The sequence below is a fragment of the Anas platyrhynchos genome, chromosome 13 (genome assembly GCF_047663525.1).
Source record: "Anas platyrhynchos isolate ZD024472 breed Pekin duck chromosome 13, IASCAAS_PekinDuck_T2T, whole genome shotgun sequence".
NCBI classification, from domain to species: Eukaryota; Metazoa; Chordata; class Aves; order Anseriformes; family Anatidae; genus Anas; species Anas platyrhynchos.
The window spans coordinates 23,976,924-24,046,346 of record NC_092599.1 but is presented as its reverse complement, the minus strand read 5'-3'; positions in this window follow the sequence as shown (position 1 = coordinate 24,046,346).

Below are 69,423 nucleotides of genomic sequence, written 5' to 3'. Positions count from 1 at the left end.
GGAGGGTCCAGTTGCATGTGGGGCTGCGTAAAGGCTCCCCTGGGGAGTTCACTTGTACCCAAAGCCTTCCTTTGGGGGCACTTTTGGATGGGCGAAAAGGGCTCGGAACGCATTATTTGGGGCCTGATTATTCAGTCGTCTTCGAAGCCGGCTAGGGCTATGTTTAGGGATGCTCGGAAACAGCGAACCCGGAGGGTCCAGTTGCATGTGGGGCTGCGTAAAGGCTCCCCTGGGGAGTTCACTTGTATCCAAAGCCTTCCTTTGGGGGCACTTTTGGATGGACGAAAAGGGCTTGCAACACGTTTCCTGGGGCCTGATTTTTCACTTGTCTCCAAAGACGACTAGGGCTACGTTTAAGTTTGCTCATGAACAGCGAACCCGGAGGGTCCAGTTGCATGTGGGGCTGCGTAAAGGCTCCCCTGGGGAGTTCACTTGTACCCAAAGCCTTCTTTTGTGGACACTTTTGGATGGTCCAAAGGGGCTTGCAACGCGTTTTTGGGGGCCCGGGTTTTCAGTCTTCTCCCGTGCCGGCTACTGATATATTTAGCGTTGCTCGGAAAAATCGAACCCGGAGGGTCCAGTTGCATGTGGGGCTGCGTAAAGGCTCCCCTGGGGAGTTCACTTGTACCCAAAGACTTCCTTTGGGGGCACTTTTGGATGGGCGAAAAGGGCTCGGAACTCATTTCCTGGGGCCTGATTTTTCAGTCGTCATCGATGCCGGCTAGCGTTATGTGTAGGGATGCTCGGAAACAGCGAACCCGGAGGGTCCAGTTGCATGTGGGGCTGCGTAAAGGCTCCCCTGGGGAGTTCTCTTGTACCCAAAGCCTTCCTTTAGTGACACTTTTGGATGGTCCAAACGGGCTCGCAACGCATTTCCTGGGGCCTGATTTTTCACTCGTCTCCGATGACGGCTAGGGATTCGTTTAGGTTTTCTCAGGAACAGCGAAACCAGAGGGTCCAGTTGCATGTGGGGCTGCGTAAAGGCTCCCCTGGGGACTTCACTTGTACCCAAAGCCTTCCTTTGGGGACACTTTTGGATGGTCCAAAGGGGCTTGCAACGCGTTTTTGGGGGCCCGGATTTTCAGTCTTCTCCCGTGCCGTCTAGTGGTATATTTAGCGTTGCTCGGAAAAATCGAACCTGGAGGGTCCAGTTGCATGTGGGGCTGCGTAAAGGCTCCCCTGGGGAGTTCTCTTGTACCCAAAGCCTTTCTTTGGTGACACTTTTGGATGATCCAAAGGGGCTTGCAACGCGTTTTTGGGGGCCCGGGTTTCAGTCTTCTCCCGTGCCGGCTTGTGATATATTTAGCGTTGCTCGGAAAAAGCGAACCCGGAGGGTCCAGTTGCATGTGGGGCTGCGTAAAGGCTCCCCTGGGGAGTTCACTTGTACCCAAAGCCTTCCTTTGGGGGCACTTTTGCATGGGTTAAAAGGGGCTCGGAACGCATTTCCTGGGGCCTGATTTTTCAGTCGTCTTCGATGACGGCTAGGGCTATGTTTAGGGATGCTCGGAAAGAGCGAACCCGGAGGGTCCAGTTGCATGTGGGGCTGCGTAAAGGCTCCCCTGGGGAGTTCACTTGTACCCAATGTCTTCCTTTGGTGACACTTTTGGATGAGCGAAAAGGGCTCGGAACGCATTTCCTGGGGCCTGATTTTTCACTAGTCTCCGAAGACGGCTAGGGCTACGTTTAGGTTTGCTCATGAACAGCGAACCTGGAGGGTCCAGTTCCATGTGGGGCTGCGTAAAGGATCCCCTGGGGAGTTCACTTGTACCCAAAGCCTTCCTTTGGTGACACTTTTGGATGGTCCAAAGGGGCTTGCAACGCGTTTTCTGGGGCCCGGGTTTTCAGTCTTCTCTCATGCCGGTTAGTGATATATTTAGCGTTGCTCGGAAAAATCGAACCCGGAGGGTCCAGTTGCATGTGGGGCTGCGTAAAGGCTCCCCTGGGGAGTTCACTTGTACCCAAAGCCTTCCTTTGGGGGCACTTTTGGATGGTCCAAAGGGGCTCGTAACGCATTTCCTGGGGTCTGATTTTTCACTCGTCTCCAATGACGGCTAGGGCTACGTTTAGATTTGCTCAGGAACAGCGAACCCGGAGGGTCCAGTTGCATGTGGGGCTGCGTAAAGGCTCCCCTGGGGAGTTCACTTGTACCCAAAGCCTTCCTTTGGGGGCACTTTTGGATGGGCGAAAAGGGCTCGCAACGCATTTCCTGGGGCCTGTTTTTTCATCCATCTTCGATGCCGGCTAGGGCTATGTTTAGGGATGCTCGGAAACAGCGAACCCGGAGGGTCCAGTTGCATGTGGGGCTGCGTAAAGGCTCCCCTGGGGAGTTCACTTGTATCCAAAGCCTTCCTTTGGGGGCACTTTTGGATGGACGAAAAGGGCTTGCAACACGTTTCCTGGGGCCTGATTTTTCACTTGTCTCCAAAGACGACTAGGGCTACGTTTAAGTTTGCTCATGAACAGCGAACCCGGAGGGTCCAGTTGCATGTGGGGCTGCGTAAAGGCTCCCCTGGGGAGTTCACTTGTACCCAAAGCCTTCTTTTGTGGACACTTTTGGATGGTCCAAAGGGGCTTGCAACGCGTTTTTGGGGGCCCGGGTTTTCAGTCTTCTCCCGTGCCGGCTACTGATATATTTAGCGTTGCTCGGAAAAATCGAACCCGGAGGGTCCAGTTGCATGTGGGGCTGCGTAAAGGCTCCCCTGGGGAGTTCACTTGTACCCAAAGCCTTCCTTTGGGGGCACTTTTGGATGGGCGAAAAGGGCTCGGAACGCATTATTTGGGGCCTGATTATTCAGTCGTCTTCGAAGCCGGCTAGGGCTATGTTTAGGGATGCTCGGAAACAGCGAACCTGGAGGGTCCAGTTGCATGTGGGGCTGCGTAAAGGCTCCCCTGGGGAGTTCAGTTGTACCCAAAGACTTCCTTTGGGGGCACTTTTGGATGGGCGAAAAGGGCTCGCAACTCATTTCCTGGGGCCTGATTTTTCAGTCGTCATCGATGCCGGCTAGCGTTATGTGTAGGGATGCTCGGAAACAGCGAACCCGGAGGGTCCAGTTGCATGTGGGGCTGCGTAAAGGCTCCCCTGGGGAGTTCTCTTGTACCCAAAGCCTTCCTTTAGTGACACTTTTGGATGGTCCAAACGGGCTCGCAACGCATTTCCTGGGGCCTGATTTTTCACTCGTCTCCGATGACGGCTAGGGATTCGTTTAGGTTTTCTCAGGAACAGCGAAACCAGAGGGTCCAGTTGCATGTGGGGCTGCGTAAAGGCTCCCCTGGGGACTTCACTTGTACCCAAAGCCTTCCTTTGGGGACACTTTTGGATGGTCCAAAGGGGCTTGCAACGCGTTTTTGGGGGCCCGGATTTTCAGTCTTCTCCCGTGCCGTCTAGTGGTATATTTAGCGTTGCTCGGAAAAATCGAACCTGGAGGGTCCAGTTGCATGTGGGGCTGCGTAAAGGCTCCCCTGGGGAGTTCTCTTGTACCCAAAGCCTTTCTTTGGTGACACTTTTGGATGATCCAAAGGGGCTTGCAACGCGTTTTTGGGGGCCCGGGTTTCAGTCTTCTCCCGTGCCGGCTTGTGATATATTTAGCGTTGCTCGGAAAAAGCGAACCCGGAGGGTCCAGTTGCATGTGGGGCTGCGTAAAGGCTCCCCTGGGGAGTTCACTTGTACCCAAAGCCTTCCTTTGGGGGCACTTTTGCATGGGTTAAAAGGGGCTCGGAACGCATTTCCTGGGGCCTGAATTTTCAGTAGTCTTCGATGACGGCTAGGGCTATGTTTAGGGATGCTCGGAAACAGCGAACCCGGAGGGTCCAGTTGCATGTGGGGCTGCGTAAAGGCTCCCCTGGGGAGTTCACTTGTACCCAATGTCTTCCTTTGGTGACACTTTTGGATGGGCGAAAAGGGCTCGGAACGCATTTCCTGGGGCCTGATTTTTCACTAGTCTCCGAAGACGGCTAGGGCTACGTTCAGGTTTGCTCATGAACAGCGAACCTGGAGGGTCCAGTTCCATGTGGGGCTGCGTAAAGGCTCCCCTGGGGAGTTCACTTGTACCCAAAGCCTTTCTTTGGTGACACTTTTGGATGGTCCAAAGGGGCTTGCAACGCGTTTTCTGGGGCCCGGGTTTTCAGTCTTCTCTCATGCCGGTTAGTGATATATTTAGCGTTGCTCGGAAAAATCGAACCCGGAGGGTCCAGTTGCATGTGGGGCTGCGTAAAGGCTCCCCTGGGGAGTTCACTTGTACCCAAAGCCTTCCTTTGGGGGCACTTTTGGATGGTCCAAAGGGGCTCGTAACGCATTTCCTGGGGTCTGATTTTTCACTCGTCTCCAATGACGGCTAGGGCTACGTTTAGATTTGCTCAGGAACAGCGAACCCGGAGGGTCCAGTTGCATGTGGGGCTGCGTAAAGGCTCCCCTGGGGAGTTCACTTGTACCCAAAGCCTTCCTTTGGGGGCACTTTTGGATGGGCGAAAAGGGCTCGCAACGCATTTACTGGGGCCTGTTTTTTCATCCATCTTCGATGCCGGCTAGGGCTATGTTTAGGGATGCTCGGAAACAGCGAACCCGGAGGGTCCAGTTGCATGTGGGGCTGCGTAAAGGCTCCCCTGGGGAGTTCACTTGTACCCAAAGCCTTTCTTTGGTGACACTTTTGGATGGTCCAAATGGGCTTGCAACGCGTTTTTGGGGGCCCGGGTTTTCAGTCTTCTCCCGTGCCGGCTAGTGATATATTTAGCGTTGCTCGGAAAAATCGAACCCGGAGGGTCCAGTTGCATGTGGTGCTGCGTAAAGGCTCCCCTGGGGAGTTCACTTGTACCCAAAGCCTTCCTTTGGGGGCACTTTTGGATGGGCGAAAAGGGCTCGAAACGCAGTTCCTGGGGCCTGATTTTTCAGTCGTCTTCGATGCCGGCTAGGGCTATGTTTAGGGATGCTCGGAAACAGCGAACCCGGAGGGTCCAGTTGCATGTGGGGCTGCGTAAAGGCTCCCCTGGGGAGTTCAGATGTATCCAAAACATTCCTTTGGGGGCACTTTTGGATGGGCGAAAAGGGCTCGCAACGCATTTCCTGGGGCCTGATTTTTCACTAGTCTCCGATGACGGCTAGGGCTACGTTTAGGTTTGCTCATGAACAGCGAACCCGGAGGGTCCAGTTGCATGTGGGGCTGCGTAAAGGCTCCCCTGGGGAGTTCACTTGTACCCAAAGCCTTCCTTTGGGGACACTTTTGGATGGTCCAAAGGGGCTTGCAACGCGTTTTTGGGGGCCCGGCTTTTCAGTCTTCTCCCGTGCCGGCTAGTGATATATTTAGCGTTGCTCGGAAAAATCGAACCCGAAGGGTCCAGTTGCATGTGGGGCTGTGTAAAGGCTCCCCTGGGGAGTTCACTTGTACCCAAAGCCTTCCTTTGGGGGCACTTTTGGATGGGCGAAAAGGGCTCGTAACACATTTCCTGGGGCCTGATTTTTCAGTCTTCATCGATGCCGGCTAGGGCTATGTTTAGGGATGCTCGGAAACAGCGAACCCGGAGGGTCCAGTTGCATGTGGGGCTGCGTAAAGGCTCCCCTGGGGAGTTCACTTGTACCAAAAGCCTTCCTTTGGTGACACTTTTGGATGGTCCAAAGGGGCTTGCAACAAGTTTCCTGGGGCCTGATTTTTCATTCGTCTTCGATGCCAGCTAGAGATATGTTTAGGGATGCTCAGAAACAGCGAACCCGGAGGGTCCAGTTGCATGTGGGGCCGCGTAAAGACTCCCCTGGGGAGTTCACTTGTACCCAAAGCCTTCCTTTGGGGGCACTTTTGGATGGGCGAAAAGGGCTCGGAACGCATTTCCTGGGGCCTAATTTTTCAGTCGTCTTCGATGCCGGCTAGGGCTATGTTTAGGGATGCTCGGAAACAGCGAACCCGGAGGGTCCAGTTGCATGTGGGGCTGCGTAAAGGCTCCCCTGGGGAGTTCACTTGTACCCAAAGCCTTCCTTTGGGGGCACTTTTGGATGGGCGAAAAAGGCTTGCAACGCATTTCCTGGGGCCTGATTTCTCAGTCGTCTTCGATGCTGGCTAGAGATATGTTTAGGGATGCTCGGAAACAGCGAACCCGGAGGGTCCAATTGCATGTGGGTCTGCGTAAAGGCTCCCCTGGGGAGTTCACTTGTACCCAAAGCCTTCCTTTGGGGGCACTTTTGGATGGGCGAAAAGGGCTCGTAACGCATTTCCTGGGGCCTGATTTCTCAGTCGTCATTGATGCCGGCTAGCGCTATATTTAGGGATGCTCGGAAACAGCGAACCCGGAGGGTCCAGTTGCATGTGGGGCTGCGTAAAGGCTCCCCTGGGGAGTTCTCTTGTACCCAAAGCCTTCCTTTGGGGGCACTTTTGGATGGGCGAAAAGGGCTCGCAACGCATTTCCTGGGGCCTGAGTTTTCAGTCGTCTCCGATGCCGGCTAGGGCTACGTTTAGGTTTGCTCAGGAACAGCGAACCCGAAGGGTCCAGTTGCATGTGGGGCTGCGTAAAGGCTCCCCTGGGGAGTTCACTTGTACCCAAAGCCTTCCTTTGGGGGCACTTTTGGATGGGCGAAAAGGGCTCGGAACGCATTTCCTGGGGCCTGATTTTTCAGTCGTCTTCGATGCCGGCTAGGGCTATGTTTAGGGATGCTCGGAAACAGCGAACCCGGAGGGTCCAGTTGCATGTGGGGCTGCGTAAAGACTCCCTTGGGGAGTTCTCTTGTTCCCAAAGCCTTCCTTTGGGGGCACTTTTGGATGGGTGAAAAGGGCTCAGAACGCATTTCCTGGTGCCTGATTTTTCTTTCGTCTTCGATGCCAGCAAGGGATATGTATAGGGATGCTCGGAAACAGCGAACCCGGAGGGTCCAGTTGCATGTGGGGCTGCGTAAAGGCTCCCCTGGGGAGTTCACTTGTACCCAAAGCCTTCCTTTGGGGGCACTTTTGGATGGGCGAAAAGGGCTCGCAACGCATTTCCTGGGGCCTGATTTTTCAGTCGTCATCGATGCCGGCTAGGGTTATGTTTAGGGATGCTCGGAAACAGCGAACCCGGAGGGTCCAGTTGCATGTGGTGCTGTGTAAAGGCTACCCTGGGGAGTTCACTTGTACCCAAAGCCTTCCTTTGGGGGCACTTTTGGATGGGCGAAAGGGGCTTGCAACGCATTTTCTGGGGCCTGATTTTTCACTTGTCTCCAAAGACGACTAGGGCTACGTTTAGGTTTGCTCATGAACATCGAACCCTGAGGGTCAAGTTCCATGTGGGGCTGCGTAAAGGCTCCCCTGGGGAGTTCACTTGTACCCAAAGCCTTCCTTTGGTGACACTATTGGATGGTCCAAAGGGGCTTGCAACGCGTTTTTGGGGGCCCGGGTTTTCAGTCTTCTCCCGTGCCGGCTAGTGATATATTTAGCGTTGCTCGGAAAAATCGAACCCGGAGGGTCCAGTTGCATGTGGGGCTGCGTAAAGGCTCCCCTGGGAACTTCAGATGTACCCAAAGCCTTCCTTTGGGGGCACTTTTGGATGGGCGAAAAGTGCTCGCAACGCATTTCTTGGGGCCTGATTTTTCAGTCGTCATCGATGCCCACTAGGGCTATGTTTAGTGATGCTCGGAAACAGCGAACCCGGAGGGTCCAGTTGCATGCGGGGCTGCGTAAAGGCTCCCCTGGGGAGTTCACTTGTACCCAAAGCCTTCCTTTGGGGGCACTTTTGGATGGACGAAAAGGGCTCGCAAAGCATTTCCTGGGGCCTGATTTTTCAGTCTTCTCCCATGCCGGATAGGGATATGTTTAGGGATGCTCGGAAACAGCGAACCCGGAGGGTCCAGTTGCATGTGGGGCTGCGTAAAGGCTCCCCTGGGGAGTTCACTTGTACCCAAAGCCTTCCTTTGGGGGAACTTTTGGATGGGCGAAAGGGGCTCGCAACGCATTTCCAGGGGCCTGATTTTTCACTTTTCTCCAAAGACAACTAGGGCTACGTTTAAGTTTGCTCATGAACAGCGAACCCGGAGGGTCCAGTTGCATGTGGGGCTGCGTAAAGGCTCCCCTGGGGAGTTCAGTTGTACCCAAAGCCTTCCTTTGGTGACACTTTTGGATGGTCCAAATGGGCTTGCAAAGCGTTTTTGGGGGCCCGGGTTTTCAGTCTTCTCCCGTGCCGGCTAGTGATATATTTAGCGTTGCTCGGAAAAATCGAACCCGGAGGGTCCAGTTGCATGTGGGGCTGCGTAAAGGCTCCCCTGGGGAGTTCATTTGTACCCAAAGCCTTCCTTTGGTTACACTTTTGGATGGTCCAAAGGGGCTTGCAACGCGTTTTCTGGGGCCCGGGTTTTCAGTCTTCTCCCATGCCGGCTAGTGATATATTTAGCGTTGCTCGGAAAAATCGAACCCGGAGGGTCTAGTTGCATGTGGGGCTGCGTAAAGGCTCCCCTGGGGAGTTCACTTGTACCCAAAGCCTTCCTTTGGGGGCACTTTTGGATGGACGAAAAGGGCTCGCAACGCATTTCCTGGGGCCTGATTTTTCAGTCTTCTCCCATGCCGGCTAGGGCTATGTTTAGGGATGCTCGGAAACAGCGAACCCGGAGGGTCCAGTTGCATGTGGGGCTGCGTAAAGGCTCCCCTGGGGAGTTCACTTGTACCCAAAGCCTTCCTTTGGGGGCACTTTTGGATGGGCGAAAGGGGCTCGCAACGCATTTCCTGGGGCCTGATTTTTCACTTTTCTCCAAAGACAACTAGGGCTACGTTTAAGTTTGCTCATGAACAGCGAACCCGGAGGGTCCAGTTGCATGTGGGGCTGCGTAAAGGCTCCCCTGGGGAGTTCACTTGTACCCAAAGCCTTCCTTTGGTGACACTTTTGGATGTTCCAAATGGGCTTGCAAAGTGTTTTTGGGGGCTGGGGTTTTCAGTCTTCTCCCGTGCCGGCTAGTGATATATTTAGCTTTGCTCGGAAAAATGGAACCCGGAGGGTCCAGTTGCATGTGGGGCTGCGTAAAGGCTCCCCTGGGGAGTTCACTTGTACCCAAAGCCTTCCTTTGGTGACACTTTTGGATGGTCCAAAGGGGCTTGCAACGCGTTTTCTGGGGCCCGGGTTTTCAGTCTTCTCCCATGCCGGCTAGTGATATATTTAGCGTTGCTCGGAAAAATCGAACCCGGAGGGTCTAGTTGCTTGTGGGGCTGCGTAAAGGCTCCCCTGGGGAGTTCACTTGTACCCAAAGCCTTCCTTTGTAGGCACTTTTGGATGGTCCAAAGGGGCTCGTAACGCATTTCCTGGGGCCTGATTTTTCACTCGTCTCCAATGACGGCCAGGGCTTTGTTTAGATTTGCTCAGGAACAGCGAACCCGGAGGGAACAGTTGCATGTGGGGCTGCGTAAAGGCTCCCCTGGGGAGTTCACTTGTACCCAAAGCCTACCTTTGGGGGCACTTTTGGATGGGCGAAAAGGGCTCGCAACGCATTTCCTGGGGCATGATTTTTCAGTCGTCTTCTATGCCGGCTAGGGCTATGTTCAGGGATGCTCGGAAACAGCGAACCCGGAGGGTCCAGTTGCATGTGGGGCTGCGTAAAGGCTCCCCTGGGGAGTTCACTTGTACCAAAAGCCTTCCTTTGGTGACACTTTTGGATGGTCCAAATGGGCTTGCAACAAGTTTCCTGGGGCCAGATTTTTCAGTCGTCTTCGATGCCGGCTAGGGCTATGTTTAGGGATGCTCAGAAACAGCGAACCCGGAGGTTCCAGTTGCATGTGGGGCCGCGTAAAGACTACCCTGGGGAGTTCATTTGTACCCAAAGCTTTCCTTTGGGGGCACTTTTGGATGGGCGAAAATGGCTCGGAACGCATTTCCTGGGGCCTAATTTTTCAGTCGTCTTTGATGACGGCCAGCGCTATGTGTAGGGATGCTCGGAAACAGCGAACCCGGAGGGTCCAGTTGCATGTGGGGCCGCGTAAAGACTACCCTGGGGAGTTCACTTGTACCCAAAGCCTTCCTTTGGGGGCACTTTTGGATGGGCGAAAAGGGCTCGCAACGCATTTCCTGGGGCCTGATTTTTCAGTTGTCATCGATGCCGGGTAGCGCTATGTGTAGGGATGCTCGGAAACAGCGAACCCGGAGGGTCCAGTTGCATGTGGGGCTGCATAAAGGCTCCCCTGGGGAGTTCACTTGTATCCAAAGACTTCCTTTGGGGGCACTTTTGGATGGTCCAAAGGGGCTCGCATCGCATTTCCTGGAGCCTGATTTTTCACTCGTCTCCGATGACGGCTAGGGATTCGTTTAGGTTTTCTCAGGAACAGCGAACCCGGAGGGTCCAGTTGCATGTGGGGCTGCGTAAAGGCTCCCCTGGGGAGTTCAATTGTACCCAAAGCCTTCCTTTGGGGACACTTTTGGATGGTCCAAAGGGGCTTGCAATGCGTTTTTGGGGGCCCGGGTTTTCAGTCTTCTCCCGTGCCGGCTAGTGATATATTTAGCGTTGCTCGGAAAAATCGAACCCGGAGGGTCCAGTTGCATGTGAGGCTGCGTAAAGGCTCCCCTGGGGAGTTCACTTGTACCCAAAGCCTTCCTTTGGTGACACTTTTGGATGGGCGAAAAGGGCTTGCAACGCATTTCTTGGGGCCTGATTTTTCACTTGTCTCCAAAGACGACTAGGGCTAAGTTTAGGTTTGCTCATGAACAGCGAACCCGGAGGGTCCAGTTGCATGTGGGGCTGCGTAAAGGCTCCCCTGGGGAGTTCACTTGTACCCAAAGCCTTCCTTTGGGGGCACTTTTGGATGGGCGAAAGGGGCTCGCAACGCATTTCCTGGGGCCTGATTTTTCACTTGTCTCCAAAGACGACTAGGTCTACGTTTAGGTTTGCTCATGAACAGCGAACCCGGAGGGTCCAGTTGCATGTGGGGCTGCGTAAAGGCTCCCCTGGGGAGTTCACTTGTACCCAAAGACTTCCTTTGGGGGCACTTTTGGATGGGCGAAAAGGGCTCGGAACGCATTTCTTGGGGCCTGATTTTTCACTTCTCTCCAAAGACGACTAGGGCTACGTTTAGGTTTGCTCATGAACAGCGAACCCGGAGGGTCCAGTTGCATGTGGGGCTGCGTAAAGGCTCCCCTGGGGAGTTCAGTTGTACCCAAAGCCTTCCTTTGGGGGCACTTTTGGATGGGCGAAAGGGGCTCGCAACGCATTTCCTGGGGCCTGATTTTTCACTTGTCTCCAAAGACGACTCGGGCTACGTTTAGGTTTGCTCATGAACAGCGAACCCGGAGGGTGCAGTTGCATGTGGGGCTGCGTAAAGGCTCCCCTGGGGAGTTCACTTGTACCCAAAGCCTTCCTTTGGTGACACTTTTGGATGGTCCAAAGGGGCTTGCAACGCGTTTCCTGGGGCCTGATTTTTCAGTCGTCATCGATTGCGGCTAGGGCTATCTTTAGGGATGCTCGGAAACAGCGAACCCGGAGGGTCCAGTTGCATGTGGGGCTGCGTAAAGGCTCCCCTGGGGAGTTCACTTGTACCCAAAGCCTTCCTTTGGTGACACTTTTGGATGGTCCAAAGGGGCTTGCAACGCGTTTCCTGGGGCCTGATTTTTCAGTCGTCTTCGATGCCGGCTAGGGCTATGTTTAGGGATGCTCAGAAACAGCGAACCCGGAGGGTCCAGTTGCATGTGGGGCCGCGTAAAGACTACCCTGGGGAGTTCACTTGTACCCAAAGCCTTCCTTTGGGGGCACTTTTGGATGGGCGAAAATGTTTCGCAACGCATTTCCTGGGGCCTAATTTTTCAGTCGTCTTCGATGCCGGCTAGGGCTATGTTTAGGGATGCTCGGAAACAGCGAACCCGAAGGGTCCAGTTGCATGTGGGGCTGCGTAAAGGCTCCCCTGGGGAGTTCACTTGTACCCAAAGCCTTCCTTTTGTGACACTTTTGGATGGTCCAAAGGGGCTTGAAACTTGTTTTCTGGGCCCGGGTTTTCAGTCTTCTCCCATGCCGGCTAGGGATATATTTAGGGTTGCTCGGAAAAATCGAACCCGGAGGGTCCAGTTGCATGTGGGGCTGCGTAAAGGCTCCCCTGGGGAGTTCACTTGTATCCAAAGCCTTCCTTTGGGGGCACTTTTGGATGGTCCAAAGGGGCTCGAAACGCATTTCCTGGGGCCTGATTTTTCAGTCGTCATCGATGCAGGCTAGGGCTATGTTCAGGGATGCTCGGAAACAGCGAACCCGGAGGGTCCAGTTGCATGTGGGGCCGCGTAAAGGCTCCCCTGGGGAGTTCACTTGTACCCAAAGCCTTCCTTTGGGGGCACTTTTGGATGGGCGAAAAGGGCTCGGAACGCATTTCCTGGGGCCTAATTTTTCAGTCGTCTTCGATGACGGCTAGGGCTATGTTTAGGGATGCTCAGAAACAGCGAACCCGGAGGGTCCAGTTGCATGTGGGGCTGCGTAAAGGCTCCCCTGGGGAGTTCACTTGTATCCAAAGCCTTCCTTTGGGGGCACTTTTGGATGGTCCAAAGGGGCTCGCAACGCATTTCCTGGAGCCTGATTTTTCACTCGTCTCCGATGACGTCTAGGGATTCGTTTAGGTTTTCTCAGGAACAGCGAACCCGGAGGGTCCAGTTGCATGTGGGGCTGCGTAAAGGCTCCCCTGGGGAGTTCACTTGTACCCAAAGCCTTCCTTTGGTGACACTTTTGGATGGTCCAAAGGGGCTTGCAACGCGTTTTTGGGGGCCCGTATTTTCAGTCTTCTCCCGTGCCGGCTAGTGATATATTTAGCGTTGCTCGGAAAAATCGAACCCGAAGGGTCCGGTTGCATGTGGGGCTGCGTAAAGGCTCCCCTGGGGAGTTCACTTGTACCCAAAGCCTTCCTTTGGGGGCACTTTTGGATGGGCGAAAAGGGCTCGTAACACATTTCCTGGGGCCTGATTTTTCAGTCGTCTTCGATGCCGGCTAGAGCTATGTTTAGGGATGCACGGAAACAGCGAACCCGGAGGGTCCAGTTGCATGTGGGGCTGCGTAAAGGCTCCCCTGGGGAGTTCACTTGTACCCAAAGCCTTCCTTTGGGGGCACTTTTGGATGGTCCAAAGGGGCTCGTAACGCATTTCCTGGGGCCTGATTTTTCAGTCGTCTTCGATGCCGGCTAGGGCTATGTGTAGGGATGCTCGGAAACAGCGAACCCGGAGGGTCCAGTTGCATGTGGGGCTGCGTAAAGGCTCCCCTGGGGAGTTCACTTGTACCCAAAGCCTTCCTTTGGGGGCACTTTTGGATGGGCGAAAAGGTCTCGTAACACATTTCCTGGGGCCTGATTTTTCAGTCTTCATCGATGCCGGCTAAGTCTATGTTTAGGGATGCTCGGAAACAGCGAACCCGGAGGGTCCAGTTGCATGTGGGGCTGCGTAAAGGCTCCCCTGGGGAGTTCACTTGTACCCAAAGCCTTCCTTTGGGGGCACTTTTGGATGGGAGAAAAGGGCTCGCAACGCATTTCTTGGGGCCTGATTTTTCAGTCGTCTTCGATGCCGGCTAGGGCTATGTTTAGGGATGCTCGGAAACAGCGAACCCGGAGGGACCAGTTGCATGTGGGGCTGCGTAAAGGCTCCCCTGGGGAGTTCACTTGTACCCAAAGCCTTCCTTTGGTGACACTTTTGGATGGGCGAAAAGGGCTCGGAACGCATTTCCTGGGGCCTGATTTTTCAGTCGTCATCGATGCGGGCTAGGGCTATGTTCAGGGATGCTCGGAAACAGCGAACCCGGAGGGTCCAGTTGCATGTGGGGCTGCGTAAAGGCTCCCCTGGGGAGTTCACTTGTACCCAAAGCCTTCCTTTGGTGACACTTTTGGATGGTCCAAAGGGGCTTGCAACGTGTTTCCTGGGGCCTGTTTTTTCATCCGTCTTCGATGCCGGCTAGGGCTATGTTTAGGGATGCTCGGAAACAGCGAAACCGGAGGGTTGAGTTGCATGTGGGGCTGCGTAAAGGCTCCCCTGGGGAGTTCACTTGTACCCATAGTCTTCATTTGGTGCGACTTTTGGAAGGGCAAAAAGGGCTCAGAACTCATTTCCTGGGGCCTGATTTTTAAGTCGTCTTCGATGCTGGCTAGAGATATGTTTAGGGATGCTCGGAAACAGCGAACCCGGAGGGTCCAGTTGCATGTGGGGCTGCGTAAAGGCTCCCCTGGGGAGTTCACTTGTACCCAAAGTCTTCCTTTGGGGGCACTTTTGGATTGGCGAAAAGGGCTCGCAACGCATTTCCTGGGGCCTGATTTTTAAGTCATCTTCGATGCCGGCTAAGGCTATGTTTAGGGATGCTCAGAAACAGCGAACCCGGAGGGTCCAGTTGCATGTGGGGCTGCGTAAAGGCTCCCCTGGGGAGTTCACTTGTACCCAAAGCCTTCCTTTGGGGGCACTTTTGGATGGGCGAAAAGGGCTCGGAACGCATTTCCTGGGGCCTGATTTTTCAGTCGTCTTCGATGCCGGCTAGGGCTATGTTTAGGGATGCTCAGAAACAGCGAACCCGGAGGGTCCAGTTGCATGTGGGGCTGCGTAAAGACTCCCTTGGGGAGTTCTCTTGTACCCAAAGCCTTCCTTTGGGGGCACTTTTGGATGGGCGAAAAGGGCTCAGAACGCATTTCCTGGGGCCTGATTTTTCAGTCGTCATCGATGCGGGCTAGGGCTATGTTCAGGGATGCTCGGAAACAGCGAACCCGGAGGGTCCAGTTGCATGTGGGGCTGCGTAAAGGCTCCCCTGTTGAGTTCACTTGTACCCAAAGCCTTCCTCTGGGGGCACTTTTGGATTGGCGAAAAGGGCTCGCAACGCATTTCCTGGTGCCTGATTTTTCTTTCGTCTTCTATGCCGGCAAGGGATATGTATAGGGATGCTCGGAAACAGCGAACCCGGAGGGTCCAGTTGCATGTGGGGCTGCGTAAAGGCTCCCCTGGGGAGTTCACTTGTACCCAAAGCCTTCCTTTGGTGACACTTTTGGATGGTCCAAAGGGGCTTGCAACGCGTTTCCTGGGGCCGGATTTTTCAGTCGTCTTCGATGCCGGCTAGGGCTATGTTTAGGGATGCTCAGAAACAGCGAACCCGGAGGGTCCAGTTGCATGTGGGGCTGCGTAAAGGCTCCCCGGGGAGTTCACTTGTACCCAAAGCCTTCCTTTGGGGGCACTTTTGGATGGGCGAAAAGGGCTCGGAACGCAATTCCTGGGGCCTGATTTTTCAGTCGTCTTCGATGCCGGCTAGGGCTATGTTTAGGGATGCTCAGAAATAGCGAACCCGGAGGGTCCAGTTGCATGTGGGGCTGCGTAAAGACTCCCTTGGGGAGTTCTCTTGTACCCAAAGCCTTCCTTTGGGGGCACTTTTGGATGGTCCAAAGGGGCTCGTAACTCTTTTCCTGGGGCCTGATTTTTCACTCGTCTCCAATGACGGCTAGGGCTACGTTTAGATTTGCTCAGGAACAGCGAACCCGAAGGGTCCAGTTGCATGTGGGGCTGCGTAAAGGCTCCCCTGGGGAGTTCACTTGTACCCAAAGCCTTCCTTTGGGGGCACTTTTGGATGGGCGAAAAGGGCTCGCAACGCATTTCCTGGGGCCTGTTTTTTCATCCGTCTTCGATGCCGGCTAGGGTTATGTTTAGGGATGCTCGGAAACAGCGAAACCGGAGGGTTGAGTTGCATGTGGGGCTGCGTAAAGGCTCCCCTGGGGAGTTCACTTGTACCCATAGTCTTCATTTGGTGCGACTTTTGGAAGGGCAAAAAGGGCTCAGAACTCATTTCCTGGGGCCTGATTTTTAAGTCGTCTTCGATGCTGGCTAGAGATATGTTTAGGGATGCTCGGAAACAGCGAACCCGTAGGGTCCAGTTGCATGTGGGGCTGCGTAAAGGCTCCCCTGGGGAGTTCACTTGTACCCAAAGTCTTCCTTTGGGGGCACTTTTGGATTGGCGAAAAGGGCTCGCAACGCATTTCCTGGGGCCTGATTTTTAAGTCGTCTTCGATGCCGGCTAAGGCTATGTTTAGGGATGCTCAGAAACAGCGAACCCGGAGGGTCCAGTTGCATGTGGGGCTGCGTAAAGGCTCCCCTGGGGAGTTCACTTGTACCCAAAGCCTTCCTTTGGGGGCACTTTTGGATGGGCGAAAAGGGCTCGGAACGCATTTCCTGGGGCCTGATTTTTCAGTCGTCTTCGATGCCGGCTAGGGCTATGTTTAGGGATGCTCAGAAACAGCGAACCCGGAGGGTCCAGTTGCATGTGGGGCTGCGTAAAGGCTCCCCTGGGGAGTTCACTTGTACCCAAAGCCTTCCTTTGGGGGCACTTTTGGATGGGCGAAAAGGGCTCGGAACGCATTTCCTGGGGCCTGATTTTTCAGTCGTCTTCGATGCCGGCTAGGGCTATGTTTAGGGATGCTCGGAAACAGCGAACCCAGAGGGTCCAGTTGCATGTGGGTCTGCGTAAAGGCTCCCCTGGGGAGTTCACTTGTACCCAAAGCCTTCCTTTGGGGGCACTTTTGGATGGGTTAAAAGGGCTCGTAACGCATTTCCTGGGGCCTGATTTTTCACTCGTCTCCAATGACGGCTAGGGCTACGTTTAGATTTGCTCAGGAACAGCGAACCTGGAGGGTCCAGTTGCATGTGGGGCTGCGTAAAGGCTCCCCTGGGGAGTTCACTTGTACCCAAAGCCTTCCTTTGGTGACACTTTTGGATGGTCCAAAGGGGCTTGCAACGTGTTTCCTGGGGCCTGATTTTTCAGTCGTCTTCGTTGCCGGCTAGGGCTATGTTTATAGATGCTCAGAAACAGCGAACCTGGAGGGTCCAGTTGCATGTGGGGCTGCGTAAAGGCTCCCCTGGGGAGTTCACTTGTACCCAAAGCCTTCCTTTGGTGACACTTTTGGATGGTCCAAAGGGGCTTGCAACGCGTTTCCTGGGGCCTGATTTTTCAGTCGTCTTCGATGCCGGCTAGGGCTATGTTTAGGGATGCTCGGAAACAGCGAACCCGGAGGGTGCAGTTGCATGTGGGGCTGCGTAAAGGCTCCCCTGGGGAGTTCTCTTGTACCCAAAGCCTTCCTTTAGTAACACTTTTGGATGGTCCAAAGGGCCTTGCAACGCGTTTTCTGGGACCCGGGTTTTCAGTCTTCTCCCATGCCGGCTAGGGATATATTTAGGGTTGCTCGGAAAAATCGAACCCGGAGGGTCCAGTTGCATGTGGGACTGCATAAAGGCTCCCCTGGGGAGTTCACTTGTATCCAAAGCCTTCCTTTGGGGGCACTTTTGGATGGTCCAATGGGGCTCGCAACGCATTTCCTGGAGCCTGATTTTTCACTCGTCTCCGATGATGGCTAGGGATTCGTTTAGGTTTTCTCAGGAACAGCAAACCCGGAGGGTCCAGTTGCATGTGGGGCTGCGTAAAGGCTCCCCTGGGGAGTTCATTTGTACCCAAAGCCTTCCTTTGGTGACACTTTTGGATGGTCCAAAGGGGCTTGCAACGCGTTTTTGAGGGCCCGGATTTTCAGTCTTCTCCCGTGCCGGCTAGTGATATATTTAGCGTTGCTCGGAAAAATCGAACCCGAAGGGTCCGGTTGCATGTGGGGCTGCGTAAAGGCTCCCCTGGGGAGTTCACTTGTACCCAAAGCCTTCCTTTGGGGGCACTTTTGGATTGGCGAAAAGGGCTCGCAACGCATTTCCTGGGGCCTGATTTTTAAGTCGTCTTCGATGCCGGCTAAGGCTATGTTTAGGGATGCTCAGAAACAGCGAATCCGGAGGGTCCAGTTGCATGTGGGGCTGCGTAAAGGCTCCCCTGGGGAGTTCACTTGTACCCAAAGCCTTCCTTTGGGGGCACTTTTGGATGGGCGAAAAGGGCTCGCAACGCATTTCCTGGGGCCTGATTTTTCAGTCGTCTTCGATGCCGGCTAGGGCTATGTTTAGGGATGCTCGGAAACAGCGAACCCGGAGGGTCCAGTTGCATGTGGGGCTGCGTAAAGGCTCCCCTGGGGAGTTCACTTGTACCCAAAGCCTTCCTTTGGGGGCACTTTTGGATGGGCGAAAAGGGCTTGCAACGAATTTCATGGGGCCTGATTTTTCAGTCGTCTTCGATGCTGGCTAGAGATATGTTTAGGGATGCTCAGAAACAGCGAACCCGGAGGGTCCAGTTGCATGTGGGGCTGCGTAAAGGCTCCCCTGGGGAGTTCACTTGTACCCAAAGCCTTCCTTTGGTGACACTTTTGGATGGTCCAAAGGGGCTTGCAACGCGTTTTTGAGGGCCCGGATTTTCAGTCTTCTCCCGTGCCGGCTAGTGATATATTTAGCGTTGCTCGGAAAAATCGAACCCGAAGGGTCCGGTTGCATGTGGGGCTGCGTAAAGGCTCCCCTGGGGAGTTCACTTGTACCCAAAGCCTTCCTTTGGGGGCACTTTTGTATGGGCGAAAAGGGCTCGTAACAAATTTCCTGGGGCCTGATTTTTCAGTCGTCTTCGATGCCGGCTAGAGCTATGTTTAGGGATGCTCGGAAACAGCGAACCCGGAGGGTCCAGTTGCATGTGGGGCTGCGTAAAGGCTCCCCTTGGGAGTTCACTTGTACCCAAAGCCTTCCTTTGGGGGCACTTTTGGATGGTCCAAAGGGGCTCGTAACGCATTTCCTGGGGCCTCATTTTTCAGTCGTCTTCGATGCCGGCTAGGGCTATGTGTAGGGATGCTCGGAAACAGCGAACCCGGAGGGTCCAGTTGCATGTGGGGCTGCGTAAAGGCTCCCCTGGGGAGTTCACTTGTACCCAAAGCCTTCCTTTGGGGGCACTTTTGGATGGGCCAAAAGGGCTCGCAACGCATTTCCTGGGGCCTGTTTTTTCATCCGTCTTCGATGCCGGCTAGGGCTATGTTTAGGGATGCTCGGAAACAGCGAAACCGGAGGGTTGAGTTGCATGTGGGGCTGCGTAAAGGCTCCCCTGGGGAGTTCACTTGTACCCATAGTCTTCATTTGGTGCGACTTTTGGAAGGGCAAAAAGGGCTCAGAACTCATTTCCTGGGGCCTGATTTTTCAGTCGTCTTCGATGCTGGCTAGAGATATGTTTAGGAATGCTCGGAAACAGCGAACCCGGAGGGTCCAGTTGCATGTGGGGCTGCGTAAATGCTCCCCTGGGGAGTTCACTTGTACCCAAAGTCTTCCTTTGGGGGCACTTTTGGATTGGCGAAAAGGGCTCGAAACGCATTTCCTGGGGCCTGATTTTTAAGTCGTCTTCGATGCCGGCTAAGGCTATGTTTAGGGATGCTCAGAAACAGCGAACCCGGAGGGTCCAGTTGCATGTGGGGCTGCGTAAAGGCTCCCCTGGGGAGTTCACTTGTACCCAAAGCCTTCCTTTGGGGGCACTTTTGGATGGGCGAAAAGGGCTCGGAACGCATTTCCTGGGGCCTGATTTTTCAGTCGTCTTCGATGCCGGCTAGGGCTATGTTTAGGGATGCTCGGAAACAGCGAACCCGGAGGGTCCAGTTGCATGTGGGGCTGCGTAAAGGCTCCCCTGGGGAGTTCACTTGTACCCAAAGCCTTCCTTTGGGGGCACTTTTGGATGGGCGAAAAGGGCTTGCAACGAATTTCATGGGGCCTGATTTTTCAGTCGTCTTCGATGCTGGCTAGAGATATGTTTAGGGATGCTCGGAAACAGCGAACCCGGAGGGTCCAGTTGCATGTGGGGCTGCGTAAAGGCTCCCCTGGGGAGTTCACTTGTACCCAAAGCCTTCCTTTGGGGGCACTTTTGGATGGGCGAAAAAGGCTTGCAACGCATTTCCTGGGGCCAGATTTTTCAGTCGTCTTCGATGCTGGCTAGAGATATGTTTAGGGATGCTCGGAAACAGCGAACCCGGAGGGTCCAGTTGCATGTGGGGCTGCGTAAAGGCTCCCCTGGGGAGTTCACTTGTACCCAATGCCTTCCTTTGGGGGCACTTTTGGATGGGCGAAAAGGGCTCGCAACGCATTTCCTGGGGCCTGATTTTTCAGTCGTCATCGATGCCGGCTAGCGCTATGTGTAGGGATGTTCGGAAACAGCGAACCCGGAGGGTCCAATTGCATGTGGGGCTGCGTAAAGGCTCCCCTGGGGAGTTCACTTGTACCCAAAGCCTTCCTTTGGTGACACTTTTGGATGGTCCAAAGGGGCTTGCAACGCGTTTCCTGGGGCCTGATTTTTCAGTCATCTTCGATGCCTGCTAGGGCTATGTTTAGGGATGCTCAGAAACAGCGAACCCGGAGGGTCCAGTTGCATGTGGGGCTGCGTAAAGGCTCCCCTGGGGAGTTCACTTGTACCCAAAGCCTTCCTTTGGGGGCACTTTTGGATGGGCGAAAAGGGCTCGGAACGCATTTCCTGGGGCCTGATTTTTCAGTCGTCTTCGATGCCGGCTAGGGCTATGTTTAGGGATGCTCGGAAACAGCGAACCCGGAGGGTCCAGTTGCATGTGGGGCTGCGTAAAGGCTCCCCTGGGGAGTTCACTTGTACCCAAAGCCTTCCTTTGGGGGCACTTTTGGATGGTCCAAAGGGGCTCGTAACGCATTTCCTGGGGCCTGATTTTTCACTCGTCTCCAATGACGGCTAGGGCTACGTTTAGATTTGCTCAGGAACAGCGAACCTGGAGGGTCCAGTTGCATGTGGGGCTGCGTAAAGGCTCCCCTGGGGAGTTCACTTGTACCCAAAGCCTTCCTTTGGGGGCACTTTTGGATGGGCGAAAAGGGCTCGTAACGCATTTCCTGGGGCCTGATTTCTCAGTCGTCATTGATGCCGGCTAGCGCTATATTTAGGGATGCTCGGAAACAGCGAACCCGGAGGGTCCAGTTGCATGTGGGGCTGCGTAAAGGCTCCCCTGGGGAGTTCTCTTGTACCCAAAGCCTTCCTTTGGGGGCACTTTTGGATGGGCGAAAAGGGCTCGCAACGCATTTCCTTGGGCCTGAGTTTTCAGTCGTCTCCGATGCCGGCTAGGGCTACGTTTATGTTTGCTCATGAACAGCGAACCCGAAGGGTCCAGTTGCATGTGGGGCTGCGTAAAGGCTCCCCTGGGGAGTTCACTTGTACCCAAAGCCTTCCTTTGGGGGCACTTTTGGATGGGCGAAAAGGGCTCGGAACGCATTTCCTGGGGCCTGATTTTTCAGTCGTCTTCAATGCCGGCTAGGGCTATGTTTAGGGATGCTTGGAAACAGCGAACCCGGAGGGTCCAGTTGCATGTGGGGCTGCGTAAAGACTCCCTTGGGGAGTTCTCTTGTACCCAAAGCCTTCCTTTGGGGGCACTTTTGGATGGGCAAAAAGGGCTCAGAACGCATTTCCTGGGGCCTGATTTTTAAGTCGTCATCGATGCGGGCTAGGGCTATGTTTAGGGATGCTCGGAAACAGCGAACCCGGAGGGTCCAGTTGCATGTGGGGCTGCGTAAAGGCTCCCCTGGGGAGTTCACTTGTACCCAAAGCCGTCCTTTGGGGGCACTTTTGGATTGGCGAAAAGGGCTCGCAACGCATTTCCTGGTGCCTGATTTTTCTTTCGTCTTCGATGCCGGCAAGGGATATGTATAGGGATGCTCGGAAACAGCGAACCCGGAGGGTCCAGTTGCATGTGGGGCTGCGTAAAGGCTCCCCTGGGGAGTTCACTTGTACCCAAAGCCTTCCTTTGGTGACACTTTTGGATGGTCCAAAGGGGCTTGCAACGCGTTTCCTGGGGCCTGATTTTTCAGTCGTCTTCGATGCCGGCTAGGGCTATGTTTAGGGATGCTCAGAAACAGCGAACCCGGAGGGTCCAGTTGCATGTGGGGCTGCGTAAAGGCTCCCCTGGGGAGTTCTCTTGTACCCAAAGCCTTCCTTTGGGGGCACTTTTGGATGGGCGAAAAGGGCTCGGAACGCATTTCCTGGGGCCTGATTTTTCAGTCGTCTTCGATGCCGGCTAGGGCTATGTTTAGGGATGCTCGGAAACAGCGAACCCGGAGGGTCCAGTTGCATGTGGGGCTGCGTAAAGGCTCCCCTGGGGAGTTCACTTGTACCCAAAGCCTTCCTTTGGTGACACTTTTGGATGGTCCAAAGGGGCTTGCAACGTGTTTCCTGGGGCCTGATTTTTCAGTCGTCTTCGTTGCCGGCTAGGGTTATGTTTATAGATGCTCAGAAACAGCGAACCTGGAGGGTCCAGTTGCATGTGGGGCTGCGTAAAGGCTCCCCTGGGGAGTTCACTTGTACCCAAAGCCTTCCTTTGGTGACACTTTTGGATGGTCCAAAGGGGCTTGCAACGCGTTTCCTGGGGCCTGATTTTTCAGTCGTCTTCGATGCCGGCTAGGGCTATGTGTAGGGATGCTCGGAAACAGCGAACCCGGAGGGTGCAGTTGCATGTGGGGCTGCGTAAAGGCTCCCCTGGGGAGTTCTCTTGTACCCAAAGCCTTCCTTTAGTGACACTTTTGGATGGTCCAAAGGGCCTTGCAACGCGTTTTCTGGGACCCGGGTTTTCAGTCTTCTCCCATGCCGGCTAGGGATATATTTAGGGTTGCTCGGAAAAATCGAACCCGGAGGGTCCAGTTGCATGTGGGGCTGCATAAAGGCTCCCCTGGGGAGTTCACTTGTATCCAAAGCCTTCCTTTGGGGGCACTTTTGGATGGTCCAAAGGGGCTTGCAACGCGTTTTTGAGGGCCCGGATTTTCAGTCTTCTCCCGTGCTGGCTAGTGATATATTTAGCGTTGCTCGGAAAAATCGAACCCGAAGGGTCCGGTTGCATGTGGGGCTGCGTAAAGGCTCCCCTGGGGAGTTCACTTGTACCCAAAGCCTTCCTTTGGGGGCACTTTTGTATGGGCGAAAAGGGCTCGTAACACATTTCCTGGGGCCTGATTTTTCAGTCGTCTTCGATGCCGGCTAGAGCTATGTTTAGGGATGCACGGAAACAGCGAACCCGGAGGGTCCAGTTGCATGTGGGGCTGCGTAAAGGCTCCCCTGGGGAGTTCACTTGTACCCAAAGCCTTCCTTTGGGGGCACTTTTGGATGGTCCAAAGGGGCTCGTAACTCATTTCCTGGGGCCTGATTTTTCAGTCGTCTTCGATGCCGGCTAGGGCTATGTTTAGGGATGCTCAGAAACAGCGAACCCGGAGGGTCCAGTTGCATGTGGGGCTGCGTAAAGGCTCCCCTGGGGAGTTCACTTGTACCAAAAGCCTTCCTTTGGTGACACTTTTGGATGGTCCAAAGGGGCTTGCAACAAGTTTCCTGGGGCCTGATTTTTCATTCGTCTTCGATGCCAGCTAGAGATATGTTTAGGGATGCTCAGAAACAGCGAACCCGGAGGGTCCAGTTGCATGTGGGGCCGCGTAAAGACTCCCCTGGGGAGTTCACTTGTACCCAAAGCCTTCCTTTGGGGGCACTTTTGGATGGGCGAAAAGGGCTCGCAACGCATTTCCTGGGGCCTAATTTTTCAGTCGTCTTCGATGCCGGCTAGGGCTATGTTTAGGGATGCTCGGAAACAGCGAACCCGGAGGGTCCAGTTGCATGTGGGGCTGCGTAAAGGCTCCCCTGGGGAGTTCTCTTGTACCCAAAGCCTTCCTTTGGTGACACTTTTGGATGATCCAAAGGGGCTTGCAATGCGTTTCCTGGGGCCTGATTTTTCAGTCGTCGATGCCGGCTAGGGCTATGTTTAGGGATGCTCGGAAACAGCGAACCCGGAGGGTCCAGTTGCATGTGGGGCTGCGTAAAGGCTCCCCTGGGGAGTTCACTTGTACCAAAAGCCTTCCTTTTGTGACACTTTTGGATGGTCCAAAGGGGCTTGGAACGCGTTTCCTGGGGCCTGATTTTTCAGTCGTCTTCGATGCCGGCTAGGGCTATGTTTAGGGATGCTCAGAAACAGCGAACCCGGAGGGTCCAGTTGCATGTGGGGCTGCGTAAAGGCTCCCTGGGGAGTTCACTTGTACCAAAAGCCTTCCTTTGGGGTCACTTTTGGATGGGCGAAAAGGGCTCGCAATTCATTTCCTGGGGCCTGATTTTTAAGTCGTCTTCGATGCCGGCTAAGTCTATGTTTAGGGATGCTTGGAAACAGCGAACCCGGAGGGTCCAGTTGCATGTGGGGCTGCGTAAAGGCTCCCCTGAGGAGTTCACTTGTACCCAAAGCCTTCCTTTGGGGGCACTTTTGGATGGGAGAAAAGGGCTCGCAACGCATTTCCTGGGGCCTGATTTTTCAGTCGTCTTCGATGCCGGCTAGGGCTATGTTTAGGGATGCTCGGAAACAGCGAACCCGGAGGGTCCAGTTGCATGTGGGGCTGCGTAAAGGCTCCCCTGGGGAGTTCACTTGTACCCAAAGCCTTCCTTTGGGGGCACTTTTGGATGGGCGAAAAAGGCTTGCAACGCATTTCCTGGGGCCTGATTTTTCAGTCGTCTTCGATGCTGGCTAGAGATATGTTTAGGGATGCTCGGAAACAGCGAACCCGGAGGGTCCAGTTGCATGTAGGGCTGCGTAAAGGCTCCCCTGGGGAGTTCACTTGTACCCAAAGCCTTCCTTTGGTGACACTTTTGGATGGTCCAAAGGGGCTTGCAACGTGTTTCCTGGGGCCTGATTTTTCAGTCGTCTTCGTTGCCGGCTAGGGCTATGTTTAGGGATGCTCAGAAACAGCGAACCTGGAGGGTCCAGTTGCATGTGGGGCTGCGTAAAGGCTCCCCTGGGGAGTTCACTTGTACCCAAAGCCTTCCTTTGGTGACACTTTTGGATGGTCCAAAGGGGCTTGCAACGCTTTTCCTGGGGCCTGATTTTTCAGTCGTCTTCAATGCCGGCTAGGGCTACGTTTAGATTTGCTCAGGAACAGCGAACCCGGAGGGTCCAGTTGCATGTGGGGCTGCGTAAAGGCTCCCCTGGGGAGTTCACTTGTACCCAAAGCCTTCCTTTGGGGGCACTTTTGGATGGGCGAAAAGGGCTCGCAACGCATTTCCTGGGTCCTGTTTTTTCATCCGTCTTCGATGCCGGCTAGCGCTATGTGTAGGGATGCTCGGAAACAGCGAAACCGGAGGGTTGAGTTGCATGTGGGGCTGCGTAAAGGCTCCCCTGGGGAGTTCACTTGTACCCATAGTCTTCATTTGGTGCGACTTTTGGAAGGGCAAAAAGGGCTCAGAACTCATTTCCTGGGGCCTGATTTTTAAGTCGTCTTCGATGCTGGCTAGAGATATGTTTAGGGATGCTCGGAAACAGCGAACCCGGAGGGTCCAGTTGCATGTGGGGCTGCGTAAAGGCTCCCCTGGGGAGTTCACTTGTACCCAAAGCCTTCCCTTGGGGGCACTTTTGGATCGGCGAAAAGGGCTCGCAACGCATTTCCTGGGGCCTGATTTTTCAGTCGTCTTCGATGCCGTCTAGGGCTATGTTTAGGGATGCTCGGAAACAGCGAACCCGGAGGGTCCAGTTGCATGTGGGGCTGCGTAAAGGCTCCCCTGGGGAGTTCACTTGTACCCAAAGCCTTCCTTTGGGGGCACTTTTGGATGGGCGAAAAGGGCTCGCAACGCATTTCCTGGGGCCTGATTTTTCAGTCGTCTTCGATGCCGGCTAGGGCTATGTTTAGGGATGCTCGGAAACAGCGAACCCGGAGGGTCCAGTTGCATGTGGGGCTGCGTAAAGGCTCCCCTGGGGAGTTCAATTGTACCCAAAGCCTTCCTTTGGGGGCACTTTTGGATGGGCGAAAAAGGCTTGCAACGAATTTCCTGGGGCCTGATTTTTCAGTCGTCTTCGATGCTGGCTAGAGATATGTTTAGGGATGCTCAGAAACAGCGAACCCGGAGGGTCCAGTTGCATGTGGGGCCGCGTAAAGACTCCCCTGGGGAGTTCACTTGTACCCAAAGCCTTCCTTTGGGGGCACTTTTGGATGGGCGAAAAGGGCTCGCAACGCATTTCCTGGGGCCTAATTTTTCAGTCGTCTTCGATGCCGGCTAGAGCTATGTTTAGGGATGCTCGGAAACAGCGAACCCGGAGGGTCCAGTTGCATGTGGGGCTGCGTAAAGGCTCCCCTGGGGAGTTCTCTTGTACCCAAAGCCTTCCTTTGGTGACACTTTTGGATGGTCCAAAGTGGCTTGCAACGCGTTTCCTGGGGCCTGATTTTTCAGTCGTCGATGCCGGCTAGGGCTATGTTTAGGGATGCTCGGAAACAGCGAACCCGGAGGGTCCAGTTGCATGTGGGGCTGCGTAAAGGCTCCCCTGGGGAGTTCACTTGTACCAAAAGCCTTCCTTTGGTGACACTTTTGGATGGTCCAAAGGGGCTTGCAACGCGTTTCCTGGGGCCTGATTTTTCAGTCGTCTTCGATGCCGGCTAGGGCTATGTTTAGGGATGCTCAGAAACAGCGAACCCGGAGGGTCCAGTTGCATGTGGGGCTGCGTAAAGGCTCCCTGGGGAGTTCACTTGTACCAAAAGCCTTCCTTTGGGGTCACTTTTGGATGGGGGAAAAGTGCTCGCAACGCATTTCCTGGGGCCTGATTTTTAAGTCGTCTTCGATGCCGGCTAGGGCTATGTTTAGGGATGCTCGGAAACAGCGAACCCGGAGGGTCCAGTTGCATGTGGGGCTGCGTAAAGGCTCCCCTGGGGAGTTCACTTGTACCCAAAGCCTTCCTTTGGGGGCACTTTTGGATGGGAGAAAAGTGCTCTCAACGCATTTCCTGGGGCCTGATTTTTCAGTCGTCTTCGATGCCGGCTAGGGCTATGTTTAGGGATGCTCGGAAACAGCGAACCCGGAGGGTCCAGTTGCATGTGGGGCTGCGTAAAGGCTCCCCTGGGGAGTTCACTTGTACCCAAAGCCTTCCTTTGGGGGCACTTTTGGATGGGCGAAAAGGGCTCGCAACGCATTTCCTGGGGCCTGATTTTTCAGTCGTCTTCGATGCCGGCTAGGGCTATGTTTAGGGATGCTCGGAAAGAGCGAACCCGGAGGGTCCAGTTGCATGTGGGGCTGCGTAAAGGCTCCCCTGGGGAGTTCACTTGTACCCAAAGCCTTCCTTTGGGGTCACTTTTGGATGGGCGAAAAGGGCTCGTAACGCATTTCCTGGGGCCTGAGTTTTCAGTCGTCTCCGATGCCGGCTAGGGCTACGTTTAGGTTTGCTCAGGAACAGCGAACCCGAAGGGTCCAGTTGCATGTGGGGCTGCGTAAAGGCTCCCCTGGGGAGTTCACTTGTACCCAAAGCCTTCCTTTGGGGGCACTTTTGGATGGGCGAAAAGGGCTCGGAACGCATTTCCTGGGGCCTGATTTTTCAGTCGTCTTCGATGCCGGCTAGGGCTATGTTTAGGGATGCTCGGAAACAGCGAACCCGGAGGGTCCAGTTGCATGTGGGGCTGCGTAAAGACTCCCTTGGGGAGTTCTCTTGTACCCAAAGCCTTCCTTTGGGGGCACTTTTGGATGGGCGAAAAGGGCTCAGAACGCATTTCCTGGGGCCTGATTTTTCAGTCGTCATCGATGCGGGCTAGGGCTATGTTCAGGGATGCTCGGAAACAGCGAACCCGGAGGGTCCAGTTGCATGTGGGACTGCGTAAAGGCTCCCCTGGGGAGTTCACTTGTACCCAAAGCCTTCCTTTGGGGGCACTTTTGGATGGTCCAAAGGGGCTCGTAACGCATTTCCTGGGGCCTGATTTTTCACTCGTCTCCAATGACGGCTAGGGCTACGTTTAGATTTGCTCAGGAACAGCGAACCCGGAGGGTCCAGTTGCATGTGGGGCTGCGTAAAGGCTCCCCTGGGGAGTTCACTTGTACCCAAAGCCTTCCTTTGGGGGCACTTTTGGATGGGCGAAAAGGGCTCGCAACGCATTTCCTGGGGCCTGTTTTTTCATCCGTGTTCGATGCCGGCTAGGGCTATGTTTAGGGATGCTCGGAAACAGCGAAACCGGAGGGTTGAGTTGCATGTGGGGCTGCGTAAAGGCTCCCCTGGGGAGTTGACTTGTACCCATAGTCTTCATTTGGTGCGACTTTTGGAAGGGCGAAAAGGGCTCAGAACTCATTTCCTGGGGCCTGATTTTTAAGTCGTCTTCGATGCTGGCTAGAGATATGTTTAGGGATGCTCGGAAACAGCGAACCCGGAGGGTCCAGTTGCATGTGGGGCTGCGTAAAGGCTCCCCTGGGGAGTTCACTTGTACCCATAGTCTTCATTTGGTGCGACTTTTGGAAGGGCGAAAAGGGCTCGCAACGCATTTCCTGGGGCCTGATTTTTAAGTCGTCTTCGATGCCGGCTAAGGCTATGTTTAGGGATGCTCGGAAACAGCGAACCCGGAGGGTCCAGTTGCATGTGGGGCTGCGTAAAGGCTCCCCTGGGGAGTTCACTTGTACCCAAAGCCTTCCTTTGGGGGCACTTTTGGAAGGGCGAAAAGGGCTCGTAACGCATTTCCTGGGGCCTGATTTTTCAGTCGTCTTCGATGCCGGCTAGGGCTATGTTTAGGGATGCTCGGAAACAGCGAACCCGGAGGGTCCAGTTGCATGTGGGGCTGCGTAAAGGCTCCCCTGGGGAGTTCACCTGTACCCAAAGCCTTCCTTTGGGGGCACTTTTGGATGGGCGAAAAGGGCTTGCAACGAATTTCCTGGGGCCTGATTTTTCAGTCGTCTTCGATGCTGGCTAGAGATATGTTTAGGGATGCTCGGAAACAGCGAACCCGGAGGGTCCAGTTGCATGTGGGGCTGCGTAAAGGCTCCCCTGGGGAGTTCACTTGTACCCAAAGCCTTCCTTTGGGGGCACTTTTGGATGGTTGAAAAAGGCTTGCAACGCATTTCCTGGGGCCTGATTTTTCAGTCGTCTTCGATGCTGGCTAGAGATATGTTTAGGGATGCTCGGAAACAGCGAACCCGGAGGGTCCAGTTGCATGTGGGGCTGCGTAAAGGCTCCCCTGGGGAGTTCACTTGTACCCAATGCCTTCCTTTGGGGGCACTTTTGGATTGGCGAAAAGGGCTCGCAACGCATTTCCTGGGGCCTGATTTTTCAGTCGTCATCGATGCCGGCTAGCGCTATGTGTAGGGATGCTCGGAAACAGCGAACCCGGAGGGTCCAATTGCATGTGGGTCTGCGTAAAGGCTCCCCTGGGGAGTTCACTTGTACCCAAAGCCTTCCTTTGGGGGCACTTTTGGATGGGCGAAAAGGGCTCGTAACGCATTTCCTGGGGCTTGATTTCTCAGTCGTCATTGATGCCGGCTAGCGCTATATTTAGGGATGCTCGGAAACAGCGAACCCGGAGGGTCCAGTTGCATGTGGGGCTGCGTAAAGGCTCCCCTGGGGAGTTCTCTTGTACCCAAAGCCTTCCTTTGGGGGCACTTTTGGATGGGCGAAAAGGGCTCGCAACGCATTTCCTTGGGCCTGAGTTTTCAGTCGTCTCCGATGCCGGCTAGGGCTACGTTTAGGTTTGCTCATGAACAGCGAACCCGAAGGGTCCAGTTGCATGTGGGGCTGCGTAAAGGCTCCCCTGGGGAGTTCACTTGTACCCAAAGCCTTCCTTTGGGGACACTTTTGGATGGGCGAAAAGGGCTCGGAACGCATTTCCTGGGGCCTGATTTTTCAGTCGTCTTCGATGCCGGCTAGGGCTATGTTTAGGGATGCTCGGAAACAGCGAACCCGGAGGGTCCAGTTGCATGTGGGGCTGCGTAAAGACTCCCTTGGGGAGTTCTCTTGTACCCAAAGCCTTCCTTTGGGGGCACTTTTGGATGGGCGAAAAGGGCTCAGAACGCATTTCCTGGGGCCTGATTTTTCAGTCGTTTTCGATGCCGGCTAGGGCTATGTTTAGGGATGCTCGGAAACAGCGAACCCGGAGGGTCCAGTTGCATGTGGGGCTGCGTAAAGGCTCCCCTGGGGAGTTCTCTTGTACCCAAAGCCTTCCTTTGGTGACACTTTTGGATGGTCCAAAGGGGCTCGTAACTCATTTCCTGGGGCCTGATTTTTCACTCGTCTCCAATGACGGCTAGGGCTACGTTTAGATTTGCTCATGAACAGCGAACCCGGATGGTCCAGTTGCATGTGGGGCTGCGTAAAGGCTCCCCTGGGGAGTTCTCTTGTACCCAAAGCCTTCCTTTGGTGACACTTTTGGATGGTCCAAAGTGGCTTGCAACGCGTTTCCTGGGGCCTGATTTTTCAGTCGTCGATGCCGGCTAGGGCTATGTTTAGGGATGCTCGGAAACAGCGAACCCGGAGGGTCCAGTTGCATGTGGGGCTGCGTAAAGGCTCCCCTGGGGAGTTCACTTGTACCAAAAGCCTTCCTTTGGTGACACTTTTGGATGGTCCAAAGGGGCTTGCAACGCGTTTCCTGGGGCCTGATTTTTCAGTCGTCTTCGATGCCGGCTAGGGCTATGTTTAGGGATGCTCAGAAACAGCGAACCCGGAGGGTCCAGTTGCATGTGGGGCTGCGTAAAGGCTCCCTGGGGAGTTCACTTGTACCAAAAGCCTTCCTTTGGGGTCACTTTTGGATGGGGGAAAAGGGCTCGCAATTCATTTCCTGGGGCCTGATTTTTAAGTCGTCTTCGATGCCGGCTAAGTCTATGTTTAGGGATGCTCGGAAACAGCGAACCCGGAGGGTCCAGTTGCATGTGGGGCTGCGTAAAGGCTCCCCTGGGGAGTTCACTTGTACCCAAAGCCTTCCTTTGGGGGCACTTTTGGATGGGAGAAAAGTGCTCGCAACGCATTTCCTGGGGCCTGATTTTTCAGTCGTCTTCGATGCCGGCTAGGGCTATGTTTAGGGATGCTCGGAAACAGCGAACCCGGAGGGTCCAGTTGCATGTGGGGCTGCGTAAAGGCTCCCCTGGGGAGTTCACTTGTACCCAAAGCCTTCCTTTGGGGGCACTTTTGGATGGGCGAAAAAGGCTTGCAACGCATTTCCTGGGGCCTGATTTTTCAGTCGTCTTCGATGCTGGCTAGAGATATGTTTAGGGATGCTCGGAAACAGCGAACCCGGAGGGTCCAGTTGCATGTGGGGCTGCGTAAAGGCTCCCCTGGGGAGTTCACTTGTACCCAATGCCTTCCTTTGGGGGCACTTTTGGATGGGCGAAAAGGGCTCGCAACGCATTTCCTGGGGCCTGAGTTTTCAGTCGTCTCCGATGCCGGCTAGGGCTACGTTTAGGTTTGCTCAGGAACAGCGAACCCGAAGGGTCCAGTTGCATGTGGGGCTGCGTAAAGGCTCCCCTGGGGAGTTCACTTGTACCCAAAGCCTTCCTTTGGGGGCACTTTTGGATGGGCGAAAAGGGCTCAGAACGCATTTCCTGGGGCCTGATTTTTCAGTCGTCATCGATGCGGGCTAGGGCTATGTTCAGGGATGCTCGGAAACAGCGAACCCGGAGGGTCCAGTTGCATGTGGGGCTGCGTAAAGGCTCCCCTGGGGAGTTCACTTGTACCCAAAGCCTTCCTTTGGTGACACTTTTGGATGGTCCAAAGGGGCTTGCAACGTGTTTCCTGGGGCCTGATTTTTCAGTCGTCTTCGTTGCCGGCTAGGGCTATGTTTAGGGATGCTCAGAAACAGCGAACCTGGAGGGTCCAGTTGCATGTGGGTCTGCGTAAAGGCTCCCCTGGGGAGTTCACTTGTACCCAAAGCCTTCCTTTGGTGACACTTTTGGATGGGCGAAAAGGGCTCGCAACGCATTTCCTGGGGCCTTAGTTTTCAGTCGTCTCCGATGCCGGCTAGGGCTACGTTTAGGTTTGCTCAGGAACAGCGAACCCGAAGGGTCCAGTTGCATGTGGGGCTGCGTAAAGGCTCCCCTGGGGAGTTCACTTGTACCCAAAGCCTTCCTTTGGGGGCACTTTTGGATGGGCGAAAAGGGCTCGGAACGCATTTCCTGGGGCCTGATTTTTCAGTCGTCTTCGATGCCGGCTAGGGCTATGTTTAGGGATGCTCGGAAACAGCGAACCCGGAGGGTCCAGTTGCATGTGGGGCTGCGTAAAGACTCCCTTGGGGAGTTCTCTTGTACCCAAAGCCTTCCTTTGGGGGCACTTTTGGATGGGCGAAAAGGGCTCAGAACGCATTTCCTGGGGCCTGATTTTTCAGTCGTCATCGATGCGGGCTAGGGCTATGTTCAGGGATGCTCGGAAACAGCGAACCCGGAGGGTCCAGTTGCATGTGGGGCTGCGTAAAGGCTCCCCTGGGGAGTTCACTTGTACCCAAAGCCTTCCTTTGGTGACACTTTTGGATGGTCCAAAGGGGCTTGCAACGTGTTTCCTGGGGCCTGATTTTTCAGTCGTCTTCGTTGCCGGCTAGGGCTATGTTTAGGGATGCTCAGAAACAGCGAACCTGGAGGGTCCAGTTGCATGTGGGGCTGCGTAAAGGCTCCCCTGGGGAGTTCACTTGTACCCAAAGCCTTCCTTTGGTGACACTTTTGGATGGTCCAAAGGGGCTTGCAACGCGTTTCCTGGGGCCTGATTTTTCAGTCGTCTTCGATGCCGGCTAGGGCTATGTTTAGGGATGCTCGGAAACAGCGAACCCGGAGGGTCCAGTTGCATGTGGGGCTGCGTAAAGGCTCCCCTGGGGAGTTCACTTGTACCCAAAGCCTTCCTTTGGGGGCACTTTTGGATGTGCGAAAAGGGCTCGGAACGCATTTCCTGGGGCCTGATTTTTCGCTCGTCTCCAATGACGGCTAGGGCTATGTTTAGGGATGCTCGGAAACAGCGAACCCGGAGGGTCCAGTTGCATGTGGGGCTGCGTAAAGGCTCCCCTGGGGAGTTCACTTGTACCCAAAGCCTTCCTTTGGGGGCACTTTTGGATGGTCCAAAGGGGCTCGTAACGCATTTCCTGGGGCCTGATTTTTCACTCGTCTCCAATGACGGCTAGGGCTACGTTTAGATTTGCTCAGGAACAGCGAACCCGGAGGGTCCAGTTGCATGTGGGGCTGCGTAAAGGCTCCCCTGGGGAGTTCACTTGTACCCAAAGCCTTCCTTTGGGGGCACTTTTGGATGGGCGAAAAGGGCTCGCAACGCATTTCCTGGGGCCTGTTTTTTCATCCGTCTTCGATGCCGGCTAGGGCTATGTTTAGGGATGCTCGGAAACAGCGAAACCGGAGGGTTGAGTTGCATGTGGGGCTGCGTAAAGGCTCCCCTGGGGAGTTCACTTGTACCCATAGTCTTCATTTGGTGCGACTTTTGGAAGGGCGAAAAGGGCTCAGAACTCATTTCCTGGGGCCTGATTTTTAAGTCGTCTTCGATGCTGGCTAGAGATATGTTTAGGGATGCTCGGAAACAGCGAACCCGGAGGGTCCAGTTGCATGTGGGGCTGCGTAAAGGCTCCCCTGGGGAGTTCACTTGTACCAATAGTCTTCATTTGGTGCGACTTTTGGAAGGGCGAAAAGGGCTCGCAACGCATTTCCTGGGGCCTGATTTTTAAGTCGTCTTCGATGCCGGCTAAGGCTATGTTTAGGGATGCTCGGAAACAGCGAACCCGGAGGGTCCAGTTGCATGTGGGGCTGCGTAAAGGCTCCCCTGGGGAGTTCACTTGTACCCAAAGCCTTCCTTTGGGGGCACTTTTGGAAGGGCGAAAAGGGCTCGCAACGCATTTCCTGGGGCCTGATTTTTCAGTCGTCTTCGATGCCGGCTAGGGCTATGTTTAGGGATGCTCGGAAACAGCGAACCCGGAGGGTCCAGTTGCATGTGGGGCTGCGTAAAGGCTCCCCTGGGGAGTTCACTTGTACCCAAAGCCTTCCTTTGGGGGCACTTTTGGATGGGCGAAAACGGCTTGCAACGAATTTCCTGGGGCCTGATTTTTCAGTCGTCTTCGATGCTGGCTAGAGATATGCTTAGGGATGCTCGGAAACAGCGAACCCGGAGGGTCCAGTTGCATGTGGGGCTGCGTAAAGGCTCCCCTGGGGAGTTCACTTGTACCCAAAGCCTTCCTTTGGGGGCACTTTTGGATGGTTGAAAAAGGCTTGCAACGCATTTCCTGGGGCCTGATTTTTCAGTCGTCTTCGATGCTGGCTAGAGATATGTTTAGGGATGCTGGGAAACAGCGAACCCGGAGGGTCCAGTTGCATGTGGGGCTGCGTAAAGGCTCCCCTGGGGAGTTCACTTGTACCCAATGCCTTCCTTTGGGGGCACTTTTGGATTGGCGAAAAGGGCTCGCAACGCATTTCCTGGGGCCTGATTTTTCAGTCGTCATCGATGCCGGCTAGCGCTATGTGTAGGGATGCTCGGAAACAGCGAACCCGGAGGGTCCAGTTGCATGTGGGGCTGCGTAAAGGCTCCCCTGGGGAGTTCTCTTGTACCCAAAGCCTTCCTTTGGGGGCACTTTTGGATGGGCGAAAAGGGCTCGCAACGCATTTCCTTGGGCCTGAGTTTTCAGTCGTCTCCGATGCCGGCTAGGGCTACGTTTAGGTTTGCTCATGAACAGCGAACCCGAAGGGTCCAGTTGCATGTGGGGCTGCGTAAAGGCTCCCCTGGGGAGTTCACTTGTACCCAAAGCCTTCCTTTGGGGACACTTTTGGATGGGCGAAAAGGGCTCGCAACGCATTTCCTGGGGCCTGATTTTTCAGTCGTCTTCGATGCCGGCTAGGGCTATGTTTAGGGATGCTCGGAAACAGCGAACCCGGAGGGTCCAGTTGCATGTGGGGCTGCGTAAAGACTCCCTTGGGGAGTTCTCTTGTACCCAAAGCCTTCCTTTGGGGGCACTTTTGGATGGGCGAAAAGGGCTCGTAACGCATTTCCTGGGGCCTGATTTTTCAGTCGTTTTCGATGCCGGCTAGGGCTATGTTTAGGGATGCTCGGAAACAGCGAACCCGGAGGGTCCAGTTGCATGTGGGGCTGCGTAAAGGCTCCCCTGGGGAGTTCACTTGTACCCAAAGCCTTCCTTTGGGGGCACTTTTGGATGGTCCAAAGGGGCTCGTAACGCATTTCCTGGGGCCTGATTTTTCACTCGTCTCCAATGACGGCTAGGGCTACGTTTAGATTTGCTCAGGAACAGCGAACCCGGAGGGTCCAGTTGCATGTGGGGCTGCGTAAAGGCTCCCCTGGGGAGTTCACTTGTACCCAAAGCCTTCCTTTGGGGGCACTTTTGGATGGGCGAAAAGGGCTCGCAACGCATTTCCTGGGGCCTGTTTTTTCATCTGTCTTCGATGCCGGCTAGGGCTATGTTTAGGGATGCTCGGAAACAGCGAAACCGGAGGGTTGAGTTGCATGTGGGGCTGCTTAAAGGCTCCCCTGGGGAGTTCACTTGTACCCATAGTCTTCACTTGGGGCGACTTTTGGAAGGGCAAAAAGGGCTCAGAACTCATTTCCTGGGGCCTGATTTTTAAGTCGTCTTCGATGCTGGCTAGAGATATGTTTAGGGATGCTCGGAAACAGCGAACCCGGAGGGTCCAGTTGCATGTGGGGCTGCGTAAAGGCTCCCCTGGGGAGTTCACTTGTACCCATAGTCTTCATTTGGTGCGACTTTTGGAAGGGCGAAAAGGGCTCGCAACGCATTTCCTGGGGCCTGATTTTTAAGTCGTCTTCGATGCCGGCTAAGGCTATGTTTAGGGATGCTCGGAAACAGCGAACCCGGAGGGTCCAGTTGCATGTGGGGCTGCGTAAAGGCTCCCCTGGGGAGTTCACTTGTACCCAAAGCCTTCCTTTGGGGGCACTTTTGGAAGGGCGAAAAGGGCTCGTAACGCATTTCCTGGGGCCTGATTTTTCAGTCGTCTTCGATGCCGGCTAGGGCTATGTTTAGGGATGCTCGGAAACAGCGAACCCGGAGGGTCCAGTTGCATGTGGGGCTGCGTAAAGGCTCCCCTGGGGAGTTCACCTGTACCCAAAGCCTTCCTTTGGGGGCACTTTTGGATGGGCGAAAAGGGCTTGCAACGAATTTCCTGGGGCCTGATTTTTCAGTCGTCTTCGATGCTGGCTAGAGATATGTTTAGGGATGCTCGGAAACAGCGAACCCGGAGGGTCCAGTTGCATGTGGGGCTGCGTAAAGGCTCCCCTGGGGAGTTCACTTGTACCCAAAGCCTTCCTTTGGGGGCACTTTTGGATGGTTGAAAAAGGCTTGCAACGCATTTCCTGGGGCCTGATTTTTCAGTCGTCTTCGATGCTGGCTAGAGATATGTTTAGGGATGCTCGGAAACAGCGAACCCGGAGGGTCCAGTTGCATGTGGGGCTGCGTAAAGGCTCCCCTGGGGAGTTCACTTGTATCCAATGCCTTCCTTTGGGGGCACTTTTGGATTGGCGAAAAGGGCTCGCAACGCATTTCCTGGGGCCTGATTTTTCAGTCGTCATCGATGCCGGCTAGCGCTATGTGTAGGGATGCTCGGAAACAGCGAACCCGGAGGGTCCAATTGCATGTGGGTCTGCGTAAAGGCTCCCCTGGGGAGTTCACTTGTACCCAAAGCCTTCCTTTGGGGGCACTTTTGGATGGGCGAAAAGGGCTCGTAACGCATTTCCTGGGGCCTGATTTCTCAGTCGTCATTGATGCCGGCTAGCGCTATATTTAGGGATGCTCGGAAACAGCGAACCCGGAGGGTCCAGTTGCATGTGGGGCTGCGTAAAGGCTCCCCTGGGGAGTTCTCTTGTACCCAAAGCCTTCCTTTGGGGGCACTTTTGGATGGGCGAAAAGGGCTCGCAACGCATTTCCTTGGGCCTGAGTTTTCAGTCGTCTCCGATGCCGGCTAGGGCTACGTTTAGGTTTGCTCATGAACAGCGAACCCGAAGGGTCCAGTTGCATGTGGGGCTGCGTAAAGGCTCCCCTGGGGAGTTCACTTGTACCCAAAGCCTTCCTTTGGGGACACTTTTGGATGGGCGAAAAGGGCTCGGAACGCATTTCCTGGGGCCTGATTTTTCAGTCGTCTTCGATGCCGGCTAGGGCTATGTTTAGGGATGCTCGGAAACAGCGAACCCGGAGGGTCCAGTTGCATGTGGGGCTGCGTAAAGACTCCCTTGGGGAGTTCTCTTGTACCCAAAGCCTTCCTTTGGGGGCACTTTTGGATGGGCGAAAAGGGCTCGTAACGCATTTCCTGGGGCCTGATTTTTCAGTCGTTTTCGATGCCGGCTAGGGCTATGTTTAGGGATGCTCGGAAACAGCGAACCCGGAGGGTCCAGTTGCATGTGGGGCTGCGTAAAGGCTCCCCTGGGGAGTTCACTTGTACCCAAAGCCTTCCTTTGGTGACACTTTTGGATGGTCCAAAGGGGCTCGTAACGCATTTCCTGGGGCCTGATTTTTCACTCGTCTCCAATGACGGCTAGGGCTACGTTTAGATTTGCTCATGAACAGGGAACCCGGAGGGTCCAGTTGCATGTGGGGCTGCGTAAAGGCTCCCCTGGGGAGTTCACTTGTACCCAAAGCCTTCCTTTGGGGGCACTTTTGGATGGGCGAAAAGGGCTCGCAACGCATTTCCTGGGGCCTGTTTTTTCATCTGTCTTCGATGCCGGCTAGGGCTATGTTTAGGGATGCTCGGAAACAGCGAAACCGAAGGGTTGAGTTGCATGTGGGGCTGCTTAAAGGCTCCCCTGGGGAGTTCACTTGTACCCATAGTCTTCACTTGGGGCGACTTTTGGAAGGGCAAAAAGGGCTCAGAACTCATTTCCTGGGGCCTGATTTTTCATTCGTCATCCATGCCGGCTAGGGCTATGTTTAGGAATGCTCGGAAACAGCGAACCCGGAGGGTCCAGTTGCATGTGGGGCTGCGTAAAGGCTCCCCTGGGGAGTTCACTTGTACCGAAAGCCTTCTTTGGGGGCACTATTGGATGGGCGAAAAGGGCTCGGAACTCATTTCCTGGGGCCTGATTTTTCAGTCGTCTTCGATGCCGGCTAGGGCTATGTTTAGGGATGCTTGGAAACAGCGAACCCGGAGGGTCCAGTTGCATGTGGGTCTGCGTAAAGGCTCCCCTGGGGAGTTCACTTGTACCCAAAGCCTTCCTTTGGGGGCACTTTTGGATGGGCGAAAAGGGCTCGTAACGCATTTCCTGGGGCCTGATTTCTCAGTCGTCATTGACGCCGGCTAGCGCTATATTTACGGATGCTCGGAAACAGCGAACCCGGAGGGTCCAGTTGCATGTGGGGCTGCGTAAAGGCTCCCCTGTGGAGTTCTCTTGTACCCAAAGCCTTCCTTTGGGGGCACTTTTGGATGGGCGAAAAGGGCTCGCAACGCATTTCCTTGGGCCTGAGTTTTCAGTCGTCTCCGATGCCGGCTAGGGCTACGTTTAGGTTTGCTCATGAACAGCGAACCCGAAGGGTCCAGTTGCATGTGGGGCTGCGTAAAGGCTCCCCTGGGGAGTTCACTTGTACCCAAAGCCTTCCTTTGGGGACACTTTTGGATGGGCGAAAAGGGCTCGCAACGCATTTCCTGGGGCCTGATTTTTCAGTCGTCTTCGATGCCGGCTAGGGCTATGTTTAGGGATGCTCGGAAACAGCGAACCCGGAGGGTCCAGTTGCATGTGGGGCTGCGTAAAGACTCCCTTGGGGAGTTCTCTTGTACCCAAAGCCTTCCTTTGGGGGCACTTTTGGATGGGCGAAAAGGGCTCGTAACGCATTTCCTGGGGCCTGATTTTTCAGTCGTTTTCGATGCCGGCTAGGGCTATGTTTAGGGATGCTCGGAAACAGCGAACCCGGAGGGTCCAGTTGCATGTGGGGCTGCGTAAAGGCTCCCCTGGGGAGTTCACTTGTACCCAAAGCCTTCCTTTGGGGGCACTTTTGGATGGTACAAAGGGGCTCGTAACGCATTTCCTGGGGCCTGATTTTTCGCTCGTCTCCAATGACGTCTAGGGCTACGTTTAGATTTGCTCAGGAACAGCGAACCCGGAGGGTCCAGTTGCATGTGGGGCTGCGTAAAGGCTCCCCTGGGGAGTTCTCTTGTACCCAAAGCCTTCCTTTGGTGACACTTTTGGATGGTCCAAAGTGGCTTGCAACGCGTTTCCTGGGGCCTGATTTTTCAGTCGTCGATGCCGGCTAGGGCTATGTTTAGGGATGCTCGGAAACAGCGAACCCGGAGGGTCCAGTTGCATGTGGGGCTGCGTAAAGGCTCCCCTGGGGAGTTCACTTGTACCAAAAGCCTTCCTTTGGTGACACTTTTGGATGGTCCAAAGGGGCTTGCAACGCGTTTCCTGGGGCCTGATTTTTCAGTCGTCTTCGATGCCGGCTAGGGCTATGTTTAGGGATGCTCAGAAACAGCGAACCCGGAGGGTCCAGTTGCATGTGGGGCTGCGTAAAGGCTCCCTGGGGAGTTCACTTGTACCAAAAGCCTTCCTTTGGGGTCACTTTTGGATGGGGGAAAAGGGCTCGCAATTCATTTCCTGGGGCCTGATTTTTAAGTCGTCTTCGATGCCGGCTAAGTCTATGTTTAGGGATGCTCGGAAACAGCGAACCCGGAGGGTCCAGTTGCATGTGGGGCTGCGTAAAGGCTCCCCTGGGGAGTTCACTTGTACCCAAAGCCTTCCTTTGGGGGCACTTTTGGATGGGAGAAAAGTGCTCGCAACGCATTTCCTGGGGCCTGATTTTTCAGTCGTCTTCGATGCCGGCTAGGGCTATGTTTAGGGATGCTCGGAAACAGCGAACCCGGAGGGTCCAGTTGCATGTGGGGCTGCGTAAAGGCTCCCCTGGGGAGTTCACTTGTACCCAAAGCCTTCCTTTGGGGGCACTTTTGGATGGGCGAAAAAGGCTTGCAACGCATTTCCTGGGGCCTGATTTTTCAGTCGTCTTCGATGCTGGCTAGAGATATGTTTAGGGATGCTCGGAAACAGCGAACCCGGAGGGTCCAGTTGCATGTGGGGCTGCGTAAAGGCTCCCCTGGGGAGTTCACTTGTACCCAATGCCTTCCTTTGGGGGCACTTTTGGATGGGCGAAAAGGGCTCGCAACGCATTTCCTGGGGCCTGAGTTTTCAGTCGTCTCCGATGCCGGCTAGGGCTACGTTTAGGTTTGCTCAGGAACAGCGAACCCGAAGGGTCCAGTTGCATGTGGGGCTGCGTAAAGGCTCCCCTGGGGAGTTCACTTGTACCCAAAGCCTTCCTTTGGGGGCACTTTTGGATGGGCGAAAAGGGCTCGGAACGCATTTCCTGGGGCCTGATTTTTCAGTCGTCTTCGATGCCGGCTAGGGCTATGTTTAGGGATGCTCGGAAACAGCGAACCCGGAGGGTCCAGTTGCATGTGGGGCTGCGTAAAGACTCCCTTGGGGAGTTCTCTTGTACCCAAAGCCTTCCTTTGGGGGCACTTTTGGATGGGCGAAAAGGGCTCAGAACGCATTTCCTGGGGCCTGATTTTTCAGTCGTCATCGATGCGGGCTAGGGCTATGTTCAGGGATGCTCGGAAACAGCGAACCCGGAGGGTCCAGTTGCATGTGGGGCTGCGTAAAGGCTCCCCTGGGGAGTTCACTTGTACCCAAAGCCTTCCTTTGGTGACACTTTTGGATGGTCCAAAGGGGCTTGCAACGTGTTTCCTGGGGCCTGATTTTTCAGTCGTCTTCGTTGCCGGCTAGGGCTATGTTTAGGGATGCTCAGAAACAGCGAACCTGGAGGGTCCAGTTGCATGTGGGGCTGCGTAAAGGCTCCCCTGGGGAGTTCACTTGTACCCAAAGCCTTCCTTTGGTGACACTTTTGGATGGGCGAAAAGGGCTCGCAACGCATTTCCTGGGGCCTGAGTTTTCAGTCGTCTCCGATGCCGGCTAGGGCTACGTTTAGGTTTGCTCAGGAACAGCGAACCCGAAGGGTCCAGTTGCATGTGGGGCTGCGTAAAGGCTCCCCTGGGGAGTTCACTTGTACCCAAAGCCTTCCTTTGGGGGCACTTTTGGATGGGCGAAAAGGGCTCGGAACGCATTTCCTGGGGCCTGATTTTTCAGTCGTCTTCGATGCCGGCTAGGGCTATGTTTAGGGATGCTCGGAAACAGCGAACCCGGAGGGTCCAGTTGCATGTGGGGCTGCGTAAAGGCTCCCTTGGGGAGTTCTCTTGTACCCAAAGCCTTCCTTTGGGGGCACTTTTGGATGGGCGAAAAGGGCTCAGAACGCATTTCCTGGGGCCTGATTTTTCAGTCGTCATCGATGCGGGCTAGGGCTATGTTCAGGGATGCTCGGAAACAGCGAACCCGGAGGGTCCAGTTGCATGTGGGGCTGCGTAAAGGCTCCCCTGGGGAGTTCACTTGTACCCAAAGCCTTCCTTTGGTGACACTTTTGGATGGTCCAAAGGGGCTTGCAACGTGTTTCCTGGGGCCTGATTTTTCAGTCGTCTTCGTTGCCGGCTAGGGCTATGTTTAGGGATGCTCAGAAACAGCGAACCTGGAGGGTCCAGTTGCATGTGGGGCTGCGTAAAGGCTCCCCTGGGGAGTTCACTTGTACCCAAAGCCTTCCTTTGGGGGCACTTTTGGATGTGCGAAAAGGGCTCGGAACGCATTTCCTGGGGCCTGATTTTTCGCTCGTCTCCAATGACGGCTAGGGCTATGTTTAGGGATGCTCGGAAACAGCGAACCCGGAGGGTCCAGTTGCATGTGGGGCTGCGTAAAGGCTCCCCTGGGGAGTTCACTTGTACCCAAAGCCTTCCTTTGGGGGCACTTTTGGATGGTCCAAAGGGGCTCGTAACGCATTTCCTGGGGCCTGATTTTTCACTCGTCTCCAATGACGGCTAGGGCTACGTTTAGATTTGCTCAGGAACAGCGAACCCGGAGGGTCCAGTTGCATGTGGGGCTGCGTAAAGGCTCCCCTGGGGAGTTCACTTGTACCCAAAGCCTTCCTTTGGGGGCACTTTTGGATGGGCGAAAAGGGCTCGCAACGCATTTCCTGGGGCCTGTTTTTTCATCCGTCTTCGATGCCGGCTAGGGATATGTTTAGGGATGCTCGGAAACAGCGAAACCGGAGGGTTGAGTTGCATGTGGGGCTGCGTAAAGGCTCCCCTGGGGAGTTCACTTGTACCCATAGTCTTCATTTGGTGCGACTTTTGGAAGGGCGAAAAGGGCTCAGAACTCATTTCCTGGGGCCTGATTTTTAAGTCGTCTTCGATGCTGGCTAGAGATATGTTTAGGGATGCTCGGAAACAGCGAACCCGGAGGGTCCAGTTGCATGTGGGGCTGCGTAAAGGCTCCCCTGGGGAGTTCACTTGTACCAATAGTCTTCATTTGGTGCGACTTTTGGAAGGGCGAAAAGGGCTCGCAACGCATTTCCTGGGGCCTGATTTTTAAGTCGTCTTCGATGCCGGCTAGGGCTATGTTTAGGGATGCTCGGAAACAGCGAACCCGGAGGGTCCAGTTGCATGTGGGGCTGCGTAAAGGCTCCCCTGGGGAGTTCACTTGTACCCAAAGCCTTCCTTTGGGGGCACTTTTGGAAGGGCGAAAAGGGCTCGCAACGCATTTCCTGGGGCCTGATTTTTCAGTCGTCTTCGATGCCGGCTAGGGCTATGTTTAGGGATGCTCGGAAACAGCGAACCCGGAGGGTCCAGTTGCATGTGGGGCTGCGTAAAGGCTCCCCTGGGGAGTTCACTTGTACCCAAAGCCTTCCTTTGGGGGCACTTTTGGATGGGCGAAAACGGCTTGCAACGAATTTCCTGGGGCCTGATTTTTCAGTCGTCTTCGATGCTGGCTAGAGATATGCTTAGGGATGCTCGGAAACAGCGAACCCGGAGGGTCCAGTTGCATGTGGGGCTGCGTAAAGGCTCCCCTGGGGAGTTCACTTGTACCCAAAGCCTTCCTTTGGGGGCACTTTTGGATGGTTGAAAAAGGCTTGCAACGCATTTCCTGGGGCCTGATTTTTCAGTCGTCTTCGATGCTGGCTAGAGATATGTTTAGGGATGCTGGGAAACAGCGAACCCGGAGGGTCCAGTTGCATGTGGGGCTGCGTAAAGGCTCCCCTGGGGAGTTCACTTGTACCCAATGCCTTCCTTTGGGGGCACTTTTGGATTGGCGAAAAGGGCTCGCAACGCATTTCCTGGGGCCTGATTTTTCAGTCGTCATCGATGCCGGCTAGCGCTATGTGTAGGGATGCTCGGAAACAGCGAACCCGGAGGGTCCAGTTGCATGTGGGGCTGCGTAAAGGCTCCCCTGGGGAGTTCTCTTGTACCCAAAGCCTTCCTTTGGGGGCACTTTTGGATGGGCGAAAAGGGCTCGCAACGCATTTCCTTGGGCCTGAGTTTTCAGTCGTCTCCGATGCCGGCTAGGGCTACGTTTAGGTTTGCTCATGAACAGCGAACCCGAAGGGTCCAGTTGCATGTGGGGCTGCGTAAAGGCTCCCCTGGGGAGTTCACTTGTACCCAAAGCCTTCCTTTGGGGACACTTTTGGATGGGCGAAAAGGGCTCGGAACGCATTTCCTGGGGCCTGATTTTTCAGTCGTCTTCGATGCCGGCTAGGGCTATGTTTAGGGATGCTCGGAAACAGCGAACCCGGAGGGTCCAGTTGCATGTGGGGCTGCGTAAAGACTCCCTTGGGGAGTTCTCTTGTACCCAAAGCCTTCCTTTGGGGGCACTTTTGGATGGGCGAAAAGGGCTCGTAACGCATTTCCTGGGGCCTGATTTTTCAGTCGTTTTCGATGCCGGCTAGGGCTATGTTTAGGGATGCTCGGAAACAGCGAACCCGGAGGGTCCAGTTGCATGTGGGGCTGCGTAAAGGCTCCCCTGGGGAGTTCACTTGTACCCAAAGCCTTCCTTTGGGGGCACTTTTGGATGGTCCAAAGGGGCTCGTAACGCATTTCCTGGGGCCTGATTTTTCACTCGTCTCCAATGACGGCTAGGGCTACGTTTAGATTTGCTCAGGAACAGCGAACCCGGCGGGTCCAGTTGCATGTGGGGCTGCGTAAAGGCTCCCCTGGGGAGTTCACTTGTACCCAAAGCCTTCCTTTGGGGGCACTTTTGGATGGGCGAAAAGGGCTCGCAACGCATTTCCTGGGGCCTGTTTTTTCATCTGTCTTCGATGACGGCTAGGGCTATGTTTAGGGATGCTCGGAAACAGCGAAACCGGAGGGTTGAGTTGCATGTGGGGCTGCTTAAAGGCTCCCCTGGGGAGTTCACTTGTACCCATAGTCTTCACTTGGGGCGACTTTTGGAAGGGCAAAAAGGGCTCAGAACTCATTTCCTGGGGCCTGATTTTTCATTCGTCATCCATGCCGGCTAGGGCTATGTTTAGGAATGCTCGGAAACAGCGAACCCGGAGGGTCCAGTTGCATGTGGGGCTGCGTAAAGACTCCCTTGGGGAGTTCTCTTGTACCCAAAGCCTTCCTTTGGGGGCACTTTTGGATGGGCGAAAAGGGCTCGTAACGCATTTCCTGGGGCCTGATTTTTCAGTCGTTTTCGATGCCGGCTAGGGCTATGTTTAGGGATGCTCGGAAACAGCGAACCCGGAGGGTCCAGTTGCATGTGGGGCTGCGTAAAGGCTCCCCTGGGGAGTTCACTTGTACCCAAAGCCTTCCTTTGGGGGCACTTTTGGATGGTCCAAAGGGGCTCGTAACGCATTTCCTGGGGCCTGATTTTTCACTCGTCTCCAATGACGGCTAGGGCTACGTTTAGATTTGCTCAGGAACAGCGAACCCGGCGGGTCCAGTTGCATGTGGGGCTGCGTAAAGGCTCCCCTGGGGAGTTCACTTGTACCCAAAGCCTTCCTTTGGGGGCACTTTTGGATGGGCGAAAAGGGCTCGCAACGCATTTCCTGGGGCCTGTTTTTTCATCTGTCTTCGATGCCGGCTAGGGCTATGTTTAGGGATGCTCGGAAACAGCGAAACCGGAGGGTTGAGTTGCATGTGGGGCTGCTTAAAGGCTCCCCTGGGGAGTTCACTTGTACCCATAGTCTTCACTTGGGGCGACTTTTGGAAGGGCAAAAAGGGCTCAGAACTCATTTCCTGGGGCCTGATTTTTCATTCGTCATCCATGCCGGCTAGGGCTATGTTTAGGAATGCTCGGAAACAGCGAACCCGGAGGGTCCAGTTGCATGTGGGGCTGCGTAAAGGCTCCCCTGGGGAGTTCACTTGTACCAAAAGCCTTCTTTGGGGGCACTTTTGGATGGGCGAAAAGGGCTCGGAACGCATTTCCTGGGGCCTGATTTTTCAGTCGTCTTCGATGCCGGCTAGGGCTATGTTTAGGGATGCTTGGAAACAGCGAACCCGGAGGGTCCAGTTGCATGTGTGTCTGCGTAAAGGCTCCCCTGGGGAGTTCACTTGTACCCAAAGCCTTCCTTTGGGGGCACTTTTGGATGGGCGAAAAGGGCTCGTAACGCATTTCCTGGGGCCTGATTTCTCAGTCGTCATTGATGCCGGCTAGCGCTATATTTAGGGATGCTCGGAAACAGCGAACCCGGAGGGTCCAGTTGCATGTGGGGCTGCGTAAAGGCTCCCCTGGGGAGTTCTCTTGTACCCAAAGCCTTCCTTTGGGGGCACTTTTGGATGGGCGAAAAGGGCTCGCAACGCATTTCCTTGGGCCTGAGTTTTCAGTCGTCTCCGATGCCGGCTAGGGCTACGTTTAGGTTTGCTCATGAACAGCGAACCCGAAGGGTCCAGTTGCATGTGGGGCTGCGTAAAGGCTCCCCTGGGGAGTTCACTTGTACCCAAAGCCTTCCTTTGGGGACACTTTTGGATGGGCGAAAAGGGCTCGGAACGCATTTCCTGGGGCCTGATTTTTCAGTCGTCTTCGATGCCGGCTAGGGCTATGTTTAGGGATGCTCGGAAACAGCGAACCCGGAGGGTCCAGTTGCATGTGGGGCTGCGTAAAGACTCCCTTGGGGAGTTCTCTTGTACCCAAAGCCTTCCTTTGGGGGCACTTTTGGATGGTCCAAAGGGGCTCGTAACGCATTTCCTGGGGCCTGATTTTTCGCTCGTCTCCAATGACGGCTAGGGCTACGTTTAGATTTGCTCAGGAACAGCGAACCCGGAGGGTCCAGTTGCATGTGGGGCTGCGTAAAGGCTCCCCTGGGGAGTTCACTTGTACCCAAAGCCTTCCTTTGGGGGCACTTTTGGATGGGCGAAAAGGGCTCGCAACGCATTTCCTGGGGCCTGTTTTTTCATCTGTCTTCGATGCCGGCTAGGGCTATGTTTAGGGATGCTCGGAAACAGCGAAACCGGAGGGTTGAGTTGCATGTGGGGCTGCGTAAAGGCTCCCCTGGGGAGTTCACTTGTACCCAAAGCCTTCCTTTGGGGGCACTTTTGGATCGGCGAAAATGGCTCGCAACGCATTTCCTGGGGCCTGATTTTTCAGTCGTCTTCGATGCCGGCTAGGGCTATGTTTAGGGATGCTCTGAAACAGGGAACCCGGAGGGTCCAGTTGCATGTGCGGCTGCGTAAAGGCTCCCCTGGGGAGTTCACTTGTACCCAAAGCCTTCCTTTGGGGGCACTTTTGGATGGGCGAAAAAGGCTTGCAACGCATTTCCCCCGGCCTGATTTTTCAGTTGTCTTCGATGCTGGCTATAGATATGTTTAGGGATGCTCGGAAACAGCGAACCCGTAGGGTCCAGTTGCATGTGGGGCTGCGTAAAGGCTCCCCTGGGGAGTTCTCTTGTACCCAAAGCCTTCCTTTGGTGACACTTTTGGATGGTCCAAAGGGGCTTGCAACGCATTTCCTGGGGCCTGATTTTTCAGTCGTCGATGCCGTACAGGGATATGTTTAGGGATGCTCGGAAACAGCGAACCCGGAGGGTCCAGTTGCATGTGGGGCTGCGTAAAGGCTCCCCTGGGGAGTTCACTTGTACCCAAAGCCTTCCTTTGGGGGCACTTTTGGATGGGCGAAAAGGGCTCGCAACGCATTTCCTGGGGCCTGATTTTTCAGTCGTCTCCGATGACGGCTAGGGATTCGTTTAGGTTTTCTCAGGAACAGCGAACCCGGAGGGTCCAGTTGCATGTGGGGCTGCGTAAAGGCTCCCCTGGGGAGTTCACTTGTACCCAAAGCCTTCCTTTGGTGACACTTTTGGATGGTCCAAAGGGGCTTGCAGCGCGTTTCCTGGGGCCTGATTTTTCAGTCGTCTTCGATGCCGGCTAGGGCTATGTTTAGGGATGCTCAGAAACAGCGAACCCGGAGGGTCCAGTTGCATGTGGGGCTGCGTAAAGGCTCCCCTGGGGAGTTCACTTGTACCCAAAGCCTTCCCTTGGGGGCACTTTTGGATGGGCGAAAAGGGCTCGCAACGCATTTTCTGGGGCTTGATTTTTAAGTCGTCTTCGATGCCGGCTAGGGTTATGTTTAGGGATGCTCAGAAACAGCGAACCCGGAGGGTCCAGTTGCATGTGGGGCTGCGTAAAGGCTCCCCTGGGGAGTTCACTTGTACCCAAAGCCTTCCCCTGGGGGCACTTTTGGATCGGCGAAAAGGGCTCGCAACGCATTTTCTGGGGCTTGATTTTTAAGTCGTCTTCGATGCCGGCTAGGGCTATGTTTAGTGATGCTCAGAAACAGCGAACCCGGAGGGTCCAGTTGCATGTGGGGCTGCGTAAAGGCTCCCCTGGGGAGTTCACTTGTACCCAAAGCCTTCCTTTGGTGACACTTTTGGATGGTCCAAAGGGGCTTGCAACGCGTTTTTGGGGGCCCGGATTTTCAGTCTTCTCCCATGCCGGTTAGTGATATATTTAGCGTTGCTCGGAAACAGCATACCCGGAGGGTCCAGTTGCATGTGGGGCTGCGTAAAGGCTCCCCTGGGGAGTTCACTTGTACCCAAAGCCTTCCTTTGGGGGCACTTTTGGATGGGCGAAAAGGGCTCGTAACGCATTTCCTGGGGCCTGATTTTTCAGTCGTCTTCGATGCCAGCTAGGGCTATGTTTAGGGATGCTCAGAAACAGCGAACCCGGCGGGTCAAGTTGCATGTGGGGCTGCGTAAAGGCTCCCCTGGGGAGTTCACTTGTACCCAAAGCCTTCCTTTGGGGGCACTTTTGGATGGGCGAAAAAGGCTCGCAACGCATTTCTTGGGGCCGGATTTTTCAGTCGTCTTCGATGCCGGCTAGGGCTATGTTTAGGGATGCTCGGAAAAAGCGAACCCAGAGGGTCCAGTTGCATGTGGGGCTGCGTAAAGGCTCCCCTGGGGAGTTCACTTGTACCCAAAGCCTTCCTTTGGGGGCACTTTTGGATGGGCGAAAAGGGCTCGCAACGCATTTCCTGGGGCCTGATTTTTCAGTCGTCTTCGATGCCGGCTAGGGCTATGTTTAGGGATGCTCAGAAACAGCGAACCCGGAGGGTCCAGTTGCATGTGGGGCTGAGTAAAGGCTCCCCTGGGGAGTTCACTTGTACCCAAAGCCTTCCTTTGGGGGCACTTTTGGATGGGCGAAAAGGGCTCGCAACGCCTTTCCTGGGGCCTGATTTTTCAGTCGTCATCGATGACGGCTAGGGATTCGTTTAGGTTTTCTCAGGAACAGCGAACCCGGAGGGTCCAGTTGCATGTGGGGCTGCGTAAAGGCTCCCCTGGGGAGTTCACTTGTACCCAAAGCCTTCCTTTGGGGGCACTTTTGGATGGGCGAAAAGGGCTTGGAACGCATTTCCTGGGGCCTGATTTTTCAGTCGTCTTCGATGCCAGCTAGGGCTATGTTTAGGGATGCTCAGAAACAGCGAACCCGGCGGGTCAAGTTGCATGTGGGGCTGCGTAAAGGCTCCCCTGGGGAGTTCACTTGTACCCAAAGCCTTCCTTTGGGGGCACTTTTGGATGGGCGAAAAAGGCTCGCAACGCATTTCCTGGGGCCTGATTTTTCAGTCGTCTTCGATGCCGGCTAGGGCTATGTTTAGGGATGCTCGGAAAAAGCGAACCCAGAGGGTCCAGTTGCATGTGGGGCTGCGTAAAGGCTCCCCTGGGGAGTTCACTTGTACCCAAAGCCTTCCTTTGGGGGCACTTTTGGATGGGCGAAAAGGGCTCGCAACGCATTTCCTGGGGCCTGATTTTTCAGTCGTCATCGATGACGGCTAGGGATTCGTTTAGGTTTTCTCAGGAACAGCGAACCCGGAGGGTCCAGTTGCATGTGGGGCTGCGTAAAGGCTCCCCTGGGGAGTTCACTTGTACCCAAAGCCTTCCTTTGGGGGCACTTTTGGATGGGCGAAAAGGGCTCGTAACGCATTTCCTGGGGCCTGATTTTTCAGTCGTCTTCGATGCCAGCTAGGGCTATGTTTAGGGATGCTCAGAAACAGCGAACCCGGCGGGTCAAGTTGCATGTGGGGCTGCGTAAAGGCTCCCCTGGGGAGTTCACTTGTACCCAAAGCCTTCCTTTGGGGGCACTTTTGGATGGGCGAAAAAGGCTCGCAACGCATTTCCTGGGGCCTGATTTTTCAGTCGTCTTCGATGCCGGCTAGGGCTATGTTTAGGGATGCTCGGAAAAAGCGAACCCAGAGGGTCCAGTTGCATGTGGGGCTGCGTAAAGGCTCCCCTGGGGAGTTCACTTGTACCCAAAGCCTTCCTTTGGGGGGACTTTTGGATGGGCGAAAAGGGCTCGCAACGCATTTCCTGGGGCCTGATTTTTCAGTCGTCTTCGATGCCGGCTAGGGCTATGTTTAGGGATGCTCAGAAACAGCGAACCCGGAGGGTCCAGTTGCATGTGGGGCTGAGTAAAGGCTCCCCTGGGGAGTTCACTTGTACCCAAAGCCTTCCTTTGGGGGCACTTTTGGATGGGCGAAAAGGGCTCGCAACGCATTTCCTGGGGCCTGATTTTTCAGTCGTCATCGATGACGGCTAGGGATTCGTTTAGGTTTTCTCAGGAACAGCGAACCCGGAGGGTCCAGTTGCATGTGGGGCTGCGTAAAGGCTCCCCTGGGGAGTTCACTTGTACCCAAAGCCTTCCTTTGGGGGCACTTTTGGATGGGCGAAAAGGGCTCGCAACGCATTTCCTGGGGCCTGATTTTTCAGTCGTCTTCGATGCCGGCTAGGGCTATGTTTAGGGATGCTCAGAAACAGCGAACCCGGAGGGTCCAGTTGCATGTGGGGCTGCGTAAAGGCTCCCCTGGGGAGTTCACTTGTACCCAAAGCCTTCCCTTGGGGGCACTTTTGGATGTGCGAAAAGGGCTCGCAACGCATTTTCTGGGGCTTGATTTTTAATTCGTCTTCGATGCAGGCTAGGGCTATGTTTAGGGATGCTCGGAAACAGCGAACCCAGAGGGTCCAGTTGCATGTGGGGCTGCGTAAAGGCTCCCCTGGGGAGTTCACTTGTACCCAAAGCCTTCCTTTGGGGGCACTTTTGGATGGGCGAAAAGGGCTCGCAACGCATTTCCTGGGGCCTGATTTTTCAGTCGTCTTCGATGCCGGCTAGGGCTATGTTTAGGGATGCTCGGAAACAGCGAACCCGGAGGGTCCAGTTGCATGTGGGGCTGCGTAAAGGCTCCCCTGGGGAGTTCACTTGTACCCAAAGCCTTCCTTTGGGGGCACTTTTGGATGGGCGAAAAGGGCTCGCAACGCATTTCCTGGGGCCTGATTTTTCAGTCGTCTCCGATGACGGCTAGGGATTCGTTTAGGTTTTCTCAGGAACAGCGAACCCGGAGGGTCCAGTTGCATGTGGGGCTGCGTAAAGGCTCCCCTGGGGAGTTCACTTGTACCCAAAGCCTTCCTTTGGTGACACTTTTGGATGGTCCAAAGGGGCTTGCAACGCGTTTTTGTGGGCCCGGATTTTCAGTCTTCTCCCGTGCCGGCTAGTGATATATTTAGCGTTGCTAGGAAAAATCGAACCCGGAGGGTCCAGTTGCATGTGGGGCTGCGTAAAGGCTCCCCTGGGGAGTTCACTTGTACCCAAAGCCTTCCTTTGGGGGCACTTTTGGATGGGCGAAAAGGGCTCGCAACACATTTCCTGGGGCCTGATTTTTCAGTCGTCTTCGATGCCGGCTAGGGCTATGTTTAGGGATGCTCGGAAACAGCGAACCCGGAGTGTCCAGTTGCATGTGGGGCTGCGTAAAGGCTCCCCTGGGGAGTTCACTTGTACCCAAAGCCTTCCTTTGCGGGCACTTTTGGATGGCCGAAAAAGGGCTCGCAACGCATTTCCTGGGGCCTGATTTTTCAGTCTTCTCCCATGCCTGCTAGGGCTATGTTTAGGGATGCTCGGAAACAGCAAACCCGGAGGGTCCAGTTGCATGTGGGTCTGCGTAAAGGCTCCCATGGGGAGTTCACTTGTACCCAAAGCCTTCCTTTGGTGACACTTTTGGATGGGCGAAAAGGGCTCGTAACGCATTTCCTGGGGCCTGATTTTTCAGTCGTCTTCGATGCCAGCTAGGGCTATGTTTAGGGATGCTCGGAAACAGCGAACCCGGAGGGTCCAGTTGCATCTGGGGCTGCGTAAAGGCTCCCCTGGGGAGTTCACTTGTACCCAAAGCCTTCCTTTGGGGGCACTTTTGGATCGGCGAAAAGGGCTCGCAACGCATTTTCTGGGGCTTGATTTTTAAGTCGTCTCCGATGACGGCTAGGGCTACGTTTAGGTTTTCTCAGGAACAGCGAACCCGGAGGGTCCAGTTGCATGTGGGGCTGCGTAAAGGCTCCCCTGGGGAGTTCACTTGTACCCAAAGCCTTCCTTTAGTGACACTTTTGGATGGTCCAAAGGGGCTTGCAACGCGTTTTTGGGGGCCCGGGTTTTCAGTCTTCTCCCGTGCCGGCTAGTGATATATTTAGCGTTGCTCGGAAAAATCGAACCCGAAGAGTCCAGTTGCATGTGGGGCTGCGTAAAGGCTCCCCTGGGGAGTTCACTTGTATCCAAAGCCTTCCTTTGGGGGCACTTTTGGATGGGCGAAAAGGGCTCGTAACGCATTTCCTGGGGCCTGATTTTTCAGTCGTCTTCGATGCCGGCTAGGGCTATGTTTAGGGATGCTCGGAAACAGCGAACCCGGAGGGTCCAGTTGCATGTGGGGCTGCGTAAAGGCTCCCCTGGGGAGTTCACTTGTACCCAAAGCCTTCCTTTGGGGGCACTTTTGGATGGGCGAAAAGGGCTCGTAACGCATTTCCTGGGGCCTGATTTGTCAGTCTTCATCGATGCCGGCTAGGGCTATGTTTAGGGATGCTCGGAGAAAGCGAACCCGGATGGTCCAGTTGCATGTGGGGCTGCGTAAAGGCTCCCCTGGGGAGTTCACTTGTACCCAAAGCCTTCCTTTGGGGGCACTTTTGGATGGGCGAAAAGGGCTCGCAACGCATTTCCTGGGGCCTGATTTTTCACTTGTCTCAAAAGACGGCTAGGGCTAAGTTTATGTTTGCTCATGAACAGCGAACCCGGAGGGTCCAGTTGCATGTGGGGCTGCGTAAAGGCTCCCCTGGGGAGTTCTCTTGTACCTAAAGCCTTCCTTTCGGGGCACTTTTGGATGGGGGAAAAGGGCTCGCAACGCATTTCCTGGGGCCTGATTTTTCAGTCGTCTTCGATGCCGGCTAGGGCTATGTGTAGGGATGCTCGGAAACAGCGAACCCGGAGGGTCCAGTTGCATGTGGGGCTGCGTAAAGGCTCCCCTGGGGAGTTCACTTGTATCCAAAGCCTTCCTTTGGGGGCACTTTTGGATGGGCGAAAAGGGCTTGTAACGCATTTCTTGGGGCCTGATTTTTCATTCGTCATCGATGCCGGCTAGGGCTATGTTCAGGGATGCTCGGAAACAGCTAACCCGGAGGGTCCAGTTGCATGTGGGGCTGCGTAAAGGCTCCCCTGGGGAGTTCACTTGTACCAAAAGCCTTCCTTTGGTGACACTTTTGGATGGTCCAAAGGGGCTTGCAACAAGTTTCCTGGGGCCTGATTTTTCAGTCGTCATCGATGCCGGCTAGAGATACGTTTAGGGATGCTCGGAAACAGTGAACCCGGAGGGTCCAGTTGCATGTGGGGCTGCGTAAAGGCTCCCCTGGGGAGTTCACTTGTACCCAAAGCCTTCCTTTGGGGGCACTTTTGGATGGGCGAAAAGGGCTCTCAACGCATTTCCTGGGGCCTAATTTTTCAGTCGTCTTCGATGACGGCTAGGGCTATGTTTAGGGATGCTCGGAAACAGCGTACCCGGAGGGTCCAGTTGCATGTGGGGCTGCGTAAAGGCTCCCCTGGGGAGTTCACTTGTACCCAAAGCCTTCCTTTGGGGGCACTTTTGGATGGGCGAAAAGGGCTCGCAACGCATTTCCTGTGGCCTTATTTTTCACTTGTCTCCAAAGACGGCTAGGGCTAAGTTTATGTTTGCTCATGAACATCGAACCCGGAGGGTCCAGTTGCATGTGGGGCTGCGTAAAGGCTCCCCTGGGGAGTTCACTTGTACCCAAAGCCTTCCTTTGGGGGCACTTTTGGATGGCGAAAAGGGCTCGCAACGCATTTCCTGGGGCCTGATTTTTCAGTCGTCATCGATGACGGCTAGGGCTATGTTTAGGGATGCTCGGAAACAGCGAACCCGGAGGGTCCAGTTGCATGTGGTGCTGCGTAAAGGCTCCCCTGGGGAGTTCACTTGTACCCAAAGCCTTCCTTTAGTGACACTTTTGGATGGACGAAAAGGGCTCGCAACGCATTTCCTGGGGCCTGATTTTTCAGTCTTCTCCCATGCCGGCTAGTGCTATGTTTAGGGATGCTCGGAAACAGCGAACCCGGAGGGTCCAGTTGCATGTGGTGCTGCGTAAAGGCTCCCCTGGGGAGTTCACTTGTACCCAAAGCCTTCCTTTGGGGGCACTTTTGGATGGGCGAAAGGGGCTCGCAACGCATTTCCTGGGGCCTGATTTTTCACTTGTCTCCAAAGACGACTAGGGCTACGTTTAAGTTTGCTCATGAACAGCGAATCCGGAGGGTCCAGTTGCATGTGGGGCTGCGTAAAGGCTCCCCTGGGGAGTTCACTTGTACCCAAAGCCTTCCTTTGGTGACACTTTTGGATGGTCCAAATGGGCTTGCAAAGCGTTTTTGGGGGCCCGGGTTTTCAGTCTTCTCCCGTGCCGGCTAGTGATATATTTAGCGTTGCTCGGAAAAATCGAACCCGGAGGGTCCAGTTGCATGTGGGGCTGCGTAAAGGCTCCCCTGGGGAGTTCAATTGTACCCAAAGCCTTCCTTTGGGGGCACTTTTGGATGGGCGAAAAGGGCTCGGAACGCATTTTTTGGGGCCTGATTTTTCAGTCGTCTTCGATGCCGGCTAGGGCTATGTTTAGGGATGCTCGGAAACAGCGAACCCGGAGGGTCCAGTTGCATGTGGGGCTGCGTAAAGGCTCCCCTGGGGAGTTCACTTGTACCCAAAGCCTTCCTTTGGGGGCACTTTTGGATGGGCGAAAAGGGCTCGCAAAGCATTTCCTAGGGCCTGATTTTTCAGTCGTCATCGATGCCGGCTAGCGTTATGTGTAGGGATGCTCGGAAACAGCGAACCCGGAGGGTCCAGTTGCATGTGGGGCTGCGTAAAGGCTCCCCTGGGGAGTTCACTTGTACCCAAAGCCTTCCTTTGGGGGCACTTTTGGATCGGCGAAAAGGGCTCGCAACGCATTTTCTGGGGCTTGATTTTTAAGTCGTCTCCGATGACGGCTAGGGCTACGTTTAGGTTTTCTCAGGAACAGCGAACCCGGAGGGTCCAGTTGCATGTGGGGCTGCGTAAAGGCTCCCCTGGGGAGTTCACTTGTACCCAAAGCCTTCCTTTAGTGACACTTTTGGATGGTCCAAAGGGGCTTGCAACGCGTTTTTGGGGGCCCGGGTTTTCAGTCTTCTCCCGTGCCGGCTAGTGATATATTTAGCGTTGCTCGGAAAAATCGAACCCGAAGAGTCCAGTTGCATGTGGGGCTGCGTAAAGGCTCCCCTGGGGAGTTCACTTGTATCCAAAGCCTTCCTTTGGGGGCACTTTTGGATGGGCGAAAAGGGCTCGTAACGCATTTCCTGGGGCCTGATTTTTCAGTCGTCTTCGATGCCGGCTAGGGCTATGTTTAGGGATGCTCGGAAACAGCGAACCCGGAGGGTCCAGTTGCATGTGGGGCTGCGTAAAGGCTCCCCTGGGGAGTTCACTTGTACCCAAAGCCTTCCTTTGGGGGCACTTTTGGATGGGCGAAAAGGGCTCGTAACGCATTTCCTGGGGCCTGATTTGTCAGTCTTCATCGATGCCGGCTAGGGCTATGTTTAGGGATGCTCGGAGAAAGCGAACCCGGATGGTCCAGTTGCATGTGGGGCTGCGTAAAGGCTCCCCTGGGGAGTTCACTTGTACCCAAAGCCTTCCTTTGGGGGCACTTTTGGATGGGCGAAAAGGGCTCGCAACGCATTTCCTGGGGCCTGATTTTTCACTTGTCTCAAAAGACGGCTAGGGCTAAGTTTATGTTTGCTCATGAACAGCGAACCCGGAGGGTCCAGTTGCATGTGGGGCTGCGTAAAGGCTCCCCTGGGGAGTTCTCTTGTACCTAAAGCCTTCCTTTCGGGGCACTTTTGGATGGGGGAAAAGGGCTCGCAACGCATTTCCTGGGGCCTGATTTTTCAGTCGTCTTCGATGCCGGCTAGGGCTATGTGTAGGGATGCTCGGAAACAGCGAACCCGGAGGGTCCAGTTGCATGTGGGGCTGCGTAAAGGCTCCCCTGGGGAGTTCACTTGTATCCAAAGCCTTCCTTTGGGGGCACTTTTGGATGGGCGAAAAGGGCTTGTAACGCATTTCTTGGGGCCTGATTTTTCATTCGTCATCGATGCCGGCTAGGGCTATGTTCAGGGATGCTCGGAAACAGCTAACCCGGAGGGTCCAGTTGCATGTGGGGCTGCGTAAAGGCTCCCCTGGGGAGTTCACTTGTACCAAAAGCCTTCCTTTGGTGACACTTTTGGATGGTCCAAAGGGGCTTGCAACAAGTTTCCTGGGGCCTGATTTTTCAGTCGTCATCGATGCCGGCTAGAGATACGTTTAGGGATGCTCGGAAACAGTGAACCCGGAGGGTCCAGTTGCATGTGGGGCTGCGTAAAGGCTCCCCTGGGGAGTTCACTTGTACCCAAAGCCTTCCTTTGGGGGCACTTTTGGATGGGCGAAAAGGGCTCTCAACGCATTTCCTGGGGCCTAATTTTTCAGTCGTCTTCGATGACGGCTAGGGCTATGTTTAGGGATGCTCGGAAACAGCGTACCCGGAGGGTCCAGTTGCATGTGGGGCTGCGTAAAGGCTCCCCTGGGGAGTTCACTTGTACCCAAAGCCTTCCTTTGGGGGCACTTTTGGATGGGCGAAAAGGGCTCGCAACGCATTTCCTGTGGCCTTATTTTTCACTTGTCTCCAAAGACGGCTAGGGCTAAGTTTATGTTTGCTCATGAACATCGAACCCGGAGGGTCCAGTTGCATGTGGGGCTGCGTAAAGGCTCCCCTGGGGAGTTCACTTGTACCCAAAGCCTTCCTTTGGGGGCACTTTTGGATGGCGAAAAGGGCTCGCAACGCATTTCCTGGGGCCTGATTTTTCAGTCGTCATCGATGACGGCTAGGGCTATGTTTAGGGATGCTCGGAAACAGCGAACCCGGAGGGTCCAGTTGCATGTGGTGCTGCGTAAAGGCTCCCCTGGGGAGTTCACTTGTACCCAAAGCCTTCCTTTAGTGACACTTTTGGATGGACGAAAAGGGCTCGCAACGCATTTCCTGGGGCCTGATTTTTCAGTCTTCTCCCATGCCGGCTAGTGCTATGTTTAGGGATGCTCGGAAACAGCGAACCCGGAGGGTCCAGTTGCATGTGGTGCTGCGTAAAGGCTCCCCTGGGGAGTTCACTTGTACCCAAAGCCTTCCTTTGGGGGCACTTTTGGATGGGCGAAAGGGGCTCGCAACGCATTTCCTGGGGCCTGATTTTTCACTTGTCTCCAAAGACGACTAGGGCTACGTTTAAGTTTGCTCATGAACAGCGAATCCGGAGGGTCCAGTTGCATGTGGGGCTGCGTAAAGGCTCCCCTGGGGAGTTCACTTGTACCCAAAGCCTTCCTTTGGTGACACTTTTGGATGGTCCAAATGGGCTTGCAAAGCGTTTTTGGGGGCCCGGGTTTTCAGTCTTCTCCCGTGCCGGCTAGTGATATATTTAGCGTTGCTCGGAAAAATCGAACCCGGAGGGTCCAGTTGCATGTGGGGCTGCGTAAAGGCTCCCCTGGGGAGTTCAATTGTACCCAAAGCCTTCCTTTGGGGGCACTTTTGGATGGGCGAAAAGGGCTCGGAACGCATTTTTTGGGGCCTGATTTTTCAGTCGTCTTCGATGCCGGCTAGGGCTATGTTTAGGGATGCTCGGAAACAGCGAACCCGGAGGGTCCAGTTGCATGTGGGGCTGCGTAAAGGCTCCCCTGGGGAGTTCACTTGTACCCAAAGCCTTCCTTTGGGGGCACTTTTGGATGGGCGAAAAGGGCTCGCAAAGCATTTCCTAGGGCCTGATTTTTCAGTCGTCATCGATGCCGGCTAGCGTTATGTGTAGGGATGCTCGGAAACAGCGAACCCGGAGGGTCCAGTTGCATGTGGGGCTGCGTAAAGGCTCCCATGGGGAGTTCTCTTGTACCCAAAGCCTTCCTTTAGTGACACCTTTGGATGGTCCAAAGGGACTTGCAACGCGTTTTCTGGGACCCGGGTTTTCAGTCTTCTCCCATGCCGGCTAGGGATATATTTAGCGTTGCTCGGAAACAGCGAACCCGGAGGGTCCAGTTGCATGTGGGGCTGCATAAAGGCTCCCCTGGGGAGTTCGCTTGTATCCAAAGCCTTTCTTTGGGGGCACTTTTGGATGGTCCAAAGGGGCTCGCAATGCATTTCCTGGGGCCTTATTTTTCACTCGTCTCCGATGACGGCTAGGGATTCGTTTAGGTTTTCTCAGGAACAGCGAACCCGGAGGGTCCAGTTGCATGTGGGGCTGCGTAAAGGCTCCCCTGGGGAGTTCACTTGTACCCAAAGCCTTCCTTTGGGGGCACTTTTGGATGGGCAAATAGGGCTCGCAAAGCATTTCCTGGGGCCTGATTTTTCAGTCGTCTTCGATGCCGGCTAGGGCTATGTTTAGGGATGCTCGGAAACAGCGAACCCGGATGGTCCAGTTGCATGTGGGGCTGCGTAAAGGCTCCCCTGGGGAGTTCACTTGTACCCAAAGCCTTCCTTTGGGGGCACTTTTGGATGGGCGAAAAGGGCTCGTAACACATTTCCTGGGGCCTGATTTTTCAGTCGTCATCGATGCCGGCTAGGGCTATGTATAGGGATGCTCGGAAACAGCGAACCCGGAGGGTCCAGTTGCATGCGGGGCTGCGTAAAGGCTCCCCTGGGGAGTTCACTTGTACCCAAAGCCTTCCTTTGGGGGCACTTTTGGATGGGCGAAAAGGGCTCGCAACGCATTTCCTGGGGCCTTATTTTTTAGTCGTCTTCGATGCCGGCTAGGGATATGTTTAGGGATGCTCGGAAACAGCGAACCCGGAGGGTCCAGTTGCATGTGGGGCTGCGTAAAGGCTCCCCTGGGGAGTTCTCTTGTACCCAAAGCCTTCCTTTGGGGGCACTTTTGGATGGTCCAAAGGGGCTCGAAACGCATATCCTGGGGCCTGATTTTTCATTCGTCATCGATGCCGGCTAGGGCTATGTTCAGGGATGCTCGGAAACAGCGAACCCGGAGGGTCCAGTTGCATGTGGGGCTGCTTAAAGGCTCCCCTGGGGAGTTCACTTGTACCCAAAGCCTTCCCTTGGGGGCACTTTTGGATGGGCGAAAAGGGCTCGCAACGCATTTCCTGGGGCCGAATTTTTCAGTCTTCTCCCATGCCGGCTAGGGCTATGTTTAGGGATGCTCGGAAACAGCGAACCCGGAGGGTCCAGTTGCATGTGGGGCTGCGTAAAGGCTCCCCTGGGGAGTTCACTTGTACCCAAAGCCTTCCTTTGGGGGCACTTTTGGATGGGCGAAAAGGGCTTGGAACTCATTTCCTGGGGCCTGATTTTTCAGTCGTCTTCGATGCTGGCTAGGGCTATGTTTAGGGATGCTCGGAAACAGCGAACCCGGAGGGTCCAGTTGCATGTGGGGCTGCGTAAAGGCTCCCCTGGGGAGTTCACTTGTACCCAAAGCCTTCCTTTGGGGGCACTTTTGGATGGGCGAAAGGGGCTCGCAACGCATTTCCTGGGGCCTGATTTTTCACTTGTCTCCAAAGACGACTAGGGCTACGTTTAGGTTTGCTCATGAACAGCGAACCCGGAGGGTCCAGTTGCATGTGGGGCTGCGTAAAGGCTCCCCTGGGGAGTTCACTTGTACCCAAAGCCTTCCTTTGGGGGCACTTTTGGATGGGCGAAAAGGGCTCGAAACGCATTTCCTGGGGCCTGATTTTTCAGTCGTCTTCGATGCCGGCTAGGGCTATGTTTAGGGATGCTCGGAAACAGCGAACCCGGAGGGTCCAGTTGCATGTGGGGCTGCGTAAAGGCTCCCCTGGGGAGTTCTCTTGTACCCAAAGCCTTCCTTTAGTGACACTTTTGGATGGTCCAAAGGGCCTTGCAACGCGTTTTCTGGGACCCGGGTTTTCAGTCTTCTCCCATGCCGGCTAGGGATATATTTAGGGTTGCTCGGAAAAATCGAACCCGGAGGGTCCAGTTGCATGTGGGGCTGCATAAAGGCTCCCCTGGGGAGTTCACTGGTATCCAAAGCCTTCCTTTGGGGGCACTTTTGGATGGTCCAAAGGGGCTCGCAACGCATTTCCTGGAGCCTGATTTTTCAGTCGTCTCTGATGACGGCTAGGGATTCGTTTAGGTTTTCTCAGGAACAGCGAACCCGGAGGGTCCAGTTGCATGTGGGGCTGCGTAAAGGCTCCCCTGGGGAGTTCACTTGTACCCAAAGCCTTCCTTTGGTGACACTTTTGGATGGTCCAAAGGGGCTTGCAACGCGTTTTTGGGGGCCCGGGTTTTCAGTCTTCTCCCATGCCGGCTAGTGATATATTTAGCGTTGCTAGGAAAAATCGAACCTGAAGGGTCCAGTTGCATGTGGGGCTGCGTAAAGGCTCCCCTGGGGAGTTCAGTTGTACCCAAAGCCTTCATTTGGGGGCACTTTTGTATGGGTGAAACGGGCTCGTAATGCATTTCCTGGGGCCTGATTTTTCAGTCGTCTTCGATGCCGGCTAGGGCTATGTTTAGGGATGCTCGGAAACAGCGAACCCGGAGGGTCCAGTTGCATGTGGGGCTGCGTAAAGGCTCCCCTGGGGAGTTCACTTGTACCCAAAGCCTTCCTTTGGGGGCACTTTTGGATGCGAGAAAAGGTCTCGTAACACATTTCCTGGGGCCTGATTTTTCAGTCGTCTTCGATGCCGGCTAGGGCTATGTTTAGGGATGCTCGGAAACAGCGAACCCGGAGGGTCCAGTTGCATGTGGGGCTGCGTAAAGGCTCCCCTGGGGAGTTCTCTTGTACCCAAAGCCTTCCTTTGGTGACACTTTTGGATGGTCCAAAGGGGCTTGCAACGCGTTTCCTGGGGCCTGATTTTTCAGTCGTCTTCGATGCCGGCTAGGGCTATGTTTAGGGATGCTCAGAAACAGCGAACCCGGAGGGTCCAGTTGCATGTGGGGCTGCGTAAAGGCTCCCCTGGGGAGTTCACTTGTACCCAAAGCCTTCCTTTGGGGGCACTTTTGGATGAGCGAAAAAGGCTTGCAACGCATTTCCTGGGGCCTGATTTTTCAGTCGTCATCGATGCCGGCTAGCGCTATGTGTAGGGATGCTCGGAAACAGCGAACCCGGAGGGTCCAATTGCATGTGGGGCTGCGTAAAGGCTCCCCTGGGGAGTTCACTTGTACCCAAAGCCTTCCTTTGGTGACACTTTTGGATGGTCCAAAGGGGCTTGCAACGCATTTCCTGGGGCCTGATTTTTCAGTCGTCTTCGATGCCGGGTAGGATTATGTTTAGGGATGCTCAGAAACAGCGAACCCGGAGGGTCCAGTTGCATGTGGGGCTGCGTAAAGGCTCCCCTGGGGAGTTCACTTGTACCTAAAGCCTTCCTTTGGGGGCACTTTTGGATGGTCCAAAGGGGCTTGCAACAAGTTTCCTGGGGCCTGATTTTTCAGTCGTCATCTATGCCGGCTAGAGATACGTTTAGAGATGCTCAGAAACAGCGAACCCGGAGGGTCCAGTTGCATGTGGGGCCGCGTAAAGACTACTCTGGGGAGTTCACTTGTACCCAAAGCCTTCCTTTGGGGGCACTTTTGGATGGGCGAAAAGGGCTCGCAACGCATTTCCTGTGGCCTTATTTTTCACTTGTCTCCAAAGACGGCTAGGGCTAAGTTTATGTTTGCTCATGAACATCGAACCCGGAGGGTCCAGTTGCATGTGGGGCTGCGTAAAGGCTCCCCTGGGGAGTTCACTTGTACCCAAAGCCCTCCTTTGGGGGCACTTTTGGATGGGCGAAAAGGGCTCGCAACGCATTTCCTGGGGCCTGATTTTTCAGTCTTCTCCCATGCCGGCTAGTGCTATGTTTAGGGATGCTCGGAAACAGCGAACCCGGAGGGTCCAGTTGCATGTGGTGCTGCGTAAAGGCTCCCCTGGGGAGTTCACTTGTACCCAAAGCCTTCCTTTGGGGGCACTTTTGGATGGGCGAAAGGGGCTCGCAACGCATTTCCTGGGGCCTGATTTTTCACTTGTCTCCAAAGACGACTAGGGCTACGTTTAAGTTTGCTCATGAACAGCGAATCCGGAGGGTCCAGTTGCATGTGGGGCTTCGTAAAGGCTCCCCTGGGGAGTTCACTTGTACCCAAAGCCTTCCTTTGGTGACACTTTTGGATGGTCCAAATGGGCTTGCAAAGCGTTTTTGGGGGCCCGGGTTTTCAGTCTTCTCCCATGCCGGCTAGTGATATATTTAGCGTTGCTCGGAAAAATCGAACCCGGAGGGTCCAGTTGCATGTGGGGCTGCGTAAAGGCTCCCCTGGGGAGTTCAATTGTACCCAAAGCCTTCCTTTGGGGGCACTTTTGGATGGGCGAAAAGGGCTCGCAACGCATTTTTTGGGGCCTGATTTTTCAGTCGTCTTCGATGCCGGCTAGGGCTATGTTTAGGGATGCTCGGAAACAGCGAACCCGGAGGGTCCAGTTGCATGTGGGGCTGCGTAAAGGCTCCCCTGGGGAGTTCACTTGTACCCAAAGCCTTCCTTTGGGGGCACTTTTGGATGGACGAAAAGGGCTCGCAAAGCATTTCCTAGGGCCTGATTTTTCAGTCGTCTTCGATGCCGGCTAGGGCTATGTTTAGGGATGCTCGGAAACAGCGAACCCGGAGGGTCCAGTTGCATGTGGGGCTGCGTAAAGGCTCCCATGGGGAGTTCTCTTGTACCCAAAGCCTTCCTTTAGTGACACCTTTGGATGGTCCAAAGGGACTTGCAACGCGTTTTCTGGGACCCGGGTTTTCAGTCTTCTCCCATGCCGGCTAGGGATATATTTAGCGTTGCTCGGAAACAGCGAACCCGGAGGGTCCAGTTGCATGTGGGGCTGCATAAAGGCTCCCCTGGGGAGTTCGCTTGTATCCAAAGCCTTCCTTTGGGGGCACTTTTGGATGGTCCAAAGGGGCTCGCAACGCATTTCCTGGGGCCTGATTTTTCACTCGTCTCCGATGACGGCTAGGGATTCGTTTAGGTTTTCTCAGGAACAGCGAACCCGGAGGGTCCAGTTGCATGTGGGGCTGCGTAAAGGCTCCCCTGGGGAGTTCACTTGTACCCAAAGCCTTCCTTTGGGGGCACTTTTGGATGGGCGAAAAGGGCTCGTAACACATTTCCTGGGGCCTGATTTTTCAGTCGTCATCGATGCGGGCTAGGGCTATGTTTAGGGATGCTCGGAAACAGCGAACCCGGAGGGTCCAGTTGCATGCGGGGCTGCGTAAAGGCTCCCCTGGGGAGTTCACTTGTACCCAAAGCCTTCCTTTGGGGGCACTTTTGGATGGGCGAAAAGGGCTCGCAACGCATTTCCTGGGGCCTGATTTTTTAGTCGTCTTCGATGCCGGCTAGGGATATGTTTAGGGATGCTCGGAAACAGCGAACCCGGAGGGTCCAGTTGCATGTGGGGCTGCGTAAAGGCTCCCCTGGGGAGTTCTCTTGTACCCAAAGCCTTCCTTTGGGGGCACTTTTGGATGGTCCAAAGGAGCTCGAAACGCATATCCTGGGGCCTGATTTTTCATTCGTCATCGATGCCGGCTAGGGCTATGCTCAGGGATGCTCGGAAACAGCGAACCCGGAGGGTCCAGTTGCATGTGGGGCTGCTTAAAGGCTCCCCTGGGGAGTTCACTTGTACCCAAAGCCTTCCCTTGGGGGCACTTTTGGATGGGCGAAAAGGGCTCGGAACGCATTTCCTGGGGCCTAATTTTTCAGTCTTCTCCCATGCCGGCTAGGGATATATTTAGGGTTGCTCGGAAAAATCGAACCCGGAGGGTCCAGTTGCATGTGGGGCTGCATAAAGGCTCCCCTGGGGAGTTCACTTGTATCCAAAGCCTTCCTTTGGGGGCACTTTTGGATGGTCCAAAGGGGCTCGCAACGCATTTCCTGGAGCCTGATTTTTCACTCGTCTCCGATGACGGCTAGGGATTCGTTTAGGTTTTCTCAGGAACAGCGAACCCGGAGGGTCCAGTTGCATGTGGGGCTGCGTAAAGGCTCCCCTGGGGAGTTCACTTGTACCCAAAGCCTTCCTTTGGGGGCACTTTTGGATGGGCGAAAGGGGCTCGCAACGCATTTCCTGGGGCCTGATTTTTCACTTGTCTCCAAAGACGACTAGGGATACGTTTAGGTTTGCTCATGAACAGCGAACCCGGAGGGTCCAGTTGCATGTGGGGCTGCGTAAAGGCTCCCCTGGGGAGTTCACTTGTACCCAAAGCCTTCCTTTGGTGACACTTTTGGATGGTCCAAATGGGCTTGCAACGCGTTTTTGGGGGCCCGGGTTTTCAGTCTTCTCCCGTGCCGGCTAGTGATATATTTAGCGTTGCTCGGAAAAATCGAACCCGGAGGGTCCAGTTGCATGTGGGGCTGCATAAAGGCTCCCCTGGGGAGTTCACTTGTACCCAAAGCTTTCCTTTGTGTCACTTTAGGATGGGCGAAAAGGGCTCGGAACGCATTTTTTGTTCCTGATTTTTCAGTCGTCTTCGATGCCGGCTAGGGCTATGTTTAGGGATGCTCGGAAACAGCGAACCCGGAGGGTCCAGTTGCATGTGGGGCTGCGTAAAGGCTCCCATGGGGAGTTCACTTGTACCCAAAGCCTTCCTTTGGGGGCACTTTTGGATGGGCGAAAAGGGCTCGAAACGCATTTCCTGGGGCCTGATTTTTCAGTCGTCATCAATGCCGGCTAGTGCTATGTGTAGGGATGCTCGGAAACAGCGAACCCGGAGGGTCCAGTTGCATGTGGGGCTGCGTAAAGGCTCCCATGGGGAGTTCTCTTGTACCCAAAGCCTTCCTTTAGTGACACTTTTGGATGGTCCAAAGGGCCTTGCAACGCGTTTTCTGGGACCCGGGTTTTCAGTCTTCTCCCATGCCGGCTAGGGATATATTTAGGGTTGCTCGGAAAAATCGAACCCGGAGGGTCCAGTTGCATGTGGGGCTGCATAAAGGCTCCCCTGGGGAGTTCACTTGTATCCAAAGCCTTCCTTTGGGGGCACTTTTGGATGGTCCAAAGGGGCTCGCAACGCATTTCCTGGAGCCTGATTTTTCAGTCGTCTCTGATGACGGCTAGGGATTCGTTTACGTTTTCTCAGGAACAGCGAACCCGGAGGGTCCAGTTGCATGTGGGGCTGCGTAAAGGCTCCCCTGGGGAGTTCACTTGTACCCAAAGCCTTCCTTTGGTGACACTTTTGGATGGTCCAAAGGGGCTTGCAACGCGTTTTTGGGGGCCCGGGTTTTCAGTCTTCTCCCATGCCGGCTAGTGATATATTTAGCGTTGCTAGGAAAAATCGAACCTGAAGGGTCCAGTTGCATGTGGGGCTGCGTAAAGGCTCCCCTGGGGAGTTCAGTTGTACCCAAAGCCTTCCTTTGGGGGCACTTTTGGATGGGTGAAACGGGCTCGTAATGCATTTCCTGGGGCCTGATTTTTCAGTCGTCTTCGATGCCGGCTAGGGCTATGTTTAGGGATGCTCGGAAACAGCGAACCCGGAGGGTCCAGTTGCATGTGGGGCTGCGTAAAGGCTCCCCTGGGGAGTTCACTTGTACCCAAAGCCTTCCTTTGGGGGCACTTTTGGATGCGAGAAAAGGTCTCGTAACACATTTCCTGGGGCCTGATTTTTCAGTCGTCTTCGATGCCGGCTAGGGCTATGTTTAGGGATGCTCGGAAACAGCGAACCCGGAGGGTCCAGTTGCATGTGGGGCTGCGTAAAGGCTCCCCTGGGGAGTTCTCTTGTACCCAAAGCCTTCCTTTGGTGACACTTTTGGATGGTCCAAAGGGGCTTGCAACGCGTTTCCTGGGGCCTGATTTTTCAGTCGTCTTCGATGCCGGCTAGGGCTATGTTTAGGGATGCTCAGAAACAGCGAACCCGGAGGGTCCAGTTGCATGTGGGGCTGCGTAAAGGCTCCCTGGGGACTTCACTTGTACCCAAAGCCTTCCTTTGGGGTCACTTTTGGATGGGCGAAAAGGGCTCGCAATTCATTTCCTGGGGCCGGATTTTTAAGTCGTCTTCGATGCCGGCTAGGGCTATGTTTAGGGATGCTCGGAAACAGCGAACCCGGAGGGTCCAGTTGCATGTGGGGCTGCGTAAAGGCTCCCCCGGGGAGTTCACTTGTACCCAAAGCCTTCCTTTGGTGACACTTTTGGATGGTCCAAAGGGGCTTGCAACGTGTTTCCTGGGGCCTGATTTTTCAGTCGTCTTCGATGCCGGCTAGGGCTATGTTTAGGGATGCTCAGAAACAGCGAACCCGGAGGGTCCAGTTGCATGTGGGGCTGCGTAAAGGCTCCCCTGGGGAGTTCACTTGTACCCAAAGCCTTCCTTTGGTGACACTTTTGGATGGTCCAAAGGGGCTTGCAACGCGTTTCCTGGGGCCTGATTTTTCAGTCGTCTTCGATGCCGGCTAGGGCTATGTTTAGGGATGCTCAGAAACAGCGAACCCGGAGGGTCCAGTTGCATGTGGGGCTGCGTAAAGGCTCCCCTGGGGAGTTCACTTGTACCCAAAGCCTTGCTTTGGGGGCACTTTTGGATGGGCGAAAAGGGCTCGCAACGCATTTCCTGGGGCCTGATTTTTCAGTCGTCTTCGATGCCGGCTAAGGCTATGTTTAGGGATGCTCGGAAACAGCGAACCCGGAGGGTCCAGTTGCATGTGGGGCTGCGTAAAGGCTCCCCTGGGGAGTTCAGTTGTACCCAAAGCCTTCCTTTGGGGGCACTTTTGGATGGTCCAAAGGGGCTCGTAACGCATTTCCTGGGGCCTGATTTTTCACTCGTCTCCAATGACGGCTAGGGCTACGTTTAGATTTGCTCAGGAACAGCGAACCCGGAGGGTCCAGTTGCATGTGGGGCTGCGTAAAGGCTCCCCTGGGGAGTTCACTTGTACCCAAAGCCTTCCTTTGGTGACACTTGTGGATGGTCCAAATGGGCTTGCAACGCGTTTTTGGGGGCCCGGGTTTTCAGTCTTCTCCCGTGCCGGCTAGTGATATATTTAGCGTTGCTCGGAAAAATCGAACCCGGAGGGTCCAGTTGCATGTGGGGCTGCGTAAAGGCTCCCCTGGGGAGTTCACTTGTACCCAAAGCTTTCCTTTGGGTCACTTTTGGATCGGCGAAAAGGGCTCAGAACGTATTTTTTGGGGCCTGATTTTTCAGTCGTCTTCGATGCCGGCTAGGGCTATGTTTAGGGATGCTCGGAAACAGCGAACCCGGAGGGTCCAGTTGCATGTGGGGCTGCGTAAAGGCTCCCCTGGGGAGTTCACTTGTACCCAAAGCCTTCCTTTGGGGGCACTTTTGGATGGGCGAAAAGGGCTCGTAACGCATTTCCTGGGGCCTGATTTCTCAGTCGTCTCCAATGACGGCTAGGGCTACGTTTAGATTTGCTCAGGAACAGCGAACCCGGAGGGTCCAGTTGCATGTGGGGCTGCGTAATGGCTCCCATGGGGAGTTCACTTGTACCCAAAGCCTTCCTTTAGTGACACTTTTGGATGGTCCAAATGGGCCTTGCAACGCGTTTTCTGGGACCCGGGTTTTCAGTCTTCTCCCATGCCAGCTAGGGATATATTTAGGGTTGCTCGGAAAAATCGAACCCGGAGGGTCCAGTTGCATGTGGGGCTGCATAAAGGCTCCCATGGGGAGTTCACTTGTATCCAAAGCCTTCCTTTGGGGGCACTTTTGGATGGTCCAAAGGGGCTCGCAACGCATTTCCTGGAGCCTGATTTTTCACTCGTCTCCGATGACGGCTACGGATTCGTTTAGGTTTTCTCAGGAACAGTGAACCCGGAGGGTCCAGTTGCATGTGGGGCTGCGTAAAGGCTCCCCTGGGGAGTTCACTTGTACCCAAAGCCTTCCTTTGGTGACACTTTTGGATGGTCCAAAGGGGCTTGCAACGCGTTTTTGGGGGCCCGGGTTTTCAGTCTTCTCCCGTGCCGGCTAGTGATATATTTAGCGTTGCTCGGAAAAATCGAACCCGAAGGGTCCAGTTGCATGTGGGGCTGCGTAAAGGCTCCCCTGGGGAGTTCACTTGTACCCATAGTCTTCATTTGGGGCGACTTTTGGAAGGGCAAAAAGGGCTCAGAACGCATTTTTTGGGGCCTGATTTTTCAGTCGTCTTCGATGCCGGCTAGGGCTATGTTTAGGGATGCTCGGAAACAGCGAACCCGGAGGGTCCAGTTGCATGTGGGGCTGCGTAAAGGCTCCCATGGGGAGTTCACTTGTACCCAAAGCCTTCCTTTGGGGGCACTTTTGGATGGGCGAAAAGGGCTCGCAACGCATTTCCTGGGGCCTGATTTTTCAGTCGTCATCGATGCCGGCTAGGGATATGTTTTGGGATGCTCGGAAACAGCGAACCCGGAGGGTCCAGTTGCATGTGGGGCTGCGTAAAGGCTCCCATGGGGAGTTCTCTTGTACCCAAAGCCTTCCTTTAGTGACACTTTTGGATGGTCCAAAGGGCCTTGCAACGCGTTTTCTGGGACCCGGGTTTTCAGTCTTCTCCCATGCCGGCTAGGGATATATTTAGGGTTGCTCGGAAAAATCGAACCCGGAGGGTCCAGTTGCATGTGGGGCTGCATAAAGGCTCCCCTGGGGAGTTCACTTGTATCCAAAGCCTTCCTTTGGGGGCACTTTTGGATGGTCCAAAGGGGCTCGCAACGCATTTCCTGGAGCCTGATTTTTCACTCGTCTCCGATGACGGCTAGGGATTCGTTTAGGTTTTCTCAGGAACAGCGAACACGGAGGGTCCAGTTGCATGTGGGGCTGCGTAAAGGCTCCCCTGGGGAGTTCACTTGTACCCAAAGCCTTCCTTTGGTGACACTTTTGGATGGTCCAAAGGGGCTTGCAACTCGTTTTTGGGGGCCCGGGTTTTCAGTCTTCTCCCGTGCCGGCTAGTGATATATTTAGCGTTGCTCGGAAAATTCGTACCCGAAGGGTCCGGTTGCATGTGGGGCTGCGTAAAGGCTCCCCTGGGGAGTTCACTTGTACCCAAAGCCTTCCTTTGGGGGCACTTTTGGATGGGCGAAAAGGGCTCGCAACGCATTTCCTGGGGCCTGTTTTTTCATCCGTCTTCGATGCCGGCTAGGGCTATGTTTAGGGATGCTCGGAAACAGCGAAACCGGAGGGTTGAGTTGCATGTGGGGCTGCGTAAAGGATCCCCTGGGGAGTTCACTTGTACCCAAAGCCTTCCTTTGGGGGCACTTTTGGATGGGCGAAAGGGGCTCGCAACGCATTTCCTGGGGCCTGATTTTTCAGTCGTCATCGATGCCGGCTAGCGCTATGTGTAGGGATGCTCGGAAACATCGAACCCGGAGGGTCCAATTGCATGTGGGGCTGCGTAAAGGCTCCCCTGGGGAGTTCAGTTGTACCCAAAGCCTTCCTTTGGTGACACTTTTGGATGGTCCAAAGGGGCTTGCAACGTGTTTCCTGGGGCCTGATTTTTCAGTCGTCTTCGATGCCGGCTAGGGCTATGTTTAGGGATGCTCAGAAACAGCGAACCCGGAGGGTCCAGTTGCATGTGGGGCTGCGTAAAGGCTCCCATGGGGAGTTCACTTGTACCCAAAGCCTTGCTTTGGGGGCACTTTTGGATGGGCGAAAAGGGCTCGCAACGCATTTCCTGGGGCCTGATTTTTCAGTCGTCTTCGATGCCGGCTAGGGCTATGTTTAGGGATGCTCGGAAACAGCGAACCCGGAGGGTCCAGTTGCATGTGGGGCTGCATAAAGGCTCCCCTGGGGAGTTCACTTGTACCCAAAGCCTTCCTTTGGGGGCACTTTTGGATGGTCCAAAGGGGCTCGTAACGCATTTCCTGGGGCCTGATTTTTCACTCGTCTCCAATGACGGCTAGGGCTACGTTTAGATTTGCTCAGGAACAGCGAACCCGGAGGGTCCAGTTGCATGTGGGGCTGCGTAAAGGCTCCCCTGGGGAGTTCACTTGTACCCAAAGCTTTCCTTTGGGTCACTTTTGGATCGGCGAAAAGGGCTCAGAACGTATTTTTTGGGGCCTGATTTTTCAGTCGTCTTCGATGCCGGCTAGGGCTATGTTTAGGGATGCTCGGAAACAGCGAACCCGGAGGGTCCAGTTGCATGTGGGGCTGCGTAAAGGCTCCCATGGGGAGTTCACTTGTACCCAAAGCCTTCCTTTGGGGGCACTTTTGGATGGGCGAAAAGGGCTCGCAACGCATTTCCTGGGGCCTGATTTTTCAGTCGTCATCGATGCCGGCTAGCGCTATGTGTAGGGATGCTCGGAAACAGCGAACCCGGAGGGTCCAGTTGCATGTGGGGCTGCGTAAAGGCTCCCATGGGGAGTTCTCTTGTACCCAAAGCCTTCCTTTAGTGACACTTTTGGATGGTCCAAAGGGC